Below are 64,086 nucleotides of genomic sequence, written 5' to 3'. Positions count from 1 at the left end.
TCTGCAGTCATCTAAACCAGTACGAGTAGTTACCCTGTACAGCCTGGAGAATTTGGAACTGGGAGAAAATGTCCTTACTCTAAAGGCTTTGGGGAGATGATTGTTTGTGGTCTGGGTGTCTCTGAGTGTTAGGAAGTCTAATAAAAATAGTCATAACATGAAAACCTCGATCTGTGACCTCAGAAGGGACATCTGTGCCCTTCTTTGAAATGAACTGGAATTGAGGATGGGTGAGTTGCCAACATATTCTACTTTAATGTGCTCTATCAGTTTGCCTTCAGTGCAATTCAATTTCAATTTCTAAAGCCCTGATCATTCTGAGGGCTGGTTTACCTGTGTGGTGCCCTCTCATCAGCAATGTTACAAAAGTCAGGACATTTCTTTAATGTCATCTACAACTGATTGTCTTTTGGAAGTGATGATAAAAATCTTTGCCAAGGTTCTCACCTCTGGGAATGATATTCCAAAGCATTTTTTTTTCATACTCTTTCTCCAATCAGCCCAAGAACAGAAGGATGATCTGTTTGTAAGAGCTCTTCTGGCTGCAGGAGAGCAGTGGCTTTTCTTACCCTTTTAAGGAAGTTCTCCCTGTGGCCTCCAAGATGTGTAAATAGCTGCAGGAAATTAAAGCACTTGAGATTTTTAGGTGGACAATTTACATGTACAGTTGCAGTGTGCTGGGGAAAGAGCTGCTTGGTAATCCAGAGCTGGGATTTATAGAGTATTGCAGCCATCAGCATTGTTCACCTTGTCAGCTGCACTGGTGAGTTTGGCTTTGACTTGTTTGCCATTGTCCAGTGTTCATCCCTGTCCTCCCACTGGAGATCCAGTACAGCTGTACAGACCCAGGTTGAATCCAGAGCTTCAAACTTGCTGAAATGCAACAAGTTGAAGGATTATGGTGCTACCTAATGAAGGGACAGCCACAATTAAAACCCAAAACAAAACCAACCTGCAGGAAAGCTCTAATCTGTGATGGAAGATTAGGTGTGAAAAAAGAGGACAAAGGTGTTCAATTCACCATGAGCTTGGGGCTGAATCAAGCCTGTAATATCCTGGCAAAATCAAAGCTCTGAATTTTCTTGTTTGGAAATTTTTGCTATGTTTCTTCTTAATTTTTTGAAGCAAGAGAGCAAAGCTAATAATCTAACTGCTAAGTCAAAATAAGGAGACAAACACAGAGAAGCAAAAGGGAAATCAAATGGTTTATTGGCTTAAATACTGATAGTATTCGTGTAAACTCAGATATGAGAGTAGGTTTGCGCTTCTGATTAGTACATATTTCTATTTCTGTAATTTCACTCAACTTTATATCTAAGCCTTTTGAAGATAACTTATCTCTTCATTGAGTGATGGGAAAGAAGAAAAGTCCAAGGGATCTGAAAACAGTAGGGAACATTGCTAAGTGTCAGGAATGAAATGAGGAGTTTGCTTATGTCTATCACATGGGCTGGGAAAGTCAAATACTGCTGGAAAGGAATTTTATTTCCCTTCCATTTGTTTTCCTTTTATAAACTTGCCATCCACAAGTCTTTCATGGCCTTCCTGTCTCTGGTCAGTTTAAGCAGCCTTTTAAAATATGCATGAAACTACTTTGCTAGCAATGCCTTTATACACCAATGAATTACCAAGCATAAATCATTGAGTAGAAATGTTATTTTCTCCCCACACATTGCATTTAACTGTTCTGCTTGTCCTGGCTACCTGGTGCAGGTAGGGAGGTTAAAGAATATGGGCCTACTTTCATCTTTGTCTGCAGCAAATATATTAGAAATGTTTTAAAATCATTTACTCAGTTCTGCAAGAGCCCTGTTCTACCTTGGTTCTTCCTTGATACCCATTTCTAAAAACAAGCTTGGTTTCTTCCTTGCTCTATTATTCACTGGAGTTTGCTCTCGTTGAACTTCCCAAGATGAGAATCCCTTGGACATTTCATATTACTGCACTTAGAGCTATAATGTGGAATCCAATATAATGAACAAATTGCAGAGTTCATATTGAGCTGGATTTAAACTTTACTAAATGTCTGATTTTGCAAAAAAGATCCTCCCCTATTCTAGCTTTATATAAATAAAAGTATAGAGAACTACTATGAGCTTTTGAGATTTGTTGCAATATTCTTGGAATATTTGCACATTGCTGAGTTCTGTGCCACAGGTAGAATTTGAGGAGGAAAGATAAAATTGAAAAATCTGAATAAATCAAATAGGACACCAGGCTGTAGCCAAATTAACAGAGAAACCTACAACAAATACTGTGTCTGAATATCAAGGCATAACTTCTGACCCTACTGAACAAGAAAAGTCCCCTTTGCATGGTTCATCTTCTGTGGGCTTTGGACTCTTTTCCTATCAGGTATTGAACAAACTCAAACACTTTGTGCAGCAGAGGTCAGAACACTGGGAGTCTTCTAAGCCCTTATGTTGTGATGCTTTTATCTTCTTAACTTTGGTGTTATCTTTCCAGGCTGTGGTTGTGCATTGGTCCTTGACTTTTCTTTCAGCCAGGAAAAGTATCCTCAGTAGTTGTTTCGTGTGGTTTCAGAACAATCCTTCCCCTACGAAACCAAAGGACAAGGACAGGTTTCCAAACACAAAGGATTTGCCATTCATCCAGAATTGCTCTGGAAGTCAGGCAGAAGGCAGGAAGGAAACACCTGCAAATGGAAGTAGGAGAAAGAATTTGCTTCACTGCCATGGTTTTCTCTGCATCAGGGATGGCCAAAGTCACTGAGAGCTGAGCCCTCTCATCAGCAGGGCAGAACATACCCTGTCATCAACCTCTGCCAACTTGACATATGCTGTGAAAGGCTGGCATACTGTACCACATAAATCTTCCAGGGAAGTGGGCTTCTCCATTTCCTAATATCAGTTTTCTCTCTTTCTCCACTTATTTAGGGGTATTTTAAGATTATTTAGACTGATTTTTTTTAAAACAGACAGGCCAAATCATGGTGTACTTATCCATGTGGTTTTCCAAATCCAGACCAATGCATTTGTCAGGAGTCACATTACAGATTTGCCACCTCTAAGGACTGGATATACACAGAGAAAGCCCATTTTTCAAAAATATAAACCACACAAAAGAGCTCTGGTATAAATTTCTCCTTTGGTTTTAGATGATTTTAAAACATCTAAATAAAATTAAATGATTTTCTGATAGCAATGTGCCTATCCATAGTCCTACCCAACATGGGACCAGAGTGCAGCATTGGAATGCTGGCAGGGATTTATTCCTCAGCAGGCAGTTTTTGTGTGGCTGGTTGGCTGGCTTCTATTTTATGAACGAAATACACATTAATTTCAGGATTGTAATGAAGCTGTAGCTGTATTGGTGGGGCTCTCTCTGATTTGTAGCAATGTGTATCTCTGGCTTAGTGCTATGAAGGTGCCATCACTCATAGAGGAGAGCTGTTCTAAGTATATAATGTGTATTTGAGAGGCTTGAACTCATTGACCATGACTTCAGTGCTAAAAGAACAAAAAGAGTTTAACAGACCTAATTATTTCACTGGCCCAGAATTATGGGGCACTAATCTCTGGAAGAGTCTGCAAGGCACGTGGCTCTTTTTCCTATGCCTTTGGTGAAAAATGAAAAACAGTTTCAGTGAAATAGTTTCAGCAGAAATGACTGAATCTTCATTTTTACTTTTGAACAAAGGCTGAATTATCTCCTTTGGTCAGACAGAAGATGTTCCCTTGCTACAGATGTCTGGCCTGGAACAGCTCCCTGGGAGCAGAGCTGCATTTTGGGACAGAGGCATTTTCTCCCAAACACTCCTTACACTGAGGAAAGGGGCAGCTGGTGACAGATATTGTGCCATGACTTTATAATGTGGAAAGATCTTTATCTTGTTGTGGTGCAAATGTGACAAAGGCAGGAAGGAGGTGTGGACGTGGAAAAAAGTACCCACAGTCAGCAGTCACTGGCTGCTGCAGGACCTTGAGCACTCCCTAAGGGCTCCCCTGCCAAGGGTACCTGGACTGTGCTTACCTGACTCACAGCTCTCAGTACAAACTGATCAAGAATTCCCATGGAAGATTTCTGAGAGGAAACACAGAGCATTAACAAGAAAAGAAAGATCTTTGCCTTCTCTGGTTTGCTCTCTAAAAATTCTGTGTTTGACAGGAAACAGCCTATTGAGGGTCTCCCCAACACGTGGAACATCCTGGTGTATATTCAAGCTATTCCTAGAGTTTTCAACAAAAAGAAAGGTCAGATCCCAGCTGTAACCAGATGGATGGTTTGCATGAAAAGGACAAACCCTGCAAGGTGTCTAAAAGCAAATCTCCCACTGGTCTCAGGAGCAGAATATTTCTATATCTGACTTCCCTCAAACAAGTTCCACAATATGCTTGCATAAATCAAAGAGCTGTGTATACACCATGCTGCCCCCCTTCACTATTTATATTCCCTTGGAATGAAAAATAGCTCACCACCTGCCTCATTTCTATCATAATGTAACAGGTCACAGAGTTAACACCCTCCTGAAATGAATGGTGGAATAAAATTACAAAACCGGTCACCTTACACAACCAAGACATTTGGCACCTCACTTGAAACTTTTCCATAAGAAATACAAACATCTCATAAATAGATAAAAATGTTCTTTCAAGTGTGTGTATTGTCACTAAAATGCTTTCATTTCAAGCCTATATGTGCTAAAATTATGAAACTCTGTGGGTGAGAGTATAGGGATTTAATATTTTATCAAAGTTTTAAAGTAAATTTATGGGAACAATGGAGCTTTGCTGATGATAGGGAGTCTCTTTACAAGATATGACTTTGTTTCAACAGCAGGTCATGGGACTTCTCAGAAGAATAAATGGCTAAGAGAAAAAAGAAAATAACATTAGGCAGCCATAGACATAGATTGAAGAAGGTTTGGTATCTAGAAGAAGGAAAAACTTCAGAATAATTAATGCTTAATGTTAAAACTGCTTATTTCAGTTGAATTAATAACAACTTTTGGTCAAATTAGATCCAATGAATCATTATAAATACCCAGGAATCTTTTGGCAATTATTGTGAACTTAGCAGATCTGCCAGCTGGACTGGGGAAATGCAGTGAAGATGAAAAGAAAGGAAACCTGGGCAGGCAGGAGGATGGAGAAATCACCACCACAGAGCTTCGATGGCAGCTGAGGGCAGTAGTGAAAAATAATATTATTGAGGACACATAAAAATAGACCAAAGAACATTTCATGCTATTTGTTGCCTGAAATTAATAAGTGTCCATGTGCTGTCTAAATTTGCTGTTTAAGTTTTACTACTTTATTGGTTTGAACAAAGAAAAATTGGAGATAATATTTTCAGTGACTTTAAACAAATCAGTCAAGTTTAAAGAGTTTCCTGAAGTGAATTCCAAATAATAAACAAAATTTTATTAATTAATGCATTTGTAACATACAGCAGTGTTGGCAAGTTGAAGAGTAATATTTGGTTAATTTAAATTAATTTGAAAGCCGTGATTATCTTGTCAACAAGAGGTAACACAAGATACCTCCACATCAGCCTCATGCTCCTTTCACAGTCTTTAAAGGACTAAACTGAAAAGCCATGGAGAGCTGGCTGGTTTGGCACCTTTGCAGTGATCCCATATTGAGATTTCCTGATGGAGCAGAGGCAGAAATGTTGATTCTGCCTATTGTTATATTTGCTTAACACATTAACAGAGGAATTTGGTTTCTGGGGCAGTCAGTGAGGCATTGTTCTTTTTCCAATTGAGATTAATTAGATCAGTGGGAATTTAGAATGAGCAGAAACTGCATGATCAGGGACAAAATCCACTGCTTGCTTATTCTGTATTGGGGTTGTTCCATTCAAAGTGCAGCCTGTCCAAATTACCAGTGCTTTCCATTACTTCTTAGGGAGTCTATTGCACAACATAATCAATGTGATTACCAGGAAATTTCCCTCAAAAATTAGTTCAGCCCAAATTAGCAAGAAACTGTTTTTGAGCAATGCTGATTTGAACCATACCAGACAGGGCAAATAACTTCCTTTGAAATTAGGTTTTTCATTAGCATTACTGAGCCATTGAAAAAGGAGTCAGTTCGAGTTAAACAAATACAATAACAAATAAACTGAAAATAAAACTGCTTGAGCCAAAGGTGGATGATGTCTAAATGTTAAATACTGGCATGCTGGCACTTGGTGTACAGGAGCTCCATCTGCCTTCCCACTTTTGTACTGCTGCAGAAGTCAGAGTTAAAACATTTATGCAATCAAAGTTAGCAGGACTGATGAGTCACTGTAACTTTATTCCACTCCAGTAAGAGAGCTTTGTCCCTAAACCGAAATTACTAACTGGAAGTTACAAAAGACCACCTAAGAAGAACAAGGACTTTCTGGAGAATGGATTCTTTCTCCATTAGTAAAGACCAAACAGAGTTTAATTCTTTCTGGTACAAGAGACAAATCAACAAATGATGCATGATAAATAAACCTTCTGTGGAAAGAATAGATCCAAAATTCTTGACATTCATACCAACTGAATCTTGTATCATTATGTATATACAATCTGGATTGACTGAAAACATCTTATGTAAGACAGTGTAAAGTAAAAACAAGGATAAGAAGAATTAAGATTTGAAATTCTACAAGAAAGGATGCAAACTGGAAATGTTCTCTTTGCTTCTTCAAGTCTTTGCAGAACCTGATGGGGACAGGAGGCCCTTGGCTCTTGTTCGAAGAGAAATGGAAGTTATTAGTCCTCAGGTGAGGGAGAAAAGCACCCCTTGGTGTCTGTAAGAGCAGAAAAATGAAATTGCATGTTCAACTGCATAAGAGCTTTCAAAATTCCAGGCAATGTTCACTTTGAGAGCTTTCAAAATTCCAGGCAATGTTAATTTTCTAGGTATAAGCAGAAGACAGTGGGACAGCACAAATCATTCAGCCCCTGTGCTGGAACTCTGCCAGGTAACAGAGCTCTGCCATTTTCCTGGGCCACTCCAAATGTCCCAAGCATGTGTTAAGCAGATTCTTCTCCAGTCTGAGCATGGAAAAGATGTTCAGTGGCTGTGAGAGCTGGCAGATGCACCAGGCAGTCCAGTGGGTCACACTGCTTCACACACCTGTGCTGACACTTGTAAAGAAAGCTGAAACTCCATCTGTTGAGCACTGCATTGGTCTGAGCCTAGAAGATTCCTCCAGCCCACAGGACCTCTGTGCACCAAGCAGAGCTGCAGGAGCTCAGTGTTTGCTGATGGATTTTTGCCTCACCATGATTCTCAGAGCGTGGTGATGTCCAAGAAAGCCTATTTTGTACTGCTGCTTGACACACTGAAGAGCAGAGAATAAAAATACTTGGTAATTACTCGACCTTAAAGGAGAAACACTCTCTTGCTGTCGTGCATCAATCACACTGCATTTTCCTGCTGCTAAAAACTGACCTTTAATTGCAAAGTGGGTATTTTTATCATATTCCAAATTTACAGAGTCTAATTTAATGCACATGATTCAATATAAGTGCTATCCACAGCACTGGGTGGAGAAGACTCATGCAGGATTATTAGGGAGGTGGAACTTCACTGTGTTCAGGACTCAAATTCAGAAGTTCACTGAGATACTTTGGATCTTGTCAGTCTGTGGCATTGAAAGCTAGGAAACTTGCCATAAAAACCTCAATAAAAATTATTTCTTTATGTTTCACTTGGCAAAACAAAAGAAAATGTTTGCATAAAGTTTTACTATGCAAAGGTATTTCCAGTTGCATCTCCCCACAGCTGTCAGTCTCAATTAGTTGCCTTGGGTAATAGATCTGGTATAGCATCATCTCTTTTTATTCACACTATCTTCATCTGCCTTGTGTGATTTTGGCACACACAAGAGATCACCAGTGAAGCTGTGCCTGTTTATTCAGCTATTGGATTTGTTCAGTAAACCACTGAAGATGGTGGATCTTCAAGTCACTGACAACTGCAGATTACTTAAATAGATCTACTTTAAACTGGCATTTCAAAGCAAGTTTTATTAGTTTCTTTACATAAGAATAATGAGAATAATTCTTACGTAAAGAATAATTCTTTACATAAGATAAAATCAGCCATCTTTCTCAGCAAGATGGAAAAGTCAAGCCCTCTGTGCTCTCAGAAGAACAAAAATAAGAATTAAATTAGGGTAAAGAAACAGTAAAATTTACTTAGCAGAGAGATTACACTAGTCTGACAAGTTAGACGAGAATGACTTGGCAACCATGAGGCAAATGCTCTCCTCACCAGATCAGATTCCAATATCCCTGCTCTGCTCATCATTTTTAGCCTTGTGACTACACCAGCAAGCCTGGACACCTGTGCTGTGCAGGATGGGAGCTCTGGGGATCAGCTTTCGGGTGTGAGAGCAGCACTTCTCAGAGATCACCATGGCATGGGCTGAGGGGGAAAGAACAGAGAATGAGTGAGTGTGATGATTCAAAACACAAAACAACAAAGAGAGAATCCTGGGTCATCTTCTAGGGGGAAAGACACAAGAAAAAGTGATGTGTGTTGGTGTGAGCAGAAAAGAACAGACAAAATTTGCTCTCAGCAATATCAGAGTGCAATAATCTTATCTCCAGTGTGTTACTCTCCCAAAAAATCTTCAACCAAAAAAAACCAAACCATTTCAACGTGTGTGTAAATAAACACATTAAGTATCCTGGCTCTGTTGAGAACAGGTTTCCCAGGAAAAAAAAGCTTCATCTTTCCTTTTCTATTTCAGTAGAGGATAGTGTCTCTGTCCTGATCAATGACTCAATATCCTGGAGAAGTACATTTGGTTTGACACATTGAATTCTCTCTGAGGAACGTGTTGCTAAAAGTCCTCATATTTAGCTTCTACTTCGGTCTGAAATAAGCTTAACTTTTAATTTCTCAGGTATTTATAGTGCGAGACCAAAGTGACATTAAAAAGTGTGATGTATTTGCTGTTTTTAAAACCATGGTGGTCTACAAGCAGGCCACTTTGTAACATCAGCTGCAAAAAAGAGACAAGTGCTATCAACCACAGTAAGAAATCCTGTGTACAGAATGATATGATAAATATGAAGGATGGTGAATTTTGAAGGGTAAATTATTTCAACAAAACCCAATTTTTTTTTTTCTGAAAAAACAACTCCAAAAAGACTGCAGTTGCAAAGTAAGATGGAGCAAGTGTAGTTGTCACAATCAATTATTGCCTTTCAAGTGCAGGAAAATGACAAATGAGCCATTAAGGGCTGCTATTCTTTATTTAGAACTGAAAAAGAGAGAAATGAGTCTGCAAGGGAAAAGATCTTAAGCTTTTCTCCATGTTGATTTATTTCAAGTGAAAGTTATGTGAATGTATGGAAGAAATGTCTTCTGCAAGGTGTTCATCTTGGAAACCCTGCAGACTTGCTGTGTGAATCTTGTTTGGACCAGTTTATGTTAATTAGTCTGTGGAAACTAGGAGGAGAATTTCTGCAGCTGAGATTCTTTTTTTGAGCCAGCGGTAGAGGTGATCTTCAGCAAAAGCAACTTTTTAATACCCGGTGATGTTAAATACCCCGAGGATGAGGGAATTTGCTGTCAGCAGAGAACTGACAAGACACAAACACACCTTTATGTGTCATCCTTGTGTGTGTGAATACATCTAAAATCAAAACATTTCCACAACTATCGTGTAAAAAAGGTCACGAAGGGCAGGTTGTGGGTGCAGGTAGGACTCCTGAGCGTCTCCATTCTGCTGTTAACACAGAAATAGAAGGCAGCGGCAGCTGCACCAAAGGTCCCTGACCACAACTTTTATCAGCAAATAAAGTTCTCATTTATCAGCGATTAAGCAGGGATGACTTATTAGCACCGGGGGCTGAGTGGACACCCTGGGGAGGCAAGTGGAGCCCACATATTCACTCATGGAGTCGCACCGGGAGGGACCGGGAACACCTGAACACCGGGAATACCTGAACACCGGGAACACCCTAACACCGAGAACACTTCAACACCGGCAGAGACCGGGACACTCGGGAACCCCCGAGCACCGGGACCGCCCGGCGCCCCCAGCCCACACTGAGGGCCGGGCGTGGCGCTGAGGGGCGGCGCGCTCCCATTGGCTGGCGGAGGGAGGCGGGAGAGACGGAGCCTTGTGATTGGCTGCGTCCCGCGGCGGGGCGGGGCGGTGTCTCGCGAGAGCCGCGCGGCGGCCGCGGTCTCGCGCGGCCCGGCCCGTTCCACCCCCGGGTCCCTGGGCCGGCGGCGGCGCCGCTCCCGCTGCGGCGGCCCCGGTGAGTGGCAATGACCCAGCCGGGCCGAGGGGGAGACGGGGCAGGGCCAGTGCGATCGGGTCCTGACGGTGGGAGGTTGTCTCCGGTGTTTTGCCCCTGCTGTCCGCTCGCCGGACCGCGCGGGCACAGCGCCTCTCCATGAGGGGGTACGCGCTGTGGCCGGGCCCGATCCCCCCTGTCTCTGCCATTCTCCTCTTGTTCCCCTTTTTCTCCTTCTTTTCCCCGTGTGCCCCTTGGCCGATGCCCTTCTTTCCCCTCCCCTTCCCATCTCTCCCCCATTCACCCCCTTTTCCCCCGTGCCCCCTTCCTCCTCGCCTTTCCCTGAAGGACCCGGCCCCTCACAGGTCACTGGGTGCTGTCAGCCCTCATCCTTCTTTTTTACTCCCCGTAAAGACCACGGTTGTGGCTGTTCCTCTTTGGTAAGGCTGCACCTCATCCTTGGAAAAAGATAATTGAGAGAGGAAAAAGTTTGCCTGGTGGTGGAAGGGAGTAGGAGGAGGTTCTTTTGAAGTAAGAGCCAGCGTAGATTGTGAGTGGACTTTGCATCTGTGGCGTTGCGTGTCTGTGTATCCGTGTGTGCCATGGCGAAATGTGCAATTGTTACATGGAGTCACAACTCTGTGAAGAGTGCAGGACACCTGAAAATCATCTCTGGACAAACTGGAAGGCAATTGGATATTTATGCATTTGTTTCGTCATTTCTCAGCTTCTGATTAAGAAAAAGAAAGATGAGCTTTTCTTTACCTTGTCTTATATTGTGGAGGTTAATAATAAAAACTCAAACTATACCCATTAAAAAATGTAATGCTTTTCCAGGAATTATTTTAGTGCTGATCACAGAAGTAGAGTTGGGAATTGTAATGGCTTCATTTCCTTTTTCTTCTGGACTAAGAGAGCTTTAATGTTAGGAGTGCCAAGGGCCAGTGTGTGTGCCCTGTTCCCTAGAACAGCTAATGAAGGTTAAAAACCTCTTAAAAACCCCACGAATGTGTATTGCTCCAGAAGGGCACAGATCACTGCTAAGAGCTGTTATCTGCAAATCAAGGGAACTACTCAAATTAATGAAGTAGTTTGATTTACACGTATGGTTATGTTGTCAGTCTTCAGCTGGAGCTCTGTGTACCGTGCCTATCATGGTTAAAATAAATCATAAATCATCTGATTTATGATTTATGATTCAGAATCTTCACTTCCAATGTCTGTTATGATCAGAAACCTCCTTCACTAAAGGACTGACCTAAAATAGAAAATGTTATTGGCGGGACACAATAACATTTCTGAGTCCTTTTGCCTTTCGTTAATGGCAATAATAATGTGTATATAATTAAGTTAAATACACAAGTCTGTAGCAAAATGATAACTTTAATGAATAGTCTGGTTTATTATGTTTTTTAAGAGATAGTTGAAAAGATGCAGCGTTGTTGTTGTCTAAATTTAGACAGCATAATAATGACTTGAATTTTGGTTATATGTGAAAAACAAGTTGAATAAAGTCAGGTTTCAAATACGAGTTAATTTTTAATTTGTCTTTCTGCTTTTGTTTTCTGGTTTTGAAATTGTCAGTTAAAGCTTGACACTTTGTTCTTTCTGGTTTTATTTTTAGTAGAGCAAGCTGAGAATCTGCTGTCTTATCTAACCCTTTATAAATTTTCTCACTGCAAGTTTCAAATTTCTCATATACTGGTGTATTATTTTTAAATGGCTTTACTGGCTATCTATCCCGATTATCTCTTCCAATTGGTAAATTATTCCACGAATTTTATATGGGAAAGCATTTCAAACTTTAATTGCCTTTTGTCTTACTGCCTTAAAAGTTAATGGTGTTTTTTACTTATCTGAGACTAAAATCCTCTGCTAAGTGTGTTTTTCTTATCTGTGGGTTCTTTTTATAGCACATGGGACAGGATAGATGTGGAACATCAGTAATGATTAATAGAAGATTTTTTAAAATTCTTTTTGTGGTGGCAGTGTTGACAAAATAATCTGAAAGGTCCATAGGACATGGATGAAACTGAAAGCGTTAAATATACCCAAAGATTTTATTATTTCAGGTCCTATAATGCACTGAAACTTAATCCAGAAAATAGCCAAAGACTTGCTTCTAACATAGCTTGTGGTGTGGATGTTCTGGGGACTTTGTATATTAACTGGAACAAGTGTGTTTAGGTAAATTATCAGATAATCTGTAATCAGAAGCTCTTCCTGCAGAAGAAGGCACAGCTACACCTTGGTAATACTGGGCTTTGTTCCTCTTTTTGTCTCCTAGAGATGGGTCTGCTCTCAGAAGATGCGATGCAGTAGATGTGGTGCTTAGTCATGGCATCAGAGCTGTGTAAAACAATCTCTGAGGCAAAGCTGGAGAGGCACAAGAACTTGTTCCTAAATTACCGAAATCTCCATCACTTCCCTCTGGAGCTGCTGAAGGATGAGGGGCTGCAGTACTTGGAAAGACTTTACATGAAAAGAAATTCCCTGACCACATTGGTACGAAAGTCTCTTTATTGCCATGTTTACTGTCTGTGTGTTTAGGAATTCTGAGTTTTGAAACAAAACAAAAAGATTATATTAGAGATAATCTGACCCTGAATGATGTCCTCAGCTGTGAGATAAGAGTATTTGAACTTGCATAGGTAACGTAGAGAATAATAAATGGAACTTTGTGACATTTTATGTTTACCCTTTTCAAGCTCTCAGGACCTTCTGGGGCTTTTCTTGTCAGGCTTGTTGTTCTGTTGGGGTTTTTTTAACCTATACCTATTTTACTCATGTAAGGGGTGAGTTTCTCCTGTTGGGTGATGCGGTGCAGGCTATTCTACATTTCATTTCTTCACTAGGCTGAATGACTTTTCCCTTGGTGTGTGCCTAATTTCAAAGCCCAGCTCAATCCCGGGGTCTAATTCCAAACCTGCTGTTAAGGTGCAGGTAAAAACTTGGATCTCTGGGCTGCTGTTGATAGCAGAACACAGTTATGTGTCAGCTAATGTCACAGTTCAGGTGGGGTTTTCTTTAGGAACTTCTTGTTTTGTTGTTTTTCCCTGAACTGAAGAAATTCTCACCCTGAGTGGATGTTGTGACCTCAAAATTCAGTGTGGGGCAGTTAAATAACTGAGAGATGTTCTGAGCTTGTTGGACTCTGTAGGATAGAGTCAGGACTTGCACTGTTAATAGGCTCAAGTCTCCACGTTCTCATTTTTGGTTGCTTGATTGGTTTGGATTTGTTGGTTAATTTTTTTGGTGGGCTCTTCCTTGGTATGAGAGGTAAAATAGTAGCAATGGTAGAGGAGCTGTAGGGCATGACTATTTAAAATTCACCAAAATTGTACAGTTTTCAGGATTTCCTAGAACAAGTCCAGTACTCCACTTTAAGGGCCAAAAGCTGAAAGGATTCTGAAGATTTTCTGCCTTTTCTTCATCTTGAATGAGTCACTTAAGTTGACATGTACTGTAGAGAATTATTTTAGCACTCTGGTTTCGGGCAGTAATTTAATAATGTGTAATAATTTAACAGGAGGATAGGATTCACAGTTACAAATCAAAACAGCTATAAAATTAGCCAAAGACTGTAAACAGCTCTGCCTTGACACTCCATGAAATTCAGTGATGATTTAGTGCAGTGAGGTTCCCAACTTTGCACTGCTCAATATCTGAAACAATAAGGGGGGTTTTGTATGTGAGTGGTAAAACCTGGATTAAAAACTGAAACAAAAGTTAAAATGTGGGTCACACTTAGGCAAAATTGCTTTCCAACAGCGTGAAGCAGAGCATGATTAGATTCACAGCAATCAGGATAACTTGCTCATAATGTGCCTTGTTGGGATCTCATTCAAGTGCTCAGCACTATTGTTGGAACAAGGCAAACAAATTTGGGTGTCATTCACTGAGCATCTGTTCCACAGAAGAGATGTTGGAAGTTGTAGTGGACCAAAATAGATCAAATCAGCAGCATGTTACAAAAAAAGGCAGATGTCTTTTTGGAACGTGGAAACTTTCACAATCTCCATTAAAAGCAGAAGGAAGTAATTATTGGATCCTGTTAAAGCACAAGCTGGAGCAGAGTTTTACACTCATGAACAGCCTGGGTGAACTGCAGAGAACCTGGAGAGCAGCAGCAAGGGACCTTTAGAGAGAGGGCCCTGAGAGAAGAGGTGGAGAGGAAAAAACAGGAGCAACTGAGGAAACAGAAATCATTTTTTACAAAGCAGAATTTCAGAATGAGATTTTTCAATGTCCATTACTGGTAGGACAAGCAGTGCTCTCAATTTTAGTAAAGTCATGGTAGTCAGGTACACTGGAGCAGTGTGAGGAGTGGAAATCTCATCTGAGAATACTTGAAAACAATTAAATTGCTGAAGGAAAATGTCAATTCCTTATACTTCTTTAATGCAAGGCAATGAGCAATGGCTCATCAGTAATCACTTTAAATTGCATAAATATTATTGAAAACCATCAAAATAGAACCTGCACCATATTTCTGTAAAATTAGGTGGTACTTTTGTCCCACTGGTTCATTCCTTCAGAATTCTGAAAATAAATTACTGAATCAGCTTTTGTTCTTTTCTCAAATGGCTTCTGTCCTTGACAGATGACTCCTATGAAATGTCTGGGATAGCTGACAGAATTTACCTTGGCTAAGAATAATTTCATTTTTGTCTTCATTGGCAAGGTGGAAGTGATGGAGTGCTGTGACATAATGAATGGATCAGGGAGCCACACAGCACACCTGTATCCCAGCATCAAACCTTCCCACTTCCCAGTTAATCTTTGATAACATGAACCTCCCAGTACCCAATTTCCCCATCTATTAAAAGGAAATAAGTGTTTGCCTTGTCACCTCTGTCGGAAGCAAGACCAAGAATTATTGTTCTTATTTACTGCCTCAGAATGTGTGATGCTGTCCTGGTGAAACAGTGAACACAGTTTGTGGTTCAGGTTAGCATCCTTATCACACTACAGGCTGTAGGATGGCAGTGAATTTGCTTTTCCCCACGCTTTTTTCAGTTAAAGTTGAATTTTTCGGTGTTTGTGCCCGTTGTCCCGGCGGAAGCTCCGGGTGGGCCCGGCCCGAGCCGCCAGGGGGCAGCACCGCACCGGGCACAGCGCGCGGGCCGTGACGTCACCGCGACGGGGGCTGCGCCTGTCCCGACATTTCTTGGCCCGAGCCCTCAATCGCCGATCCCGGGCTGAGCAATCGGGGCTTCCACTCACACCTGCATGGGGCATGTTTGTCACGGGAGAATATTACCTGTGTAAGGTCGGCGTATTGCTCCATCGTCATGTTATGAATGCAAAGTTGTGTGTTTTAGATAACGCAGCTATTTAAAGTGTCACACATCATGTTTATTCACATGAAAGCTTGTAGTTTTAACAGGAATTTAATTGTGTGATCAAGCTGCTTTTAAAATACAGTAATTTCTGCATATAGCAGTATTGTAGCCCTTTTGTTCTGTAAAATAAATCTATCTTAAAGCAGGTTTCTTAAGCAATAAAACTGTCTTAACTGAATAATTTTGAGTACAGTTTCCAACACGACATCTGAAACTTGTGAAGCCAATTTTGTGATATGTGCTCATGGTTATAAATGCCACCAAGGAAGAGAATTACAGCTAGGGATCAGTTGGCAGTTAGGAAATGATATGCATGTTAATATGTAAATATGAAAATCTAGTTTGATGGATTCAGCAGTTCTGGCTTGGTGGTAATTGATAAAGCTACACCAAGATTGTAGGTCATTTCCCAGTTTAGCAGCATTATAAAATACATTCTGGTTAGACATCTTGTGTCGTTCTTATTCTGCTTTAAGTCTGTAAAGACTGCAACTTCTTAGCAATTTCTTGCCTTCAACTAACTCATTTATTTGAATATATTTTCAAAAGGAGATGAGGTAATCCATCTTTTCAGTCTCAGAAATCTGAGTCCCATTTTGCTGAGGACATGGTAATGTCACTTTCTAGGCTGTAGCTCTGTTCAGTAGAGAATTGCTCACCCTGGATACATCCGAGACTGCCCCGATGGATACTTAGGGGCACGGAACCAGGGCATTTATAGACATTCCTCGTTGCCATTTTTCCTGCTGACATGTTCTAGTATGGTGATTAAAATGACTTGGGTACACAATATTTGTGTGTCTGGTTTTTGTTTCGAAACCTAAAAAATCTCTAATTCTCTTTCAGCCAGAAAACCTTGCACAGAAGCTTCCAAACCTCGTGGAATTGTGAGTTTGTGTAGGAGTTTGAATATATTTTTATAATGCTTATCTGTCTCATCTTAAAATAATCTAGAATGTATTATTTGCACATAATTTATCTATTAAGTATGGAGGGCAAGAAAGGGTAATTTTTTTGTTTTCTTAATTTGCTTGTTGTTGGGTTTTTTTTTTCTGAAGGAGGCGTATTAAGGCCAATTTTAACTTTTTAAAAATTTCTTGTTTATTGTATGAGAAGAACCTTTATACCAGTGTCTATAGTTCTAAAAAAACTTATCGCATAAATGCTGTATAGACTTGTCACACCGATAAACCCCGTGCAGTGGTCAGGGGGTTGTGACAGAGTCAGAGTCACAGGTTACAGCCTCCAGCCCATCCCTGCTGCTCACTCCCTCCCCAGCTCCCAAGGGTTTGATGAGCTCAGTCTTGCTGATTGTAATCAGTTTTTGGAACCAAGTCACAGATTGTCAAATGTGAGCAGGGATGAGCATGTAGGGCTAGTAACTATGGAATGATGATTGCTGTAGGCAGAGCAGTTTATCCAGTCTTGTCCAAAAAATGGATGTCCCATGAACTGGATTATTTTGACAATTAATTTAATTCAGCCCCTGAGACAATGTTTTTTTTCCTTCTCCTTTTCTTATAAAGTTGTGATTCCCTTCTGTGGTAGGATTGGCAGTGGGGGGTTAAAAGGGATATCCTCCTCTTGTCTCAGTTTCAGATGAGTGACTGATGGAGCAGTGATTGTGTTTATTTAATGTTTAATGGCCAGCTCCACACGGGAGGTGTTTATCTGAGGGCTCAATGCCCTCAGCTCTCTGATCCTGTCGTCCTCTGGTGGCCCTCAAACCCCACCTTTGTGGTGCCTGTGCCACAGTGTGACTGAACTGGTTTGGAGGTCACTGCAGTCTCTGACTCACTCACCGAGCTCATCGTGCCTCTGTCTTGAGAGTGTTTGTGCTCTGAAGCAGTAAAATAAATATTTTTATATTTGATATCATGATTTGCCACTGGGCATCAGGAAACCTCAGGTGTTATTTGATACTGCTTTTAGGAAAACCTGTTTAAATTACAGCTTAAAATAATTTCTTACAAACACTGATTTATAAGAGTCAAACCTAATTATTTGCTGTTCAGCAAGCTCAGTTGTCCCAGGACATTCTGGTGGTGTAGGGAGAGCTGCAATGGGCCTATGGCTTTGTGTTGCTCCAACAGGAAAGTCAATTTCTGACGAGACAATAAGAGGTGTTTTGTTGTCAGGGAAGAGACCACAAAGTAAGGATTTATTTAAAGAATAATTTGTTACAGTACCTTTCAATTTTGAGAGACAAACTTAAATTAATTTTATTTTCCTGAAAGTTATATCCTTAGTTATTTCACTTGTGTGTTTTTCTTTGCATATCATGACCCTAATGCTGGGCTAGGAGTTGTAGCTCCTCATAACACAGGGTTTTTTTAGCTTAAATGAAGTAGTTCACAAATATTTTCAGGAGCTGCAGCTGAAATGGGTAGGAGAGTTCTCATCCTATGTTACTACAAGCATGTATGCTATTCTTATGTTTAAGTTTTTAGCAAACTAGAATTTTTAAAGCAAAAGAGAAGGTTCAGGTGCCCTGTGCAGTTGAAATGTTCATGTCTTTTCCCTTTTTCTGGCTCCCTGAAAAGAGAGGCCCCTACTTTAGGAAATGCACTTGGAATACAGTAGGAAAAACCATGCCATGAAAATAATTCTATGTGTGCCTAAGCAATTGAACATTGAGTACTCAATATTCCTTTACAATTGGATATCAGTATTGGAAAAATTTGTTACTGTTGTTTTCTACAAGACCCAATTGTTCTTTTGCAGCAATGATGATTGAAATCTGAAATGTGTAAAATCTGAGATCAGTGTTTATGTTAGCAGAAGTACTGGAAGTGCTCCATCAGAGGGTGCTGAACATTCTTAGTGAGAGATCTGGCCACCCTCTGTAGCTGCATAAATAACCATGTAGTGAGATTGGGTTTTTCTCTTGAAAAATGTACTTTAAGTTTGAAAAACCCACTTTTAGTGAGTAGATCATGTGCTTATTTCTTCACTAAAGGTGTGAGAGTTTATGTGCAGGGGAAAATGTTTGTAATTGTAAAACTTGCGTGGATGTGGGCTTTTTTCTTTCCTTGGCCAGCATTTAGTGTCAAATAACCTGGTAATCAAATATGATTTATTCTGGTTATTCTCTCTGCTTATTTGTTTCCCTTTTTGTTTTCCTCCATATGACCCGCAAAACTAAATCCCATTATTATTGTAACAGTGAATGGTTGGTTTTACATAACTGTATGTCATTTTCTTTTCTTTTTATGCTAATCATTTAATGATCCAAATGAAACTTAAGTACCTGTCCATTGCCAGTTTACACAGTTTCCACAGCTTTTGTGGTCATGGGGAGGAATGGCTTTGAGGGTGCTCTTTCAGTCTGAAACTGGATATTTTGCAAAGTGATGATGTGGCAGAAGTCCTTGAGGGTAACAGGTGGTGTCCTCTGCTTTTTCTCCTCCCCCCAGGTACCTTCATTCAAATAACATAGTTGTTGTACCTGAAGGTAAGTAATCTACCAGCTCACGATAAGTGGCAGCAATCATGAAATATTCATCTTTCTTCTTTGAAGAGGCCTATTTTTCCTTTATTTTCCCATAAAACATTAAAGATTTTCATACAAAATATACCAGTGTAGCTTTTAGTTGATAATGTCCTTGTTTATGCTATGTTAAATTCTTTTAATGAATTCTCAAATGCACCTAAATGCTGTTTGCTCCAGTTCTAATTGCAGAAAGTGAAAAGGCTAAATGGCACTCATCTGCAGAAACTAAAAATCCAGAGTGTCTGCTGCTTTCAGGCAGTTACCACACTGAATACTCTGCTGGTTTAGATCATGACAGATTTGAAACCCAAAGGAGCAAGAACTTGTATGAGTTTCTTTTCCTTAATTGCAGAGTTATGCTCCCAACTTGAGGAATTTGTGTTCAATTTATGCTCTTCCTGCATATAAATTGGATAGAGTCAAAGGAGGAGAATGGAGAAAGTGGTTTCAGAGCAGACTTGTCTGAGGAGAATCTGGAGATGGGAGTATTCTGTACATCACTGTATTTGTTACCCCTGTCTCACTGCCAGCAGAGCTGTTTGTTATGTGGAGCAGCATTTCCACAATTGGTGTCACTGAGTTGTGAGACTGGCTTTAACACCTCGGGATGTGCTCAGACACAGCTGTTGGGAGCTGTGCCTTGTCCTCCTCTCACAGTCCTGTCAAGATTTGAGCGTTCCTCTTGGGTCACGTTGATCTTTTAATCTGTTCTCTCGCAAGCCATTGGCTCCCTGGTTAAGCTGCAGTTTCTGGACCTGAGTGACAACGCCCTGGAGATTGTGTGCCCGGAGATCGGCCGCCTGCGGTCCCTGCGGCACCTGCGCCTGGCCAACAACCAGCTCAAGTACCTGCCTGCAGGTGAGTGCTGGCACTGAGGGCTCCAGCACTGCCACAGCCTCGCAGCTCTGCCTGCCAAGGGATCTGCTCCTGCTTTACTGAGCCCTTGCACTTGCAGGGATTGCTCTTTGTGTTGCTCCCAGTGTGCTCAGTCACAGAAAAGCTGTCCTCTGAAAAATGCTGCTCAAGTGGGAAAAATCTATTTATTTAACAGCCTTTGCCATCGTATCAAGAAAATATTGAACTTCCTTGAGAAGATGCAAAATGCCAATGACAACTGTCATTGTGATAAAATGATGTTTCTTCCAGTTTTCCACAATATAAAGGATTCCGGTCCTTGCTTCCTTTCTTTTCGCCCAACAGCCCCAATCTCATATTTTCTAAAAAGACACATGTCTAGTAGCTTTGCCTATGGCAGTTCTATCTCATTGTGACAGTAGATAACAAATGTTTGTCTTGCTAGTTTATAATAAAAAAGCAAAATATATTCGAAGTAAATGTGACACAAAGTCAGATAAGTTTGCCACAGGCAGATTTTGAATGATTTTTTTGTCTTCTAAATACTTTGATAAGCAGATATAACATTATTATTCTTCCATCACCCTTATATCTGTTCAGATAAGATGATGGTGATTTTCAAATACTTTTTTAATTTTAGTTTTTAATTTTTCTCTGGTGTATTTGCATTTTCTGATTTGCGGAGATGATAAAAATTTCAGGCTATGATTTCGAAAAACTTGTCTAACTTAATCTAACAGGATTAGCTCTTGGCTCTATTTTAACTAATTTCTCAATGTGACCTTCATGTGTTTTAAGTTCACATTGTTTATTCTCAAGAAATGTATTGCAAATGCTCCTTGAAGTTCTGGGTGCAGAAGTCTTGCTGTCCTTTGCTTGCACTTTTCTAGACTGCTTTAAAAAAGTCAAAGGATGGTTATGATTAGAAAGAAAAAAAAAAGTATATGACTATGTAAATGCTCTGGAATGAAATTAGATAAACCTGTTAAACATTATGACCCAGGGCCAATAAAATTTCCATCAATTTTCAGATGTCCTACATTCAAAAGAAAGGAGTGACTTGAGTGTGCTTTATGTTCCTCAAAGATAATTTACCTTATGGTGCTGTACCATGAAAGAAAGACTTGTTCAAAGAGAAAGTGACACATTTTCTGCAAAACTTCACACATTAACTTAAAAAGGTTCCAAAAAAGACTTTCAAAAGGATAATTTACATTACTGAAGAGTTGATTTGGAGTCTACCACATTTGATTAGGAGCTGGTATCAGCTGAGACTTGCCGCATTAAATTTCTCCCGAAGTTTATAGAAGATTTGGTCCTGAGCATTGTCCCTGAATGTGTTTGGGTTTGTGTGCATGAAAAGTTTGCATGTTTAGGAATACTCCTGGTGCTGGCTGTTTATGCATTGGAGAATGCAGTGGTGTGTGGTCTTTGTGTCCATGGTGGTGTCCCTTGTGCCAGTGCTGCTGCTGGTGCCAATCCTGGCACTGTCACTGGGACTGGATGTCACACGAGTGTTTCCAGCCCAAGCAGGATTAGCCTTTCACTCACCCTGCCCACTGCAGAGTTAATCTCTTGCACTGACTGTTTCCTAAACAGAACAATTCCCAAACAGGGCTTCCAAGCATGTTTTCTTAGATGTTCTCTGTAAAATTGTGGAGACTTCATTAAATAAAATCTTAGTGATTCAGAATAACACGCTCAACAATTGAAAAAGGAGAACAAAATAATAAATTTTGATTGTTTCATTCCTAATTATACTGGTAGCATGTATCTTCATTATGGTGTCAGCTAGCATTCTGTTGGGAAAGCTGGCAGAATTCAGCTGAACTAGGATGGGATGTGATTTCACTGCAGTGCATCGTTTTACTCTGTGTTCACTGCTTTCTGTGCAGCAGACACTGCACTGCTAGGGAAAGACAGCTCTAAATGGCTCTTAATTTATAATAAGGAACCATTTAAGATATAGCTTAGCTTCTACCCATGCAGCTTGTGCAGAATTTAAAGATCTGCTTTAAAAAGAGCTTTTGGATTTAGATGACAGTCATTTATGGAAATTACTACAGAGTGGTTGCCCTGGCATTCCTTTGGGTCTCCATTCCCAGTGTCTGGTGTTAAAAGTACCCTCAGTTTTTTCAAAATTCCATAGATATCTGGGAAGATACTGTTGGTAATATCCTAAATCAATTGCTAAAAAATAGCTTCTTTGCAGCTGCAGAACAGTTGGATGTAAATGTTTGCTGTTATGTGTCTGAACACCCCCACTGTTCTATTGCATTTTAATTCTTAAGAATGATTCTTTGTTGTGTCTTCCTTAATTGTGATTAAGAGCTGGAAGAAACAATGCAATTAATAGCATATGTTGATCCATTATGCATTTTTAATGGTTTTGTTTCACAATTGTGCTCTTAATGTTCATTTTTAGTATTTAAGATTTGCCTTCTAGAAATCAAATTTTAAACTAATTGAAGTAGTGTGCATTTAAGATTTAGATTTAAGCCTCTAGTCTGATTGCAGAGATTCTTCAGACTCTGATAGAGGTTGAGCCTGTGCTATGGTTTATCTTCACTGGGATGGGCAAGGTTTTAATCTCCTAAGTACTTGTTTTAATAAAACATGAGAGAACTTGGTGAGAATTAAAGGGAAAAATTTGTCCAGAATGAGCGTGTTGAAATGGAAATATAATAGTAAATGGCTGGGAGAAAATGCTTTGTGAAATTCTCCCAGTGTCATATTTTGAATATACTTTAGATAAGATTAATAAATGGGCCAGCTTCTGCCTAATGCAGATTCTTCAGTATCTGCGTTCTGGGGTAATCAGAATCCCTGAGAGGCTCTGCCTTTCAGAGACGAGCTGATTAAAAGAGTTGCAGATAAGTAAAACAAGATTTAATGTTCTAAAGTTCTCTTGAGGACTTGTTTTCATTTAAATGCACAACATTGTTTTGTTCTGCAAATTGTAAATCTCGTAGCTGCTGTCTTTAACAGTTTCTTGGTTCATATATTTGGCTCTGGTAAATGCAATTCTTGAACAAGAAGTAAGTTTTGTAAAGTTTTCTGCTATTTAAATGTAGCACTTGAATAATCTAACTTCTTGAGGGCCATTTGGAAATGTGTGACACCAAAGATGTTACTGAAAAAAGTCAGCATAAACAAAAGATGGTTATTTCATATTATTACATTAGTTCATGTATGAGCTTGACTTAGACATGACATTGTGTTTTCACTGTAGCTGAACTTTATTTTTTCAGAGATTTCTTCTTTTATTCAGTGAATTGATGTTTCATTTTAATTTGGGGTTGTAAAGTTAGTTCTGTATGCATGTACCCTCAGAAGGAAATTTTCTGAATCTTCTCACTCACAAATGACTAACTAGAAAATTCCCCTTTGTTTCTGATGGTTATAATGCACATGATACTTCAGTTCCTTTCATTCTTGAGAAGTATTTCTCTTTGTGTAAGAGTTACTGTGTCATTTGAAAAGAAATAAATCCAGTGAGATGCATTATAAAAATTATTTTTGAGGAATCCCAAAGTCAGGGTTCTCTATTTTCTGTTACCATTTAGATTTGGTTTGACTTTAGCCTTGGAATCTTTTGATGTGCAGTGGTGGCTCTTCAGGTTTACATTTTGGTCTTAGAGCTGGAATGCGTGTTTGGGGAACAGATGACTTAAAAGAGGGTGGGTTATACTCAAATTTGGAGTTAAGTTTCTTATTTGATAAGGATTACTTTTTTTTTTTTTGCCCATTACTTGAGAGGTACTTCTCTTTAGAAACAGCTAGTTTTGTAGCATCTTGTTCTAAGATTTAATTAAAAGTGAGGTTATGTTTACTCAGCACATGCTGCAGTTAATTATAGATTTACTGAAATGAAAAGCTTAATGTTTTGCCAAGTCAAGAGCAAAATCTAAGTAATTAAAGAAGAGGGTATGGTTTATGATCCCAGCCCATCTTTTGGCAAAGTTCCCTTTAAGAAGAGGGAAAAAAAATCAGTAGTTGTCTTTACATGGGCTGGACCATGGTTCTCTTTGTGTTTGTTGTTCAAGAGCTGAGTGCACTGACCAAGCAAAAAGAAAAAACCAAAAAAAAGGCCAAATAATAGCAAATTTGTTGTCAAAAGTGGGATTAGTGTTTGTTTGAGTGCTAAAGGGAGTGCAGGTGAGGGAGCAGCCCTTGCTGGAGGGATGCAGGGCTGTGCCAGAGTCCAGGGCAGGGTCCTGCCCCAGCAGAGGGAAAGTGGCTGCCATTGCAAATCCACACCTCTGTGTTGTCTCTGGAAGCTCCTGCAGCTCACATCCACTTGTTGCCATTTTGTCTCCTTTAGGCAGGCTCTGGAGGAAAAGGAATTCGTGTGCCTTTGGTGTATTTAAAGTGCAAACTGCAGCAATGTTAGCACAGAGACCCTTCCTTTCAGTTCTGCTCAAATCCTTTTCCTTTTTAAGGCAAATTGTTTTAGAAATATAATCAGTTTAAGACTCATTAAAATACATTTGTAGGCTTATAAAACTTTATCTTCAAAGCATTTGAGAAAGATCCTGTGAAGCTGATAAGGGAGTGTTATCCTCATTTTACAGAGTAGAAAAAAAGTGTTTTTAACAGAAGTGATTTGCTCCAGGCCACAGCAGGAGTCAGTGTTAGCCAGAAATAGAACTTGGGTGTTCCCATTCCATTTGTCAAGACCACACCTTTTTGAGGCTGATCATATTTAATGTTAGGGAGGATTGAGTCTTCCCACCCATTATTAGGAAATTAATAATTATCTCTCCATAATGAATAACCCTCTAAGTTAATAGGAAATTAATAGTGGTAAGATCAGTGAGTTTTTGTAACTGAACCAGCTTGTGCTTCCAGGAGGCTGGAAGAGCTCAGAAGATGAATTTTGAAATACATAACTTTTATAGATACACACTAGACAATTTTCTCTTGCATTGGTAATTTCAGTGTAATGACAAGGAGGGTTCAGTAGTTTCTAAAATTATAAATCAAACGATAATTGTTGATTGCTGCTTTGTCTATTTATACAGTAACCCTTGGAATGTTGAGTGATTATTGAAAGTCTGCTTTGCTTTGGAATTTGCTTTACTAATTGGGGGCAGGAGAAACTTCCAGATATGAAAACTGCATATTCATTTCTCTCACTTTTTTAATGTTGCTGTAAAGTACAATATCTGTATTTACTATTCATACCAGTATTTAACTGGTAAAGACTTATTGAATACCCAACTTAGAATTCTGAATAGAGCTCAATATAAGGGATTTCAGTAAATCTCAATTAAAGGCACATAAACACGACTTATTCCCTCCCTCCTTTTCACAGTAGATTTCCACTGATGGCTGCAGCATGCCAGTAATTCTATTCTTACTCTAGACCCTGGCATGAAAGTATGTGGTCCTCACTCATTTTTTTGAACTTGTGTTCCACATTTTGATTTAGAGACTTCAAAATCAGGGGAATGAATTTGGCTTCTTACCTTAGCTCTCCCCAGATTTCCCTTCTGCTTTTATGACTGTCTCTGGTTAGGGCAGATTGCTTTGATACTTAATAATTAAGTTCAAAATTTTTTTATAATGGTCATGAATTTAAAAGCAAAGGCGTCCAAACTGATGCAGACCCTGTTCTTTTCTCCAAGTTGGCATAACCTTAGTCCACTCTGCTTTCCTAATTTAGTAACATGGATAAAAATATGCACGACGGGACAGGTTTGGTACGCCAGGCACCCATCCAGGAGCGTGGTGTTTTTAAGTAAATGGACTTGTGGGGATTTGAGGAAAACACAGATTAAGTTACATGGGCTTTGCACTCTGGAAGTATGTGACTATTTAAAGGAGCAGGGCCTCCTAAATAAAAATGTGTTAATTATTATAATAATATGTTGTTTTCTGTGAAGGAGTTGATGCCTAATTATTAAAAACAAGGTTTTCTTTGCACAGATCTGTAAAATATATGCTCTGTTTAATAATTCAGTTTCTGAATAAAATATACAGCTTCAGTTTGCTGTTTAAAACCAAGGGTCAGCATACTGAGCTTTACATTACCTCTTAGGTTCAACAATAAATAATTATTACTTTTTTCCTAAATTGATGGAATATGCTGTATTAATCCAGAAGCACAATAAAAATACATGATAGTATCTCTAAGTCATTCCTTAGATTTCTATGAGGGAAAGATTTTAAATGTTTTGATTTTGTATAAACTCCAATACAGCCCTATCCAGGCAGCCTGTAAGGGCTGATTTTTTTTTTTTTTAAGAAAAAATTCCCCAATGAAATTACAGCAGGGAGGAGTCAGGAACAAAAGGGCAACGTGGATGGGAAATGATTGGGGTTGGACTTTGAGACTGCCTAGAGGTGAGCAAAGCCCAGGGCAGTGTATTCTGCAGCTGGTATTTCTGATGGATTAACTTCCATGCACGTCCAACAGTGGTACCTATTTAACTAAAGGATGTTGGTTGCTTGAGATTTTATAAGAGTCTGCCTTGCTCAACATTTGGTTTGGGTTAAAATCTCAGGAGGACTACTAGTACTTCTGAGTGCTTGAAATTTATGGGGAGGGAAGTGAATAAAAGAATTCCACTAAATTCCTGGAAATTTTTGTGAACTGAAGTTTTTCCTGTACACCCTCACCTGTATAGAATGTCAGAATGAGTCATCTGTGCATAGAGCTGCTCACTGTTCCCTCTTTGTCTGCTTGCCCCTTCTTAGAGTTATTTTCTTTTCCACTTCCCCCCTGTTGAGGGGCTTTTAAAAGCCACTTTGTTATTATCATACAACATTTTTCAGTGTACCACGGAAGGTTCATAATGTCACTGGATGCTGGTAACAAAAATAGAATAAACATAGCCAGAAAAAATTCCAGACCTATATTTTATGGTTAAAAATGTTGTTCCAATATAGGCTTTTGTTCCAACACTTCTTCCAGATGGGCTTCTATTGGGTGCACTGGAACTGAAGTATTTCCCGTAACTGTAGCAGAAATGACGTTAAGAAACAAAAAATCCAACAAAAGTATCTCTTTCAACAATGGCCTGTGGTATTCCTGGTATTCCTCATTCTGGTGATGCACAGCAGGTCCTCAGAAATGCGTGTGCTGAGTGTGTGTGTGTGTTGTAATTCAGTAATCTGAAAACTAATGGGAACCAGTTGGAGGAAGCCATCAGCATCTCTCATTGTAACATTTAAATTACAGATTCAAATATTGCTTTGTGTACCAGGCTTATTGGAGTAGAAAATTCCATCTTAAAATTTGCTATTCTAATTTAGAGCAATCACTGGGAAAAGTGTGTAGAAATTAGGCTCCCTTAATGAGCATGGGCTTAGTTAAAAAAAAGAAATCGTGATATGGTTCAGTGCATTATATTTTCAAGTACCTGCAATTTTATAAAACCGATTTTAACTTCAGTGGTCATTCCATATGAGAAAAAAAAGATCAGGCACAAACTGAACCTGGCATCGAGGCTTCATGTCAATAACTGGAAGCCTAAAATCCTGTTGTAGCACAAGAAATGACCAAGTGTTTTGAGTTTTCTAATATTAGTTTTATAATATTTAAAGGTCACTCAAAATTGTAACATAACTTTATTAATTTTGATTATTTTTCTTATTTCTTGCACATTTTAGCAAGATTATAATGATTTTAGCTCAATCACACTTTTTTTGGCCTCTAGCTTTGGTGATGCTTTAACTTGAAAAAAAATCTATGCCTGATTGAGTTTTGACTGTATTTAAACATGAGCAGTATGCTGATGTAATTACTGAGCTCATGAATAGACCCAGGAGTGTCTGGGAGCTGGGTGCTGTACATCAGCCTCTCAGACATCCTGGTTGTGGTGGAATTCCTTTGTGTGATCTGGGCAGAGACTGACCTGTGAGTGTTCCCTTCTTCCTGACTGTCACATTGCAGTGGCATGGTGGCATCACCTGCCTGGACAGACACATCTCAGACTGACACCACCCGAGTTCTGGTCACTAATTACTTTATTACCAGATTGTTGAACAAACCTGATTTAGAGGGTAACACTGTGTCCGTGTGAGGCTGCCCGTGACTTGCTGTTGCCCGATTTTTTAATTTTCATTTCTGATTTTATTCTCAATTCCAAATCCCATATCCCTGTGTTTTTTCATTTTGAATCTGGATTCTGAGAATGGGCCAAAGCTGCCGTTTGTTCCCTCTGTTCCATGTGAGATCCTAGTGAAAGGCTTCCATGCACCAAATTCACAGAATTTCCCCCTCCAGCCCCTCCCCGTTCCTCCCCTCCTTTGAAGAGGAGCTCCTAAGAAACTGGTGAGGTGTAGGTGAAACCAGGATGGAGCAGGAAGAGCCAAACTAATTATTGCCGGTGATGCTCCCAAGCCTGCTGAGCTTCTGGCTTAGCAGTGCTCCTGAAAATCACACTCCTTGCAGGGACACGTCTGTTGCTGAGCTCTGGGCCATGGGCTTTCCCCGTAGCTGTTCCCCTTGAGGGCTCTCAGATAGGAGATAAAGGAGTTGGAGCTGCTTCTAATGGTGGGTACTTGGATGATGCTTGCATTCCTGAGAGGATGGGAGCAGATTTAACTGGATTCTCTATTGTTCAGAGATTTGGTGCTGCCTCTCAAATCCTGGCTCGTTCTTCAACTCGGCAGTCCTTGATTTCTCAAGTGACTGTAAGCCTCGTTTCTCCAGGGGTTTTCCTCTTGTTTGTGGGGGTAGGCAGGAATTTTGAACATGTTGAGAGTGCTTTAAGTAATCCTGACAACCATTCATCTGAAGCTTAAAGCTCTGTGAAGATGTTGGAGGTCTGAATGTGACTGTAGAAACATGGTAGTTATGTTACATGTTCTTATGCCTTTTTATTAAATAAGAAGTCTTAAGAACAACTCATTTCAACACTCTTCATTAAACATAAAATTGCATAACATTTGTCTAGTAAACTCAATTTGAGATTTCTCAGTGAATTGTTAAAATACAGATTTTTTTTTAAAGGAAAAGACTTGCTTGTCCAAGTAACTTCCAGACTTTGTTTTTAAAAGTTAGTTATGTGGTATATGCAAAGCAATAAATTGAAAGAAATTCAAGATTAAATATTGATTTTAATACTAGAGTGAGAAACGGTTCTTGAGATGACAATAAAATGAGTAATAGGGTGATGAGGAAATGCTGCTAGACAGACACATAGTTGATACAGTAAAATACCAAGTTGTCATTCAAACATCTGACAGAAGAAATGACAACCTGAAGTTTTTAGGGTATATGGGAGCAGAGCCCTGATGGAATTCCTCTCCCCACTCCTGCCATGGATGGAGCTGCCCCTTAGGAACCCAGGGCTTTGGAAAGAAAATCTCCTGACCTCTGAACGTCCCCCCAATGTCATGCAGAGCTGGGGGCCACGAAACTAAAGTGGGAAGTTTATACAGCAATATATAACTTTAGAGAACATAAAATTGTCATTGCTGCTTTGATCAGTGATAGAATATACTTTGATAAAACTCAGATAAAGGGCTTCAGGCTGTAGCATCAAAACAATGCGTTCTATTCCTTTTAGTTTGAAAAATGTATTTCTACAGTCTGTTTTTAAGAAGTGGAATGTGCTCATGAGAACTAATTAGACCTGGCACACAGACCTAAATAATGAAGGTCAAACAGAATTATTTGTTTTTTACATTTTGATTGTTTGAAAACTTGGGTTTGAAATTTATGGGGAGGACTCGTTGTGACACAGTTATATACCACAGGAAAAAAATCAGTCTGGAAGTGGTTACAGTTGTGTTTGAATTCAGTCATTATTCCATTTGTGGTGTTTCTTTTCTGTGAATTTATTGTCTGCATAGCAAATGAGAGGACGAAGTAGAGGGTCTTTGGTTGCTTTTGGTCAATCTTACTCTTGTGGAGTTGAATCTAAGATGTAGAAAAACACACTGCCAGAAATTTCACTTTGCAAGGATGTAATTCTGTGTATTCTTGCTCGGAGTGTTTGAAGGTGTTAGTTACATAAATGTATCTAGATATGCATAAAGCCCATAAAAACTAACATTTCTAGTTGTTTTAATTTTATGGGTTATCAGAGTAGGCTCTAAAGCTTAATAGATTATTACTCTGTTCATAGCTCCAGCAAATCCCCTCCCACCCCCAAAATTCTTGGTGGCATCTCTGATAATCTTGCTAAATGAGAAAATGTGATGGCTCATTGCTTGTCTGGCTGCATTGCTGTACAACTGTCATCAGGACTGGAGAAAATTCATGTAATCACTGTGGTGTTTATTATGATAAAGTGTGTTAAAGATACTGTGGGGGGTTTGGTTTCCTTTTGTGCTTTAGAAAAAGCCCAACCTAACCCAAAAAGAAATCTTCAGGATCTTTTACCTTTATTCTTACATAAGAAAAAAAATCTACATCAAAAGAAAATTCACTTCAGTTATTGTAACTGTTTTTAAGGTGTCATTCCCCTCCTTTTGAAACCTCTTCCCTCAACACGCTGAATCCTCTGGGAGCACAGCAAAGCCTTGTCTCTGGAATTTGATCCCCGGGTTTTTCCGTGTGGGGCTGGCAGCACTCAGGCTCTGAGCTGCACCCGGGGCAGTCACGGCGGATTCCCCCGCTTGTGCAATTCGAGTCTCAGCCTGTTCCCATCGGGGGAGCAGCAGGAGGGGACTTCGAGTAAATCTTCTCCCTCTGACTGTTCTTACAGAAACCACTTCTTACTGAGGGCATACTCTGAGAAATGAACCTCAGCTCAAGTAATCGTAGAGTGCCTAATCTCAGACCTACTTCCTAAGGGAAGGAATTGCAGAAAAAGTTGGTTTGTAACTCATCACTGAATTCTTTCGCTGAGGATCTGATTGTAAAGATAAGCCTTTACTGATTGCCTGGCTCAAACACATGTGAGATGTATGAACCTCTGGCTTCTGCAACTTCAAAACAGATGCTCTTTAAAATGCTTGTAAAAGTCTTTGGGTTAGAGCTGTTACCCAAAAGTAAAACTGAACTTCAAGGGAGTTTTAAGGGCATCTCTCATAAATGTCTGCCAATAGCTGTTCACACGGGTGAGGACAGATGTGGATTGATAAGGCTGAGACCAAACCTCAGAGCTGGGGATGTATTTTGAGAAAGATGTTTCCCATATAGATGGTGTTGGGCTTTGTGTAGTGAGAGAGCTTCTTTAATATCAACAGTATGTTCAGTGGTGTTCAGTCAGCCTTTCAGAGAACCTCAGCTTTGAACAGATACTAAACTGCAGGTGTTTTTTCTCTGAATTTTTTTCATCAGTTTGTAAATGTGTGAAAAAAGAAATGGTGGTAACTGCTTTGCAATTTCCAGGTTTACCTCAGAAAGGCCTTAACTGATTTCAGTGTGCTGGACTGCCAGGGAGCTGTAACTTTGTTTTGCTGTAGTGACTTATTTTGGGATGGTCCTAAGACAAGTTCAAGTAATCCACACAAGCAAAACCAGCCTTTCAGGGGGATTATGTCCATGCTTGCTGCCCTTACTGGCATTGTTTTAAAATAAATTTATCTGTTAATTCTAACTAAACTAATTTGCTAGTAATTTTTCATGGAAAACCTCTTACTAATTTGAAATCTGTGGAATTTCTTTTTTTTTTTTTTTTTGGTTGCATTAAATTAACATTTGTGACAGGAAAAAATAGCACATAGTTTCTAGGGTTGATGTTAAAAGTTAACTTGCTTTCCCCTTAAACTCTAAAGGCTTTATTAATAAAGTTATCTGTGAATGCACTTTTGTCTCTGGTTTCCTTGGGTTTTTTCCTTTCTTTCCCTAAGCTCTCCCTAATGTATGTACAGTGATTAGCAGTATTAACAGGTAGTTGATTTTACTTATGCATTAAGCAAATGCAATTTACTAGTAGGGATTGAGTGCTCAGGGAAGCTTGGAGAACAAAGTCATTCAGTCTTTGTAAGGGAACAAACACAAACTGTTAATGCTGTGCAATAGAAGAATTTTATAATATATTGATTTCCATTTTGACTTTATTGACCAAGTATAATTCAGTTTTCTGCATGCCACTGTGAGAGAGTTAAATTACTGCTTGTTATTGACATCCTTGTTTTTACTCTGCTGCTCTATTAAATGAATTGAGGCAAAATAAAATGCATCATTTACTGACACTAAATCTAAATGGAAAAAGCCTGAAAAGAGAATGTGGAGAACTCGAGGTATGATGTGAGATTAACCTTCCCGTGGTTCATGTCACACACACAGAGTTTGATACCTGTATTTCAGTTAACTTAATGTTATTGCAGTGGTATTTAAAATAAAGACCTGTGTTTACCCTAGTATTGTCCAAATCTGCATTAAATTGTCATTCTAGATGGAAGACTTTGATGCCAAGCAAGTGCAAGTGTACTCTAGTTGGTAATTATTTAGCATTTGAGAGCTTTATGAACTAAGACTATTTATTTGTGTAGGTAAAGGAATGCAATTCAGAATTATTTGAGGGGGAATTTGGAGTGTAATTGCAAGCCTTACTTGTCTGCTTTGTGCTGATTTGAAACATTAAACAGCAGAAACTATCACTGATTAAGACAAGGTCTGCAGTTGCTCTTAGCATTTATAAAATCAGGACAATCCTAGTGTTGCCTGAAGTCAGATGTCATCTTGTTTTTTACTGATAATCTTAGTTTAAAACTAAGATTAAAACTGTTAGTAGTTTGTCCATACCGTGGTTTCAAGTAGTAACTATGTCATTATAGCAGCTCCTGCCTCCCCTTCTCAGCTGGTGAATTCTCCAGGCTGCTGAGTTCAGCAGGGACAGCTGGGACAGTGAGGAGGAGCAAGAGAATCTCCCGGTGCTGCTGCTAGAAAAGGACATCTGCATTTATAGTTTTCATGTCTGTTACAGTGGGAATATTTCCTGCAAGGTTTAGCCAGTCCCTCCCCAGTAATTACTGTTGCAATTTGTAGTAACAGCCAGTGGCCTGGAAGAACTCTCACTTTCATAGAACTTGAGTTAAGCCAGTCTCATCCAGTAGCATGCAGTTAAAAAACAAATATGGTGACTCCACTGCTGTACTCATGGCTCCAAGCTAAAGATCTCCCTTTGATTCTTTTCCTTATCCCACACAAATTCGTAGTTGCATCTTTTTGTTGTGAAGGCCACATTTGACCCTCAGGGAAGGGCGTTCTGTGGTGTCTCCCAATAGGACAATGAGTGAGCCATAACTTGCCTTGATACAACAGTACTTTCCACTGAAACCTATTGCTTTTGTTGTGCATTTAGTGGAGAGGAAGAAAAAATGCCTAACTAACCTCAAGAAGAAGAAAGATATGTCTGTTGTGAGTTGGTTGGAAACAGTTGATAGCAACAGTCACAACAGATCAGTCTTTGTGTGGATTATTTAGACACCAGTGCTGTGATGGGTTGGAAGCCACTAATCTGTGTTTGTCAGAGAGACCACTCTGTTGTGTTGATCTCAAGTGGTTCCTTGGAAGAAGAAAGGAAAAAGCTGGCCTAGAATTTACAACCAGGAGTAGCCCTGTCTCTGTGGCTTCCTGAGCAGTCCTTAATCTCTCCTTAGGATGCTCCTTTTGTTGGCCTTGGTTTCAGTACTGGTTTGTTGTATTTAAGGAGCCATCTTCAGCTGTCTGACATTGTGAGTTCAAATCGTCAGCTCTGTATTTTATGCACAAAGTTCTTCTAGAAGGCTTTTCCCCCTCCTTTCCATGTGTTCATATTAGTGCACAGTGAATGGTGGGCAATGTGCAGCAGTAAAGATAGTCAGACATAAACAAAACAGGAGGGATATAACAGGTCTCATGCTTTATTCATGTCACTTTTGTTTATGTTTTACCACCCAGAAAAAGGAAAACAGCTGCTCCTCAACAGAAAGACAACAACAGAAAAACTCCTTAAATAAGAGACTTCTTTTGTAGAGTGCTAGCAGAATTTTTCATGCAATATATTTGATAAAGTACCATTCTGACTCTTTGTACTTTGTTTTGGCTGCTCTATTCAAGATTCGAGATATCAGTTAATAAAACCATAGAATAATAATATTAATATATTAATTTCACACCTCTAACTTGTTTGTGTAGCAACAGTACCTTGCTGTGGGGCAGTGAAATAGGCAGAGCACACTAGAGCAAAATGAAAGGATAGGTTGTCTTCTGAAAAAACAAGCCAACCAAATAAACAAAAAACCCCAAACCAAGAAAACAGCAAACCTGATCGTTTCATGGCCTTGAGTTACCTTTTGCATAAACAATTTTTTCCTCTCCCTGTTCCTCTTGCTCTTCCTCCCACCTTTTCCACTTTTCTCGTGTATGATAATTTCTGGTATTTTTATCATCTGGTTTATTCTAACTGTTCTCATTGAAACCATGAAATTGTGGACAAAACTGTAATTCCAGACTTGCACGGAGAGGAAATACAGGTTAATAACCACTGTGGATCTGTGCTCTGTGTGTGTGCTCAGGGAGCACAGGGTGCTGGGCCTATGGCATTCAGACAGCTGCCAGTTGTGTAAACTGAAGTTTAATTGTGGTGTAAGATGGGGAGCCACTGACCTTTAGAAGAATTTGACTTAATGAGACCCTCATACCTGATAGCTATTTTCAGCCATTTTTAGCTGACCTAAAATTACTGTTTAGCAAGGTTGGACTTTATGGAGCCACTTTTCTCACCTTTGCTTGTGAATGATGGCACAAAATAAATAAGGATTGGTACTAAGATTGCATGTGACATTTAGCAAGGTTGAGGGGAAAAGGATTCTATTTTGGTATGTTCAGTAGCAGTATGTATTTTTCACTTGGTTTTGGGCTTTGTCTGTTTCTTAAGTGTTTTGGAGAAGAGTCAATGTAGTTTATGGTTGAAGTAGGTGAAACCAAGAATTGGGAACAGCTTTGAGGGCTGTTACATGACTGTTCATTCACAAAGACTATCCTGCCCCAGAAAAATCTTTTTCCCTGTTCTTTGCAGCCAGAATATTTGTATGAAATGCAGCCTTAAGTATTGCTTTGAAATTAATAAATTGAAGTTTGATCAGCTGGGTTGGAGGCTTTCTTCTTCCATAGAATTTTTATGGGTTTGAACTCATTGAGCACCTTATTAAAATGTGAGATATTCATGAAATAGTTGTTGCAGTATCACAAAATCTCTTCTAGTACCTCCTTTTTTTTTTCTTCCTTTAAAAAACTAAGCAAATGTTAGCCTATATGGGAAAAATATAAGGAAAATAATCTTCAGGTCTGTTAGACTTGAGAAACAGAACACTTTTCAAACTGTCTCATCAACAATACAGAAAAAGAGCTGCATGCAGCAGTGTCAAAATGTAAATGGGATTCAATTTGCCTGCCCCTTTCATTGTCCTTAAGTCCAATGATACCAATTTCGCTTATGTTTAAACTTCCTTGTTTGAAGATGGCACAGGTCTACCTTAAGTGTCAATTTGTGCTTGAAAATTTAATTTTTATAGGCTATGAAATGTGAGCTGCATGGTAGGACAGTAAATGTAATGTAATATGTAATAGGCTATTTAATTTGTTTTAACCATCTTAAAGTCTATTTAAGTCCTCCTGAGACATCCCAGAGCAGATCTAAAGGAGATCTTCTCCATCAAGCTCTCAGCAATTTAAACTTACACTTCCTGTCTGGTACAGTTTTCAACTGATAATAATATCTACTTCAAATTCATGGCATATAGAGACTTGGATTTTTTTTTCTAGTGGGACAGGTAGTAAGTTCTGTTAAATATGGAAGACTTCAAACACTTTTGCTCACTGGTGTGTGGTTTTACAGGTCTAATAAGGAAATGCATCTTGTGCTCAGGTTCATTGAAGTTGATTATTTCAAGTGAGGTAGAGTAGCCCCTCTCAGCACCTTCTGCTCCTTTTCCAGAGGAACCACCATTTATTTAGAGCCTGGGATAGGGAGGGAAGGCTGGGCTCAGAGTTCTGTGGGAGCTCACAGTCACAGCCACATTCACAGGCCTCAATTTTGTAACGGTTGATAAGAAATTGTCCCTCTGGTACCACAAGCTGCAGAACATCACTCCATGGTGAACAGCAGAAATTTGTTAGTGCTGAGCTGCAGCCTCGGAGCAGAGAGGATCCATCACCTCCTGTTAGAGCTCTTGGGTAGCAGAGTGTTAAAACTTTATATGAGAACAGCAAGACCATCATTACTGCCTGCAATGCAAAGGAATGTTAACAAATTTCCCTTCTCCTAACAAAATGCTGGCTGTACACAGAAATTGCCCTTTGGGAGGGAACGAGTATAGCCAGTCCCTCTCCTTCTTCACTCTTTCAAGCAGAGCCCTGACTTGCAGCACCTTCTTATCAAGATTTTCTGTTCTTTTTAATGACAATTTTCTGTTCTCCTTCATTCCATTTATATCCCTTAAGTCTAGAAGTTCTTGCTTTTCCTCCTGTATGACAATTTGGTTCTCTACCACATTACTACTACTACTACTTTAAATACTTGGGTTGACAGCAACCCTAAACCTAATATTATTTTTTATCCAGGTGCAAAATAGGAAGTCTAAACAAAGTAGACCCCTGAGGAGCACCACCACTAGTAATGTTTTCTCTATCCCACTAATTTACCATGAGCTGTGATCCTCATGTGTTACCATTAACCAAGAAATTTCATCAAAGAAAGATGAACCAGTATGACATTTGAGAGGATCTGGGCCACATTTCCATTCTGCTTCCTATTTATGTTCCAGTCACTGGTTACTCTTGGGTGCTCTTTCCCCTTGGAACAGTTGTTATGAGATGCTGAGAAGCACTGAGCTCATATTGACAGGGCTTTTTTGAACACAGGTTCTACATTTCTTCTCCAACCCTAGGCTGCTATCCCAGAAAATGTCCTATTCATTGAGAATCCTCGTGCCCAAATCTGCAATTTTGATATATAACCCATTTTTTTTTTCAGTATTCTGGGGTGGAATTTTTTTAAACAGCCTCATTTCATTTTAGTAATGGATGTGGTAATTTGCAGTGCTTTGTCCTTGTTCCCATGAGATATTCTGTCTCTGTCCTCATACACAACATTATTCTTACAGGAAAAAATGATGCAAAAAGCTAATTTAATATTTGGTTTGTCCTCCTAATTTCTACTCCTTGTTGACAATAGTTCTTCATTTCTTGCTCTTAATTTCTTGTTGAGAAACCATTTGTTTGTCTGTGAGTTCCCATTTTCCTGGCCTCCTGGCAGTTTGCATTTAACCTCTGCCAGCTCTCTTTGCTGATCAGTCCCTTTTTCCATTCCTTGTAGGTTCTCTACTTTCCCTTAATATCCCGCTTTGAGGTGCATTCTCATGCAGGTAGGTCTGTAGCCCTTTCCTGTCCTTAACTTTACTGGGATATAAGGACTCAGATTTAAAGTAAACCCTTCCCTCCCATACACTCAAATCCAACTGTGTATGTGTTTCATATATCTCTGGATGAGATTTTGGTTTATGGCCCATCAGGGAAAGGTGGGATTACTCTTGAAATGTAAAGAAAAACTGTTGGTTATTTTTGGGTCATGCAGCTGGTGAGGCCTGTACCCCCAGAAAGATTAAGGAAGTTTGAATTGCCTTTGGCAATTACTCTATGTTGTATAGGCTGCTTATTTCCAGATGGGGTTTTTTTGTTTTGTTTCCTTCACATAAAACCATGGGAATTAATTTTAAAAGCTGGCATTTAAACCATCTGAATAAGAAATAGATTTTTTTCTTAATGCTAGTTGTGTATATACAAACACAAACACAGTCCATTTTGTTAGAAGGTCAATAATTTTGGACATCCCCTGAAATCCTTTCCAGGTTTCACTATTTTTTAAGAAAAATATTTAAGGCATGCTGCTGTTCCTTTTTTCATTGTGTTGGAGGACAGATGTATTTGCACCTTTTTGTTGAAAACCCCAGCACACAAGAGGACAGTTCGCTTTTCCATTATTCCAAGTGGTTGAGAGAGCTCTTACAACAGATGCAAAGGCTGCTTTTTGGAGCTGTGTTCCCTTCTGAATCTGCATATTATCAGGGGAGGAAAGGATAAAATGAATCCCCCAAGGCTGGCAGCTTTGGAGCACAGCCTGTGCGGGTCTGTGCGGGTCTGCGGCCCCTGGGAGGCTGCAGGAGGGCGCTGCGTGCGGAGCCTGCGCTGAGTTTCCGCGGGGTCAGGGAGTGTTGGAGTGCCAGTCTGGCAGCCCCAATGTGTGCACTGCGAGCATTGGGACCATCTGGGGCCGCCCAGCTCCGTGTGCCGGCAGCAATCCCTGCAGATGGACACGCATGAAACGCCCCAGCCCACGAACCAGCACGGGAACGTCACGTCTGGGCTCTCTCTGTCTCCACAAATCTGCGTCCTTTGAGCTGGGGGGTAGCAGAGCTACCAAGGAATTTCGGGTTTTTTCTGGTTTCTGGTAGCAGAATGGGGCTCAGTGCTCTGCTGCGTTGATTTTGATAGTGTTAGTCCTAGAGCTAATATAAATTTTAAATTACACTTTTATGTATTTCATTTAAATGTAATTGGAACTCCTCAGTGTGGTCTAATGGTGATGTATAATGCTTGTCTCTTTCTTACCCTTGGGGGTGCTGGGGGAATCTCTGAAAGTCCCTTTGTCAGCTCTTTTTGTGTGGGAATAGCCATTTTCTTTTCTGGATCTGCTGTAAATCTCCAAAGTTCATCTCTGGTATATCCTAGTGCTTGATGAGTTGACAGCAAGAGATTTGCAAGTCTTTCACTGTGTTAGCCAGAGCTTCCTGCAGTATTTATGCTGTGAGACTTTAAAAGCAAGGATAATAGTATTTAGTAACTAAAAGCTTGAAAAACTTATTAATGGACTGTTTATATTTGTGTTATTCCTCTTAATTGTTTCCCTTCACTTTAATGAGATGAAAACCAATTTAGTGTCATTAGTAAGTGTCTGAGCATGTTCTTCAAACGGAGCTTTGAGCTCTATGGTGGGGAGTCTGGGGGTTATATCTTTAATATCAGGGTTATATCCTTAATATGATGGCACTTTGTTGTTTGGCTCAGTGTTCAACTTCCTTGTGGGTCGGTGGGTGTTTGTGCAACATGTGGCACTAGATGTTGAAAGTGGATGTTTACATCTGGTATGCATTGGGAGATTAAGGTAGAGAGGATGAAGTTTTGGGTATGTGTTTTTTGGATGAAGGATAAAGTGAGAATACTTTTATTTCCTCTTAGATTTGAAACATATCATTCTAGCAATGCCTTTGAAACTCTGCCAGCTTTGCCAACCATAACATTTATGGGATTTTGGACCTAAACTGAACTAGAGGACTGTTTTTAGTGGCAGAGAAAAAGGTTAGTGCATGAAAATAGCCGGGCCTATTATTGACTGCATGTGGTCAGTGGTTTGGCTGAATGTAGGTGGCTCTTTTCCTGTCACTGTTTTCAAGCATATGGCTTTGTGATGAATATAAAACTCTTTCGAAATGAGATCTGCTGCAGTTCTTTTTGCACAGTAGTCTTGTGCTGTTTAGTAGTGATTATTTTGCTTTTGTCATTTATTTTCAATCCTGTAGTAAAAAAAAAATCCTTTTCAAGTAAAGCTTATTCCTGTTGACATCAAAGCTAAGGGGTTTGAAGAATGTGATCATCTGTGTGTAGCAGCTGCTTCTGTCAGTAATATTTCTAAAAGGATGCATAAACTGTGTTGTTGAGTCTTTATTGTAGCTGATGCTGGGATTGTTTGCAGTGGGCAGAAACTCCCTCTAAATGTGCACATGCATTTTGTTTAATGATTACTTGTGTGAAAATCTCTAATACTGAATTACAACTTCCCTTTCTTTGCTTTTCATGTTTCCAGTCTTATAAGTAACATTTATTGCAGTTTCTCCCAAGGTGAACTTCTTTTTCCCATTGTGTGGAAGACAGCTTGGGTTAACCCAGTGTTTTGTTTCCTGCTTTGTGTGTAGTACACGAGGTGCAACCTCAGAGCTCAGGGAACAGTGAATTTTCTAGCTCCTGCTGCACAGAGCTTAAGGGCACAACAGGTTCTGTTTAACTTAAACAGTGTTACCCTATTTATATCTTTGTTAAAAATCTGGGTGATAGAGCTGTAAATTGTACAGATTGTGGATTGTGTGGATTGTCTGGTGTTTTCAGTGTAGAAAATTCTAGTGAACCTTGTTTTAGCAGCTCTCAGATGCAAGAGCTGGTTTCATTCAGCTGAGAGCAAAGTACATTTGGGTCTGCAAGATGCTGAGAACTGCAGCAAGTTTTGGGGGCACCGAGCACTTCATGAGTTGCTTCCATTGCTGTGAAGTATTTAAAAACAAACCAAAACTGTTCCCTGTGTTTCAGAGAAGTTTTATAGTTTCCTCCTGTTTGGGGGAAATAATAGCTAGAATTATCCAGTTTTTAGAGTCACTCTAAAAGAATAACTAAATAAATAATGAGGTAACCTGCAGAGCTGTTTAGCATATTTTGAGTGTATTTGTCAGTCAGTCCTGCATCCTGTTTCACACTGTTGCACAAGTGAGGCTGCTTGTGTGATCATGTCTCACACACTTTTAAGAATTTAGTTTGTTACCTACCTTAAAAAATTATACAAGACTATTTAAAACACAAAATCTACTCTTAAATTCTTGAAATAAAAAATTAAAACTTCTAGATGCTGTAATTATTGTAACTGTAGATTAGAACTTAGTGAAATATCTTCCTACAATATAACATAACAATATCACTTACAGGTTATTAAGTAATTTCTTTTCTAATTTAAACCAGCCCTTCTGAACTGTATCATGAAGTCAGAGCTGTTTTTCCCAGGCATGCTGGGTGAAAGACTGTCACTAAGCAAGAAGTGCTGTGCATGTGTTTGTAACTCCTGTTGCAAGAGAATCTTAAGTAATCACTCATTGCATTCTCAATATTAAAAAAAATAATAATAATTTGAATTTCCTGAGTTTGGGTTTGTGCAGAACACCCTCAATATCAGCAAGCCAATTTGTAATGGGTTTTTGTTTGCATTTTGGGTTTGTTTTTTTATTTTCCCTCATTCTGATTTTGGACTAGGAAAATGCTTGATATTTTGACAGTAGTAATTGTCACAATTCAGGAATGCTCTGTGAAAAATCTCATACTTGAACATCCTGATAAAGTTCCTAACTGATACTGATAATCTCCATCATCTTCAGATTCCAAATCTTTTTGCTACATGCAGATGGTGGAGATTATCAATATCAGTTCTCAACACGGATTGATAGAACAATCTTCCAGAAAAGCAGCACCGCTGAAGAACTGATTTTAATTTTAAGGATTTCAATTTCTGTGAGGGGTTTTTCTGGTGGGGATTTTTATGAAAGCAGTGGTAATTCTCCTTGCCTGTTGTGCAGAGGTTGGAGACCTGCGGGAGCTGCAGACCCTGGACATCTCCACGAACCGCCTGATGACGTTACCCGAGAGGCTGCACATGTGCCTGTCGCTGCAGTACCTGACTGCGGACAGGAACCACCTGTGGTCTGTGCCCCGCCACCTGTGCCAGCTGCCCAGCCTCAACGAGCTCTCCATGGCCGGCAACCGCCTGGCCTTCCTGCCCCTGGGTGAGTCCCCACGGGGTCACACACGGCCAAACCGCCCGCCCCACAAACTCAAAACAAAGCTACAAGGGAGTTCCTTTGGTGGTCCCCGCAGACTCTGTTTATGGAGCTGTCACAGGGCTCGTATTGTTGGAAAATATGTTAATAAAAAAAATGAAGGTTAAGGTTTCATGGGGTTTTTTTAAAGTAATAAGGCAGCTATCAAATTTGCTTTATTTTTAGCTAACTGAGGGGAAAAAGTTTAAATGATGTGCTTAAATATAGTACTCTGTAATCTGAGTTCCACCACTTTGGGTAATGAGCTGTTTCTGTTTGCTGGATCTGATAATTTAACTAAGATTCTTCTACTAGTGTTTAAAAGTTGTTGTGGAGTCCCAGTAATTCCATATAAATTACTTTTCAGCATTAGGAGTGTCAGTACCACATAATCCAGTGCAGGTTCAGTTTGTGCTGTGTACAGGCATCCATCAGAATTTCCACAGTAGTAGCCCAAGGAGGAATTGATGTGCCTTTTGCTCAACCCTTTGAAAGTTTGGAAGCAGGTCAGGAGTGGGAGGTGCAGTGTGTGGGGTTTGTTGGGGCAGTCACTGCGTGTTCCCTTTGGGAAAAGCAAATCCTCTGCTCCGAACTTGTCACTTTTCAGCCCTGCCACAGGGTGAGCTCAGCTGAGATACAGACACACATGCAGAGCTGCCCTGCCACCTGAATAACCATGGAGAGTTTTTCTAGAATACAGAGTTTGGTGTTAATTAGGTGCAGATTAAGTTATAATAATCATATTGGAAAGAAGCTGGAAATTGAGATGGCTAAAAATGAGATTATGATTTCTAAATTAATTACATTGTATAGGTTTAACTTAATCTTTCCAGTACTAGCAGTTCAGTTTGTCAAGAACTTACTGATCTTTCTGAATTTTTTATCACCTTAGTTTATATTACTGGAAAGTAGGTGCAAGTAATGTCTCCAGACAAAGTGTTGCAGTTATGTCCCAGCATGTGTCATTATATAAATGAGAAAACGAGTTCCAGGGTGCATCATCCAGATTCCACAGCACTAAAACAAGCAAATTGCCTTCCCTTATTTTGGCAAATATTTTTAACTCCCATGAGAGAGGAAGTTAAACAATTTTAATTTTGCAAAAATTCACTAAGATGAGATGTGAAATTTTAAAGGATAAAAGTTTTTGCTACTTTTGCACTAGTAGCTTATCTGTGAGCGAGCCATGACCTGGATGAGCCATAGATCTGCCAAAGTGTTTTAAGTTCAAAAGGAGGAAATAAATCTCTAATATAATGACACACCTTCTTTTTTCTTTATTTTTAGACTCAAATTCAAAACATTCAAAAGGAACTTTTAAAATAACGGGAAACATCAAAGACTGTCAATTGACCTTGTTCAGTAGTTCTTAATAGTGACTCACTGGTGAACATTTGGAGATAATTTGCTATCTGTGGATGTGAAACTGAATCATAAATCCTAGAGTTCAGAGGAAAAGCAGCACAGTATAAATGTAAATGTTTAATCCTTCCTCTGAAGAATCAGAAGGCTTCAGAGTGGTCAAGATGTGATGAAATAAAGTAGAAGAGAGAGTGCATTGAAAAGCAAAAAGATTAAATCTATCTTCTGTTGCTTGGGAAAATATTTTTCTTGGAGTATTGCTGAAGTTAAGGCATAATTGTAGCATTATTTCTGCTTGCTGCACATGTTGGCTGGTGGGGCTTTTGTGTTTACTCTTACATCCAACTTCACTTTACCAATAATGACTGAGTAAGGATGCTAAATAATGGTGAAAAACACTGCAGAAATACTTCCAAGTCATAGTCAAGGAAATGTTGTCAAAACAATTTTTGCAGTTAGCGAGCTGTGTTGAGAAGCAGAGAATTTATTTATCTCCTGACAGAATGTTTGTGGTTTTTTTATTAGATATGTCCATGTTAAAAGAAATATGTTTAAAACAAATTGCTTAATGCTTTTTAACGTGTTATTTACTTCATTTATTTCACGTGCTGGGTGACATCTCCTATGTCAAGCAGGAATCCACTCTGCCTTGTCCAAGTCTGTCCCATGCAGCTGCCAGCAGAGCCTCTTGTTAGGTGTGGTGGAAATCTGCATTTTCCTGCTCCTGGACTGAAGGGTGCAAGGTTTATTCCAGCAGTAGCACAGCCCTGCTGGGCAGGGATTGGGAACTTCTTTGCCCTGTACATTTTTTAAGTGTGTAGGCACATGTGTCTTAGGAAAAACTGTGTAACACTGCTAATCAGTTTTAAAATACACTAAAAATACCTGATCCCACTCCCTGACTTTCAGAATTGGTCTATAAACAAGCAGATGGGTAAACAATAGTGAATTAGTAATTTGTTCTGCAGAATACACCTAAATCTTGGATATGCCAGTGTTTCATAAAAATAATTTTTCAGCTCTGAATATTTCAGTTCATAATGAAGGAAATGAGACACCATGGACCTCAGCCATTAGGCCTTCCTAATAAACTAATTTTTAAGAACAACTCCAAAAATTACATGTATAAGTTGAACTGGAAGCTGTATCCTGAACAATCATGTTATCGTCATGGTAACTTCATGCTCCCTTAGTAAATGGTCTTAGGAATTTGCTCATCATTGTATATCAATCTACTTACAACATAAATTATCTTTTGACAGAAAATTAACTTTAAATTTTTAGCATTAGCGAATGCTCCAGTGCCTGAAAAAAAATTCCACTGCAAGCAGAAATATGAATCTGATGACAGTGCAAAAATAAAAATCATTTGTGTAATAAAGAACAAATATAATTAAAATAGGCCATAAATTCTCAAGTGTACTGGCAGTACAGGGAATGTTATGACAGCAAATATTCAGTATTATATCACTTTATTTGAAGATTTATGTGCACTTTTTCTTTAGAGAATGGGTCTAGTAATTATCAGTGCACAGTAAACAAAGGTCTTATTCTACCTCAGTATATGCTGCTTTTGTGTCCTTGCCCTCACAGTATGGTTAAAAGAGCATCAGTGCAGCCACACAAGAGCTTTTGTTCCATCTTCAGCCATGTGGAATGCATATGCCAGGGCCCTGAGGTTAAAAAAAAAAGGGAAAAAAAAAAAGAGGGAGAAAAAGAAAAAAAAAATAGAATTGGGGTTTGTTCAGGACTCATGGCATTTGGTCATTTCTGGGAGAGAGGTCTTTGATCTGGGAGGCTGGAAGGAGGAAAGTGGAAATGTTTTAGACACAGTACAGTGCTTGCAAAAGCCACATGAAAACCTTCTTTGTAGCTTTAGCCTTTTCAGAGATGGGCAGCTTCCTTATTGCACTGAGTTCTTCAGAAGCATGGTTTTTAGAGAACTTTTAACAATATTTGTTGGCTGATATAAGACATAAAAAATAATGTGGATGGGATACAAAGAGCCTTTCAAAGTGATGATTTATTTAAATTTAAACTTTATGGATAATGTTTGAAACTGGGAAAAAATCTTTTGGAGTCTAGAAGATGCTTGGTTATTTAATGCAAAGAAACTCTATCAAAGGAACATTTATAGTTACAGGCTATTTGGCTTTGGGAATTGAATTTTTCCTACTGAGATATTTTGTCTAACATCCAAAAATTTGCTTTAATTACCTAGGAAATGCAGTCAACTCAGAACTTAGAATCTAAACATAGCATAAGATAAAGACAGAGGGAAGAGATGAGATGCAGCCTCACTCCCCCCTCTCAGTGCATATGAAAAGAACAGCTTTAGGGCTTTTTTTGACTTGCCTGATTTTCAGCCCATTTGCATACATCTGTGTAGAAACCAGCAAGATGAGCCTCTTTTAAAAATTTTCTGCCATTCTCTAAATTAATAAGTTAAACAGTAGCACATTCAAGCTACCCCAGCAACCCATAGTTTTCTGCTGTTTTTAGTCTAACTGGCTTCTGCAGCACGAGGGAACATTCTCTGAACATTACATGTCCCATCCACCTGCTACCTGCTTTAAATTGCATTGGCCAATTCCTCACCAGCCTTACAATATTTTATGGCATTCCATTGCCTCCGTGGTGCAGTATTTTTATTCATTGTAGGATAACAATGGGGTTTTGTTTCATCTAAAAATATCCCAGAACTTCACTAAACTATTTTCAGCCCTGCAATCCTGAGCCCAAATAAATCATCTTGTGAGGTGTTGCTCAGCAGCATCTCCAGCAGTGCCCATCAGTCAGCAGAGGGATGTGAGCTCCCATCCTGAGGCAGGACTTGATGGATGCAGCAGATAGTTCTGCTGGAATGGCTGTGGGACAGGGTCACAGCAGCGTGTGATGGCTGAATGTGTCCCTTGATGTCCAGGAGTCTGCTTTGAACAAAGCCCAGATTATGGTCCCTGAAACCTCCACACACTCTTGCAAAGTGAGGGCTTGTGTTAAAGGGGAAAATAAACCCCAAACTCATTTTTCCTGTTAACACTTTTATTTTAGAAAAGGAATCTCTTCGTTTTCTGTTGGTATCATCGCTTGTTCGTGATATCAAAGATTTGATAATGTGTCACTCCTCAGCATGAACTTTAAAGGTTTCTGGTGCTCACAGCTGCCATTCAAGTGGGTGACAACTGAAGACATTCAGTATATTTTAAGATGGACACACGTCTCGGGAGGGATCGCTCAAAATATCTGCACTAAGTGGCATTTAGAGCTCTTGTGTGCAATAAAACTATTCAGGAATAAAGAAGGGTTTGTATTACCTATTGTAGTAGGGAGTGCAAAGAGATCAGTATTCCAAATAGAATTTCTGATTAGAAATATCATGGAAATTGTTTGAATTTCTGTTCTGTTCTTGGTCATGATTACAAAGGGGACAGAAGGTGTGCCCATTTCTCCAGTTACCCTTATATTTCTGCCAGCCAAGGTAACTGATAAAGATGGGAAGTCAGAATGAGTCAATATTGTCTTGCTGTGGCTGATGCAGCCAAACGCTTGTTTATCTGAGTCTCTCCAAGGTACTCATGAAAGTTTAACAAGTCGGGAGGCACAGATTGTGTTTCTCATGATGCAGTTTGTCTGGGTCACAGCTCTCCCATCCCGGCAGAGGCTTTCAGACTCTCTTCTCCTGCACTAAACACAGAAACATTTTCCTGCCCCAGTGTCTCAAAGGGCTGTGACAGATGAGTTGGGCTGCCCAGCAGATCCTACACATCAGCTTTCTTGCTAGTCCAAAACTCTTTCAGACCTTTCTGTTCAGTTCAGTTTGGTGTCTTTTGAAACGTCTCTCATTAGTGTGTTTTTCACTTCTTTTAATAGAGACAGTTTTACCACTGGCTAGACCTTGCTAATAAGCAAAATTCTCATTTCCAAGAAACCTAAATTTTCTGATTTAATTTTAATTTTTCTAAGCAAAATGAAATAGTTCCATACTGATATGCTTCTATCTAGAGGTATCTTAATAGATTTCTAGTCCACTAAGGCATTACTTAATCATGCTGTACTTGCTTCTTTTGACTACCAGCCATGAATATTTTAAGAGCAATAATGCAGCACACCTCCAGAAGTATTGATGATTTATTGCAGCCACAACTTTTGATGTCTAACCTTGTGCAGTTTAATGCTTTGTGTTTTCTTGTGCTCTGCAATTCACTGAGTCACACAGACTCGTTTCTGAATGACTGCACTTGTATTTGGTTAAGACTAATGAATCCCAGCAAGGATCCCTCCTTGGAGAAGAGAAAGAGGGGACAGAGCACATTCTTATGTCTGTCTTGCCCACTTTCCCAAAGATAGAGAAGCTGTGATTTCACTGACATGAGGCCAGTTAATGAAAGCAGGTTTGACCTTCTGAACTTGAAGTATGCACTGAGGATTTGAAATCAATTGTCCCTTTGCTTCTTCAAACTGACTTCAGAGTTTGTCAATGTTAAAATTTAATTATTTATAATGGGATTTTCAGGGCTCCTGAAAGGGGGCTTTGTTTTGTTTTAGTAATTTGAAATGCTTGCTTCTAAACAGCTTTTCAGCTCATCCCTAATAAAACCATTGACTGAAATTTTACAACTGAGAAGTACTAATTTATGTTTGCTTACATTGAGTCTGATTAGCTTATTTGTATTTAAAGAGAATTGCATTGCTTATAATTGTCACTATGTCACCCTTTCTCCTCTTGACTTTTCTTGTTTTCTAAACCCAGATTTAGGTCGTTCTCGAGAGCTCCAGTATGTTTATGTGGATAACAATATTCACCTGAAAGGCCTCCCATCTTATCTGTATAATAAAGTCATTGGTTGCAGTGGGTAGGTATGAATTCATTCACATGTCTTGTGTACCTGTCCTTGTAAAACTTCTCCTGTATTATACAACTAGTTATTTTTTGTTTGTCTGTGATGGATTCAGAGCTTGGAGGGGATTACTGCAGCTCCCAGCTCTGTTTTACTTTTGTAATAAATCTTCTGTGTTAATTGCTGACTTTTGACTGTTTTAGTATTAAGGCATAACAGTGAAGTTACTCTGAAAGAATTTGTAATAATAATGTAAGGCCTAGAGCTGAATTTAAAAGCTGGCCAAAAGAGTAGGCTTTACAGAGTTCCCAGAACTAAAGAATGAACAAAATAATTTTTAATATATTGCAGCATCTCTTTGCTTCTAAGTGCTCACATTTCTGTAAGTTGTGGGTCATATCTTGAAAAGTCATGTGCAGCTCCTTCACTCATTTTACATCCCAGTATCAGCTTCTTGTAGGTCTTGGTACCTACTAACTGAAGTGAGTTTTTTTGGGAGTTATGGATTGACAGGTTTATTTTTACATGTGGATTTTAAAAATATCCTGGGCTGTCTCATGTTTGTGGTTAGAATGCAAGAAAAAAAGTGGTCTGTGTAGGACACTGGCTCAATTCTTTCTGCCCTGACACTGGCATAAATTAGGATCAGCACCCCTGATGAATGGAGCCTTACTGGTGTAAAACTGATCAGAAGAGGATTGTCCCCATTACCATCTAATTATAAATTTCTGGTATGCTCACTCTCAGCAGATCTCGCATTAAATATAAATTCCCTCTCTACAGCCTGCACTCTGCTGCAATATGGGAGATGCTGAGTCTTGGCATTTTAAGGTTTTTCTAATATTCCCGTGTCAGCTGGTTGGTGATATTTAAATACTTGCAGTTGGATTACAGTTCTGCTGAACTGTGTGACTCGCAAGCTTTTACTAATTTTGTTTTTCAGGAAAGATAAATTCTAGCCTTTTTTCTTTCAGAACTGATTGTAAATTGTTAGACAGACAATTAAATTGACCTTAAATTTAACAGAATTGTATTGATTGTGACCAAAACCAGTAATGATAATGCAGGAGATGGTTCTGCCTATTTCAGGTGGTTTTATACAACAACCATGTCTCTTTTTTGTTTGCTTTTTTGGGGTTTTTTTTTGAGGGTTTTTTTTCAAGTTTTCATCTTATATTCAGTTAAAATAATTTTATCTTTGCACTGATCTTTGTGAAGATCCTACCAGTTCTTTTTGCTGTTCTTACATGTACAGTGCTGGTGAGACCACCTGCTAGTATCTCTGACATTATAGATCTAGTACAGAATTATAGAATCCAGTCTTAAAAATCTAGTATAGAAGGGACTAAAGGAGCTGCAAGTGTTGCCATGAAATTGATTCTTGTAATGCCTCTGTGGAATGAAAAGTGATTCTTCCTTAATAATGAATTGTAAAAAGAGATAATTTTTAGTAAGAAAAATAATATTTTAATTTGTGCACCAAACAGATCCTTGTCTTTGTTAACTGTCTTGAAACGTTACAGATTATTTTTAAGAAAAAAAATCAGTATGGGAAGAGCACATATATATTGTTAAGAAACCAAAGGTTTTATTTGATAATCTGCTGAGGGACTTTAAAATTGTGTAATAATGGTCATGTGAAGAATTTCTATGTTCTTTCCAAGAAAGCATTAGTAACCAGGCTAAGGTTTTCATGGGTCAGGCAAGAGTTGAAGATCCAGGCTTTAGTGCTCTGTCTGGCCCTCCACTGGAGAATAAAATCTGACAAGCTGCTGTTACTGACATAAAGCTTGATTTCTGAAAATAGAATATAAATTGCCTTGTGTAAGTATTGAATCTCTGTCTGGGCATCCTGCAGTCAGACTGACTGAAAAAAAGTCTTTTATATGAGAGGTGATGATCTCAGCACTCAAAATAAATTTTGATCTTATTTTTTGCAGATTGGATTTCATAGTCCCCAGTTAGGGATCTGTCAGTCTTGTTGAAGGCAGCCAATAGGTGGTCTCAGCTTTTTTTTTCCCCTCACTTATTTATCCACCAGGCTTCTTCTGCAGCTCCTATTTTCCCCCAGCTGTTTAGACCATCCTCTATTCCAGTTTTTAACCTCCATGGATTTTTTGTGTGGCATTAATAGCCTCACCCGTTACATAAAGTAGACCAAATGTGCCAGCTCTGAACTGCAGAGGCTGTAGTGAGTTCATGGGTTTGTTCCTTAGTCAGCTTGGTAAGGTTATTCAGCTTGAAAATACAACATTATGGATTTATTTATTGTGATAACTAACTGATTGGGAATGGATCGTTGGAATACTGGATCTCTGAATTCCCACTTACATTTTAACTCACTAATGGGTTGTGGGAAAGTATTAAATATTTAGCAAGAGGCTTATTGACTTGCTTGCCGTTTGATGCTGCTCTTTTTTGGTTGTTTCTCTGGGCTGTTTCTCCTTTAATCAGAAGCGATGTTCTTTGTTGTCAGAGGAGTACTATGAGATTTCTTTCACATCTGATAAGGTTGAGAGTGGTTACCTCCGTTTTAGGTCTAATATCTGGGAAGGCTGACAAATTTGTGTTTCTGTTCCATTTGTTAGGACTGGCCCTAACAAGTTGCTCTTGGCTTCAAATTTCAGTTGTCATAAACAATTCCAATTCCCCTGTTGACTTCCCCAACCTCTTAGTAGAATTTTCCTATGCGTGTCTCTCTGGTATGATCGCTTGCAACAGGGATCACGTAAAGAGTTATTATTTTTACTACAAGCTAAGTTTCTCTCCTTGAATCCAAACAACCTTCCCTTTCCATATATGATTTGGGAAGGGCAAGGCCAATAGACTTATTAGGATATCTTCCCACTACAGCATGGCTGTTGTTTTGATTTTTCCTTCATCTGCGCACCCCGTGCCCTCCAAGGGAACTCTGTGGCTGGGAAAGGTGTAGTACAGAATCACCCAGGGGCACTTAAAATACATTTTTTGGGGGCTGGAGTTTGCCTCGTGTTATGGTTGAGAAATCCACGATTGTTTTCAGCTGGTTGATCCAAGACACAGGGAGCAAACTGCTGGGAATGAAACTGCTCCCCTCAGTAAAGTATTTACTAACAAGAGGCTGAAAGAGTTTGCCACGTGGGCAAAGTAATGGGCACGTAGCATACTTGGTTCACCCCCTTGGGATTGTGTTGTCATTTCTTGATGTTATTTGATGAGTAATTCCTCCAAATGTCCCATGTCTAGCACATCACAGAAGGTGGGAATCTGTAGAAACACAAAATAGTTTGGGAAGGGACCTTTAAAGGTCAACCCCACCATGCACTGCTCTCTGCAAGGAATCCTTGAGGGGTGCTGAACTGAGAACAATGTCAGGCTTACTTTGGGTTGGTCATCTGGGTTTCCCCATAAAGTTACTTTTATTATTTTTTTTCTAACCACTTTCTAAATGTCTTGTGTCCTTCTAGTTGTGGTTCTCCAATTCAAGTTTCAGAGGTGAAACTGCTCTCTTTTTCATCAGGCCAGTTAACTGTGTTCCTGCCAGCAGAGGTGAAATCTATAGGGACAGAAACAGATCATGTGCTGCCTTTGCAAGAACTGGCCATGAGGACCCTCTATAACACCTACTACAGGTTTTTGAAAGGTATGAAATTTCTGCTTTCTTCAGATTACAGAAAGAGTGAAAGCATTTTCTGGCAGTCAGAGGAACATTTCCAACAGTTCTTCAAAGACTTGGGCAAGGATTTATATTTTAAAGGATTTATTTAATCAAATTATGTTTGAAATGCTGCATTAGAACAAAAATGTCCAATATCAAAAAACCAGAGTTCCAAAGACTATTTCTGAGGTCAAGTGGTGCTTATAAATGGTTTCTTCCTTGAAGCCTGTATGAAGAAGGACGCTGCTTTTTTTTTTCAGGAGAAACTTTTTAATGGAAATAGGAGATGTGAAATACAGTTCCTGAGGCAAGATCAGATGCATCAGCCAACAATGCAGCTCCTTGCCAGGCAGCACACTCCTAAACTGGCAGACTTGTTATACATAAGGCAGAAGAAATGCGAGCAGCCCTCGGCCATTTCAGCACAGCGTGACAGCTGAGCTGCTTTAGTTCTGCCCCAATTCAGGCTCTCTGCTCTACAGTGGCCCTTGGCTCATCTGCTTCTGCATCGTGCAATCACATGAGTTAGCAATATCTGATGATAACCTGCACATCCTCTCAGATCTGGATGTGATGTGACTCCCCGCTGTTGATGCTATCTTGGGAATTTTCAGCTTTAAAGGTCAAAGGAGAAAGCAGAGGAGTTGAGAGGTTATGGAAAGGGTCTCTTGTGCCTTGGCCAGTGGAGTAAATCCTCACTGCTTTGCCAGGAGAAGTGTACAAGGAAATCTGTCTTTTCTCACCCACTTGTGACTTGCACAATCATTTCTGGACTCCAGCTGTGTGGATGTGGTTCCTGAAGATGCCAGTGAAATCTGGTTTGGGAATGGGAAGGTGATACTGCAAAATCAGTTTAAGGACTGGTTTGCAAACAGTTTTGTACAGGGCTGTGAGGATTACACCTATTTTCAGCCGAGATGCAGAACCTGAAGAAGATGGATTTATCTATCCACATACACACACATACACATAGGTTATTAAAGACTTATTAAAGACTGGCCTTTGCCAGTGCAGCCCCCAGTTTGGGTGAGCAGGATCCTGCAGGCCTGTGTCAGACAGGTGCACAGTAATGCTGTGCTGGGGAAGCAGGTGGCACATATGATTAAAGTAGCAGATTTCATCTGTCACTGCCTAAATTTGCAGTTTCAAGAGTGCTGTTAAATACTTGGCAGCTGCTGGGGAAGTGACAGAAGTGACTGGACTACTTTTCCTCAATCTTTGCCTGGCTGCAGAGTGTGACCTTTTCTTTCTGACGCAAATGTCCTGCTCGTCCCTCCTTGGGGCCGTTGTGGTACATTGTGTCTGGGGTTCAACCTTGCAGTGTTTGAAAGCTGAAACCAGGGTGATACGGTAAAACTGATTTATCAGGTACTGCATCTTGTCTTGATTACTCAGCACCGAAACTCACTCACCTGTCTTGGCTGTCTCAGTTTCCAGATAGAGATTAGCATGTGGGGTTTAATTTATAAAACACCGGTGGCTTGGGCCAGGCCTGGGAAAGTGATGGCTCTTTCCCAGGAAATGACCCTAGAGTCCCTTTTGGTGAAAATTATGGCACCATGTAGGCTGTGGAGGAACATTAACAGATGAGGAATGTATCGATCTTTTTAGAGTGGTCTTGTTGGTTGGACCTGTGAGAGTTATGCTGGGCTGGATTGAATTTCAAATAGTTTTCGAGTAATTCCAGATATTGCAAATCCCTTTTTGCAGATGGTGGAGTTTGGGCTTTGTAGTGAGGTTAACTGTCCTACTGGATTGGTTGCTGAAATATTTTTTAAAAATACCACTGATGTCCTTTTCATAATGTTGTATTGTTATAAGTTACTAAACATCTGTCTGGATCATCTCTGTGTTTAAGAATCCTTCATGATCTTTTAATCCTTTCTAATATTTGCTCAAGCTGTAATATTTTCACCTGGGTATTTTAGCCCAGTTAAACTTTTGCCCACAGATGCTAAACTTGTACATTTAACTTCAGCTTTTTGAATTTAGACATGGAAAGCACGATGTGCCTCACTGTAATTGTGGTAATTTGTATTACCTCATTGTTGTTTTGACAAAACCTTAAGAATGTGAGGCAGCTGTTTTCTGAATTGTTCATGGATCATGCTTGTGTTTGACTTTATCACGCAATCATTTTATTATAAATATTTTTTGTTTCTTTTCTTCTCTAGATTTAAACCTTCTGACTCCAATCTCCCTACCCAAAAGCCTCCTGGAACTGCTGCACTGTCCCTTGGGACACTGCCACCGCTGCAGCCAGCCTATGTTTACCATTGTCTACCCAAAGCTCTTTCCCTTGAGGGAAACTCCAATGGCAGGATTGCATCAAGGGTAATTATACAGGAAATTACACTGGGGTTTCATTTAGGAAGAAAAACACCTTATGGAACAAAGCATATTCTTAAGGATTTTTTTTTAAACTTAGCATTTCAGATCCAAAGTCCCTGGCCTGTGATTGCATGTGTAAGTTGACAAATACTTTATTCACGAGTCAACCAAAATCCTGCTGTTAGACTGTTAAAAGGGTCTTCAGATATGCTTGTCTCAGCCTGGTGTAAGACAGGAAGGGGTTTGGATAGGATGGGACTGAGCTGTTTGTGGTAGTGCAGCACATGCCTGCCACTTCTGTGCCCTGGGAGGAAAGTGGTGCCTAACACCAGTAATTGCTCTGATGGTCTCAACCCTGACCTCAGCTTGCCACACCAAACAAAAAGTGCTGCAGGATCAGAGGTGGAGAAGAGCTCTAAAGCTGGAACGTAATTAAAATGTTCTGCAGTGAAATACTCCTGTTTTAATTTCCACACTAATTAACTTGAGATATGCTGTGGAAGCATTCTGCGTAGGAACATACATTTTGTAACAATACATGTGTTTAATAATACTTCAGTTTTATGGTTGTAGAGTTGTGAAAGTGTCTGCAGGATTCACAAGTCAAGTACACAAGCCCACACTTGGTCAGACTTGCTGACCTACTGGACAGTACAGTCATAAAAGGGACTCAAAATGAGGATATGGTTCAGGGAATGGTGCCTTAATGTAGATAAAGATACAAAATACCTTTAAGGTAAGCCCTGATTGCTTGGCAGGGATTCTTCCCCTAATGCTTATCAGTCTGAGTGGATACTGTAGCCTTCCATGAGCCATAATATCAATGAATCCACTTTCTGCAATGGAAAAGCATCTCAGAAATTTCAGCTTGTACTGTTTGAAAAGTAATAAAGGAGGTTTAAAGCTAAGTCACTTGGAGTTAAACAAGCAAAGGTGATCTTAGGTTCTTGTTAGAGAATTCAAGTCAAGCCATTAATTACAAAGCATATACCTAAAGGTGGTGGGCAGAAAAGAAAGATTCTCTAAAATGAATGTTTTTCAGATTATTTGTTGGTGTCTATATAATGCAGGAACACCACTTAGTTCCTGACCTGCTGAAATCCATTGATTTGATAGTTATCTTCCATGAAAGATGGGAAGATCTTAAAGATCCAAGGAAGATCTTTAGTAAAAGAAAAGAGACTAATGGGTGATTCAGGTTGATGGTACCTGTTTTACACAGCTGTATCAGCCTGTTGTGCTGTGAGTTTGTAACATGAGAAGCATCTGATTTGTAAGCAATTCAGCTTTATGAAATGAAACAACTTAGGTATGCCAAATCTGGGCAGTAGCCAGCATAAATGCTATTTTGGAAAAGCCATCTTTCTTCGAAAGATCTGATTACAGAGATTGCACACTTCAATTTGCCACTCTGTTACACTTCACTCACATGTCGAAATTCAGTGGATTTCATGTTGAGTGAAACAATTTACTTCCATATTACAGTCATAATATTCTTAGTCATAAGATGTTATAATCATGCTATAAAGGATTTCTTTCAAACATTCAACAGTATCATTTTCTAAGAAATTGATGGAAAACTGGCTAGTGAGTAAATCCATCTATTACCCTAAATAATTCAACAGTGTGAGAGTTTTGGACTACTTTGTAATTAATTGCTAAGCATTGCACATTGTAGAAGTTACAGTTACAAGATGATAGACATTGTCAGTAGACACTTTTAGAAATTATTAAAGTTAAGACTCCACAAAAACAGACTTTAGAGCTGTTTTGAAAGAACACTCTATTAACATTCTAAAATATAATAATTAGAAATACGTATTTCTGCATGGTTTTCACTTGTTTCAAAAATAGTTATCATTCCTTCCCTTAGACAAGAATGTACTGTGTTCTGCAAAATGCCTTTAATGAATCCAGTTTAAGTAGCTGACATTTGATGCAAATCCACAGAAAATGAGATCTAAACAGGGCAGCCTGTCATCCTTATCTCTGTAGCTTGTGCACTTGACATGGTAAGATTATGTGGAATTGTGGAGGTGTGATAGCTGGTTTAGAAAGATGTGAAGGACGAGGTTTCTGTTCTAAAGAGCTTAAAGTGACCATGAAAACACACAGGGTAGGGATCCTGGGCGTTTGAACAGCACTGATTAGCACATGCCACATCCATGCCAGTAACTCCTGCCTGCATTTCCCTATCACATTCTGTATCCTCTTAGAGAGAAGGAGAGTTAAGAGTTGGACTGGATTTCTGTGTCTGAAAAAGCACAGATGCCATGAGCACTGGGTAAAGTGTGATTTCTGTGTTAGTGAAGAACAGATCTGAGCATTTTTAAGGCAGATCCCTCTGTCCCTGCCAGGCTGAGGCAGCAGCAGGGTCACTGTGAGGCTCGGATCACCCTTGCACAGGGGTGGCACGGGGGGACAGCACTACCTGTCACTCAGCCCTTCTGAAGATCTGCTTGTTCACTCTGCTGACCAGGGAGGACACTGGCCTTCAGTCATTTCATGCCTACAAGCAGTAATTTAAGAAACACACGAGCAGGGCTGAGGCTGCCCAGCTATTTTCCTGTCAGCTGCTAAACCTGCTGGCTGTGACACTCAGCCACACCCTGCTCAGAGAGAAAAACCACACACTGCTGCTCTAAACCCAGGGCCTAAGAAAGCAGGAAGGTTTTGAGAACCTCTGCTTTGGTGTCAGGCACTCAGAGACAGCAAATGAACCTGTGCTTTTTCTGGGCTGTGAAGATGGGCTAATCCCGTATTTTACAAACCAGCGCGTTGTCTGTGGGAATGGAGCCAGGAGCTTTAATCTTTACTGACAACTGTTCCCCCCCTCCCCCTTTTTTTTTTTCTTTCTCCTAGGAGGACAACTGTTAGTTTTGTGGCATACTGCTGCTCCACCCAGTGTCTGCAGACTTTTGACCTACTGAGTTGATAAACATTTCAACCTCCTCAGGAGTGCTGCCAGTGTAAAGCTGCATTCGATGCCGTGTCTCCTTGGTACTGGAATACCGTGTGTGTGTGTGCCAAAGCAGCAGAAGTGCCCAGTCAGGAACACTCTGAGGCACTTAAATCCTGCCCTATCAAATCTGGATGAACTGCAAGAACTTTTCACAAGTGTAAATACCGAGCTTTTAAAAGTATTAACTTCTCTCTTCTCCGAGGCAGCACACAAACCAAACACATTCACGAGCTCTGAGTTCAGGATTTCCAGTAGTTTTCAAATGTGCCTGATTTCAGGTTGACCCATTGCATCATTTGAGGCAGTTGCATTCCTCTAACAGGAAAAAAAAATAGTTCAGTTATGGCAAACAAATTTTCACTTATCCCTATCCTCTTCCCCTCTCCAGCAGCAGTCAGGTGTATTGCTGTAAGCCTGCAGAAACCTTTGATGGATCCCAGTGACTTTTCCATGGAATTCAGCCCCATTTTCTCCCTCTCATCTTAATGTTTACCCCAGCAGAGTTATCCCAGTTGTATACCAAGTCTCTGACAGTTCTCTGTGGTATTTAAATCCACATGCTAAAAGCAGATCTTTCTTTCTAGTATCATTAAATACCACAGTGATTTAATTGGAGTAACTAGGATATGTCTGGAGACTGAGGATCCTGTTTCAGTGAAGGCTGGTACTGATGCCTACACTGAGGGCTCTTGCTCCAGCATGTTTGAGGGTGTGTTTGCTTTATTTTCACTGCTTTATTTTTAGAAATAGTTCTCCTTTTGTTCCATTGAGTTCTTCAACAAGAAGACAACTTTAAGTATCAACTTCCCTTGGAAAAAACCCAACTAGTAATATGATAGTAAATCCTTATATCTATTATATGTTTACAGTTGCAGTCTGTAGATCTGCAAAGAGCTAGTCTTGATCTTTTTCTAGATTCAACATTTGGCTGATTTGTCCAAGTGTGTCAGTGGATTGTGTGCCTTGGAGAAGGCTGGGAATCCAGGAGCAGGGGTGTATCTCCATGCACAGGTATATTTGCACACATGGATACCTGCAGGTATTTGGGACATTTGTTTTCATACATTAACGGCAGATTTGGTACAAATTGCCACTCACTATCGTATTTGTGGAAATCTTTTTTTGTTACATCTTCTTCATTTTAAATAAAGAGGAAAGGATGGAAAAAAGGCAGAAAATGCCTACATGAGTAAACACTTTGATTTTATACTGAAACAGTTTATAGACAATTGGCCCCTCTTGATCTGTTTTTGAATCTATAACATTTTTTAAAACATAATTTGTTCTCTTTTTTTTACTTTCTATTTCTTAGGTATAAACCACTTGTTGATTTAGCACAGTGTGTTGCTCTGTGCAGTAGGTAGTTACAAGCTGAAATAGATATGAATGAAACAGTTTGTTATAAAAATGGCAAGATAAAGAGAGTTATTTGGTTGTGTATTAGCATATGTTGTGGTGAGGTGTGCGTACTTTGAAGGCAGGAGGCATTAAAATGTTTTCCTGTTGCCAAAGAAGCATTTGTTCCCTCTGCAGGCTTCCTGGCATCTCTTCAATAAATAGAGTATCTTAAGAGCTTAAAAGAGTACCAAAAAAACAGTTTCGAGGGTGTAATTTTTAGGTTGTGCATGTTACTTGTAAAAATCTTTCCTGGTTTTATTGGGTTGGTTTTAGAGAGTTGAATTAGCATTAAGAAATGTAGAACTTAATCCTTCAGGAATGCAAGTATCATCTACTGCTTAAGAATTGTGAAACTTTCTAAAATAAATCCCATTTATTAAATCTGCTTTGCAGTAGGGGAAAGAGCCATGTCCAAGCAGCCTCGGTGCTTTTGGGTTTCTGTCTGTGTCGTTCCCCAGGTTTGTTCCCATGCTGGAATCCCAGCAGGCCCAGCCACCCCACAGGATTCACTGCTGAGGCAGCAGAATCCACCTTCAGCTTTGTCCTTTTCCTTCGTACCTCGGAGCTGAGCTGTAAATGGCCCATGTGCAGTTATATCTGTATCAGAAATGTGCAAGTGTAGGACAGAATCCACTTTTTTAAAGGCAGATGATAACAGCTATGCTAGTGCTGCAGATGTTAATTTTTATACGATACTCTGATCAGGAAATTTCAGTATTATTTTTACTCTGGCTTCCTCGGTCTTTGAAGGAGATGTTTTCTTGGAAGTTTTTGTCCTCTTTTTATAGCAAGTTATAGACTTGAAATCACAGTTTGTATCTGAATTCAGTCTGTAAATACTGTTTTGGAGTTAAATCTGGTTGTGATCACCTAAAAGACATTAGCATTTGTTTTATTAGGAGTCAAGAAGAGTGAAGCTTGATTTTATTATCATAATTATTTATTTATTATTTTCTTTCTTCTTCCCATAATCTAATTATTTCTTATTGAGTCTGTCTCAGTCTCTATTATTGTCTCCAAGTGCAGTTCAGAAGAAATCTAGCCTGTTCTATAAGCAGGATGGATCTTAACTAACACTTTAATAGATGATATTTCAAGAATGGAATGTTCAATAAATAAATGACTTAAACATGCAATTGAAGCTGAAATGTCATACCCTATTTTTATAAAACAAAGAAGGGGAAAGCCAATATATAGACTGAGAATGCAGCTTAAATTCATGTTTGATGTTTTGGGGTTTTTTTAATATGAACAGTGTTTGTATTCATCTGTATCTTTGGGTGATATTCTTCTAGATTAAAATAACTCCATTCTCACTTGTCCAAATTTTTCTAAAGTTGTTCTGCTGTAAGAGCATTTCATAACCAGCAAGCGTGAGAGCCAGCTATGCAAATTGCAGAGAGGGAGCTTGTTGCTGATTGAACTGTGCATCACTGGTTTTTCAAGGTGCCACAGTGCTTGGACTTCTCTTTAGTTGGTTTGTTTCTGGGTAATTTTTGATTTCTTGATCTGGTTTGTCAGGTTAGTTCCCACCGAGGTAATTTTTTTCTCTGTGCTGCAAAAAATCAAGTTCAAATGTTGAAAAAAATGACGATTTAGAAAGTTTTTTTGTCATTACAATAGATCTTAATTCTTCGCTTAGGGTGGGAGCAGCAAAAGTTTTTGGGTTTTTTGCTGAAGGCGTTACAAAGAGAAAGGTGCAGAGAAGAATGAGATAAAATAAATCCTTAACCCATTGATACTGCTATAAATTTTTTCTAATTAAAGATTAACTCCCATTATAATTAGGGATCACAGGCATAATTTTTGATCAAGTTGTGATAACAGGCACCATGTTAATAAAATTCAAACCCTATACACAGGTAGCTTTTTGTTCTGCCACAAAGGAAACAGAGGAATCTGTGGCTTTGTTCAAAAATCCTTTTGAGTGGCTTTGCCATGGACACTCTTACATTCGGAGCACTGTTCTTGGGAACCTTCCTCATCATCCCTCAGAGGATCAGAAATGCCCTTCCCTGTGCAAAGAGCAAGGTCTAATGTAAAGCAATGTGTATTTTTCTGTTTTGATGCTTCTCCTGGGCTCTCACCACGGTTCATTACGAACCTTCTATTTCCTTGGTTGTGGTGAGGTTGAGATGTTGCTCTGAGCAGAGCAGTGCTGTTTATTGCCAAGCTGGCTCCAATTGCTGCAGATTGAATTCTGCTGAATCCCTTTTTCTGGCACTGAAGGGAGCACAGGACTGGTGTGACACCCGTGTGGGAGCAGCGTGTCAGGTTCTACTGACATCACAGCCCAGCTGAAGGCTGGAGAGTGACAAACCTGTCACTAGAGAGGACAACTGGCTTTTGAAGGCCACTTTGGCCCCACCAGAGTACCACTGATAACAGAAGAACTTTTGCCCTGGTGTCAGTGGACAATGGGTCAAGTTTTAACTGATGAGAGGGAAGAATGTTTGTTACCATCTTCGTATTTCTTGCAAAATCTGGGACGACACCAGAATCCCTGGCTGCTGCTCTGTCTGCAGCTGCACTTCCATAATTCCAAGGTGTAACTGTCTTTGCCTCTTACCTTCCTCTTAATACCACTCATGTTGCTGCAAAATGTTATCATTAACTTACGATGGAAGAGGCTGAATAAATTGAATCCAGAGTTTTTATTACTTTTTTGTATTACAGACCTATTTTGTAAGAGACTGAAGGTCTCGTGGAAAGAAATTACAACATTCATGTGAAGTCTTCATTGCTTTTGCTTTTGTGTGCCCTTTTTTGGATTATAACTTGAACTTGGTTTGCAACTGAGTTCATTCTGCATCTGTGGAAAGCACATGTGCATTGCTTTCTTGCTCTGTATTAGCCAAATGTCACTTAGTGTGAAGGTGAGCTTGCTAGATGGTTTATTTAAAGTTAGTGGTGCGAATTATTGTGTGTGCTTGTTAATAAACTATATTTTTGGATAGAATTACTGTTCATTAAAATTAACTAAATTCTTGCTCCTGGGACTATTAAGCTATGTCAGAATGTAGCACTTAATTTACATTTCAGTTCATTTGCATAGTAATTAGCTAATAAGTCTCTTGTCCCAAGGCTGAAGAGGTGGGGTGAAGACACTTTAAAACACTCCCAAGCCCAAAACACCACTTCAATTAATTTAATCCCTTTGTCTTAGACAATGTAGTTCATCAGATCTTGCATAATAGGAACAAAACCCATATGGAAATGTTACTTCAGACCCTTCCATGGACTGATCAAAAGGAAAATAAGTTTCAGTAGGGCTGTGCTGCCACCCTGATAGTCCGTAGATTAGGCTGTGGTTCATGGATTCCTTACTAAGCAGCATTCAGCAGCTCTTTTTCCTCATTTAAAAGATATCATAGGAACAAGGCTGCCAAAAATAAGTAGAAATTAAGCATCTGTTTTTCCAGTTGTTTCATTCCTTGCTATGCAGCATTTTGCTTCAGTCAGAGCTGCTGCTCTCCATGTTGTGATGAGTTCTTTGAGCTGGATGCTGTCTGGATTTTGGGTGAATATCAGAATCCATTTTCCAGCGGGACCTGTGGTGGCCAAGGTGACTCAGGTCAGTTATAAACCTTGCAGGTTTAGGTGCTGTCCAGACTTCCCTGAAGCCTGTTTGGTAGTTCATTTACAATGATTTGCCTTTTTTGTATTTTACAAGGGACAAGGTAACTTTTCCTACCCTTGCAATGGAGGTAACCTCTGTTTGCCTGGCAGCAGGAGGAGGATGTGAGTCCCTTAATAAATGGGAGAATAACCCTTAACCTATAACTTTTACCAACCACTGATGTGTCCCTTATGAATTAGAAAGAAAGAAATGGGAGAGCTTAACATCCTTTTCCTTTGCAATTAAAAGTACTTGGCATAAATGCAAGCTAAGTGGAAACTTCAGTGACTGAATAATGCTATTGTATGCAGGAAATGAGAGGAGCTGAGATCTCACTTGGAAAGGCACTGGATGTTTTGTGACTTCTAAGCCAAGATTTAGGGCTGTTCTATGTGGTGACATTTTGGGAATTTGAGAGCCAAGTTGAACCCACTGCATCTCTGTCCCCCCAACTTCAGATTTAATGTGACAGTAGAACCCTCTCTATCCTGCACTGAAGAATCCCACCAGTATTCCCTGGAGCTGGCTCAGGACTATCAAATTTCTGTCTGCTGCTTCAGCAAGAAGGAAAGCAGGAGTTGACCATATACTCTTTCTTTCTTTTCACATTTTAAATAATAAACCCCTCACGGCAGGCTCTTTCAGCACCCATTATGCCCTTCAGACATCTCCTGCTCCCAGGCAAAGACCTTGACACATCTGTGAGAGATCTCGAGCCTCAAGAACGAAAGCAGTTGTGTTGTTGGAGGTGCTGAAGTGATTTGACTTTCTGATGATGCCTTCCAAGTGGCAATCAAGGGCTAATTTCTCAAGTACCCTGATGCTCTTTTGTATGTTCATGAGGAATGTAAATATTGACTGGCTCTTTCTGCTGGAGAAAGCTGCCACTCATGGAGCCCTGTCCTGGTGCTAAATATGACTGCAGGCACATGATGAGGACTGGCCATGAAATCACAGAATGTGCTGAGCTGGGAAGGACCCACCAGGATCCTCCAAATCCTGGCCCTGCCACAGGACTCCCCAAGGTGTTCTGCTGTCATTTGTGAACCTCACAGTTATTAGGAGGGTTATTATCTTTTTCTCAAGATCAGTTGAGAAAGCTTTCTTGCAATGAAAAATGCAATACTGTGTGTGTTTATTGATCAGCACTATGAATGTTCTCTAAGTGCACTGTTATAACAGCAAACCAAGCTATTTGATTAAGAAAGCAAAAAAAATGCATTGTTAAATCCCATTTTTGTGCATGCAGGGTCCACTGGGAACACTAACAGGTTGTTAGGAATGAGAAAGAGAGCTCATAATTCATCATAAAATGCAGGTATGGTCTGAAGATGCTGATGACATTGCCTGGATGTCATGAAAACATAAATTTAAGAAGATAACCAGTGTTTCTTCTAGGGGTAAATATTAACTATTGTATCAAATGTGCCCGGATTTGGTTTTGTTGTGCTTTGAACTCCTAAAATTCTGCACTTGTAGCTATTTTTTCAATCTTACTAGGTTTCCTTTATACTACAGAGTTCTAACCATTGATTTTTATTGTTGAAGCAATTAGAAGAACCAAGCTGAATATTGTTGGGTCAGTTTGTGATAACTGTGATTGCTTTGCTGGCACTGAAATTCCGAAGCAGTCTGAGCATGGACTTGAATTTGGCCACCTTTGATTTTGCTGTGTCTCTGTTGGCTCTCCAATTTCATTTTGCAAAAAGCTGAATCAATGGAGATGATACATAAAGAGAAGAATTACCAAGAAAAACAGCTTTAACTTTCTTCAGAAAGCCTGGCTTGGAGTAGGGCTGGCAAGGCCTCCTATATGAATTCCAGGTAAGTGCTCCTTTTAAAGTAGGATGAAAAACAGTGGGTTGTTCAGGCAGTAGAGAACCCCATGTCTAAATGTACCAAGATTAATTATTCTCTATATTCACACCTTGCTGTTCTATATCTTTGTTTCCATAAAAACTGAAGAACTGCCCATTAGGGAGTTTAGTTGTATCTTACATCTTTGTAGAATTAAGGTTGATTTTATACTTCTGACACGGTCATTACTCTTCACAGTGTAATGCCTCTTCTGTTTCTCTGCCTGTGTAGTTGTAATAATAGTCCTTGTTTCCTCCCTCAGTCCTCACTCCTGACCAGAAAGTGTTGTTCTACTCTCTGTTTGGAAAACAGACCCTTGCTGTGGTCCTGTTATGACCAATATTAAAGCAGTTTTTTACCTGCACAGTGACACAGGTTTGTGCTCCACCAGACACCACCTAATCACATTTCTGCACAAATTACCTGGATCACAAATATGTATTCTGTTCTGGCTGCACGTGAACTGAGGGGTATCTAATTAATATTAATTAGATGTTATTAATGAATTGATGTATATTAAATCAGTACTGTGTATCAGGTTTTTAGATCTAGCAGTATCTAATCTTGGCTCTTAAGCCTTCATGATGAAACACAGGGGCTCGAATTTCTCCAGTAGCTCGGTCTAAACTGTATCCAAACTTCTGTCTGATGCCTATGAAGATACTTGGG

The 64,086-nt window shown here is 39.5% G+C and overlaps 1 protein-coding gene across 5 annotated transcripts; it reads left to right on the top strand.

The window, feature by feature from the left end:
• Positions 1–10,102: 10,102 nt before the first annotated feature.
• Positions 10,103–60,681, top strand: LRRC28 (leucine rich repeat containing 28). 5 transcript variants are annotated; one of them, XM_063412347.1, is made up of 10 exons: positions 10,103–10,222; positions 12,489–12,706; positions 16,393–16,433; positions 18,963–19,000; positions 19,760–19,897; positions 41,174–41,380; positions 47,526–47,628; positions 51,060–51,235; positions 53,425–53,584; positions 56,444–60,681. In XM_063412347.1, the coding sequence occupies exons 2-10, from the start codon at positions 12,524–12,526 to the stop codon at positions 56,514–56,516; spliced, it is 1,119 nt and encodes a 372-aa protein (XP_063268417.1). In that variant the 5' UTR covers positions 10,103–10,222; positions 12,489–12,523; the 3' UTR covers positions 56,517–60,681. The 5 variants fall into 5 exon arrangements, with proteins under 5 accessions (XP_063268417.1, XP_063268419.1, XP_063268418.1 ...); XM_063412348.1 differs by lacking the exon at positions 10,103–10,222 and adding an exon at positions 10,231–10,368; XM_063412349.1 differs by lacking the exon at positions 41,174–41,380.
• Positions 60,682–64,086: the final 3,405 nt, after the last annotated feature.

Source organism: Prinia subflava, chromosome 15 (genome assembly GCF_021018805.1).
Source record: "Prinia subflava isolate CZ2003 ecotype Zambia chromosome 15, Cam_Psub_1.2, whole genome shotgun sequence".
Lineage (NCBI taxonomy): Eukaryota > Metazoa > Chordata > Aves > Passeriformes > Cisticolidae > Prinia > Prinia subflava.
Note: the sequence above shows the minus strand (reverse complement) of the source record. Positions and strands in the feature narration are given on the sequence as shown.

Excerpts from the sequence above, each read along its gene's own strand:
- LRRC28 (XM_063412347.1), top strand. The coding sequence starts at position 12,524 with ATGTGGTGCTTAGTCATGGCATCAGAGCTGTGTAAAACAATCTCTGAG. Across the intron at positions 12,707-16,392 it reads GAAATTCCCTGACCACATTG|CCAGAAAACCTTGCACAGAA; the intron begins GTACGAAAGTCT and ends ATTCTCTTTCAG. Across the intron at positions 41,381-47,525 it reads CCTGGCCTTCCTGCCCCTGG|ATTTAGGTCGTTCTCGAGAG; the intron begins GTGAGTCCCCAC and ends TTCTAAACCCAG.